Here is a 70,628-nt window from a genome sequence, read left to right as displayed (position 1 = left end):
GGAGACACTCACTGTGCTCCTGCTCCCCTTCAGCCAAAGAATGAGGCTGGCTGAGGATTCAGGGAAGTCTTTGCCTTCCTGGCTGGAACAAAAATATAAATTGAAAAGTCTGGGAAAAAAAAAACTTGTGTGAACGGGACACGCTGGAGGAAGGGAGCAGAACAAAGGGTCCAGAGAGATGGAAATAGGAAGAGAGAAGCAGGAAAGGGGACAAAAAGGGAGTTAGGAGGGAGAAGAAAGGCAAAAGAAGCATAAAGAGCTGGAAAAGTAAGGAAAATAGAGAAGAAAAAGAGTGAGAGAAGAAGGGAAGGAAATCCTGCATGTGTTTGTGATGTCCTCCTCCCACAGGGGACAGAGGTGCCCAAAGATACCACCATTAATGGTTAGACCTTGGTTTGTACTGAATTTCAGTGCTGTGCAGGTAGAAACAGCTGCTCACTGAGACCATGAGATCATGGCCTGGCATTTGTGCTGGAAGGAGCCGGTGGGGCTTCTGGAATGGGGCTCTCTGCTCTCAGTGCTTCTCCTTCTCCATTCCCTTGGATCTTTGGTGGGAACCAGCCCTGCTGTAGAAGAGGGAAGGACTCAGAGGAAAACTCCAGTTTTTCTCTGAGTGCCACAGGAGCTGGGAGGCTTCGGCAGAGGCAGGGATTACCTGTGGCAAGGAGGGGAGAACCATGGGAGAACAGGAATTCAAAAGGGTTCTGGACTTGCAGCAGGAACTGGGCTTGGTCCAATTGGACTGTGGGGTACATTTGATGCTGCTCTGGCCCAGACAAGGTGAGCACAGCCTGCATGTCCCTCCCATGGCCATGCCCACAGCTCGGCCAGGTGTCAGCAGAAGCTGGGTTGGGGGCTACAGGTGGTTTCTGGTCACAGAGGGAGCAGGGGCAACACTGGGTCTGGGTCCGCTGCTGGCCAGGGAGGGGGCAGAGGGAACATAGGCACTGCTCCATGCTGGCTCCAGTGGCTGTGGGCTACTACTGCCCCACTGTGGGATGTGCTCTGACCTGCTGTGGAATTCCCTCATCCTGCTGCAGGATCTCCACAAGACCTGCTGTGTCCTGTCCCCGACTTGCTTCATGGTGTCCCCAGTATGTTGTGGGACGTTTCCCCTCAAGCCTGCTGCTGGATACCTCCCTGATCTGCTGTGGGATGCCCATAGCCAGCCTTGGGACGATCCCCTAGACCTGCCGTGGGACATCCTCACAGCTGACACAGGGATACCCCCGCCAGCCCTGGCACGACCCCACCACACCCGCTGTGGGAAATCCGTCATCCGCCCTGCGGGACGCTCCCCCCGAGCCCTGGGATGTTCCCCAGAACTGCTGCGGGATGTTACCCCCTAAACCCAGGTCCCCCAGACGTGATAGGGGACATCTCCAAGATGCCGGGGGATGTCCCCTGGGGCCCCCCCCTCCCGTTTTCCCGCAGCGCGCACCTGGGCGCGGTGAGTGCGGGCGGCGCTGCCGGGCGGGGGTGACTCAGCCCCGCTTTATAACCCGGGCCGGGCCGAGCCCGGCTCCGCTGCGCCGCACCGCGCCCGCGGGGAGCGCCGGGGCTCGGCACCGCACCATGCGGAGCCTGCGCCCAGCCCCGCTGCCTCTCATGGTGCTGCTGCTGCTGCTGGTGCTGCTGCTGACCGCGGGGCACGGCGCCGTCATCACCGGGGTGAGCGCCGCCGCTCGGCACCGACGGCACCGACGGGACCCGGCACCGGGAGGGAAGGAGGGAGGGCTTGTTCGGGGCTTGTTCGGGGCTTGTTCTCGGGGAGCGCTAGCGGGACTGGGGGAACCTGCCGGGATAAGGGGAGCGCTCTGCCGTGCCCGGGGCTGGCGGAGCACTGCGGGAGCCGCGGTCCGTGCGCAGCCTCCGGTGCCAGCACGGAGCGGGGATGGATTGCCGGAGCTGGGCTCGGTGATAGCGAGGACGCGGGAGGGAAAGCAGCGGCAGGTGATGAGAGGTGACAGGGCTTGGGGGTCCGCTTGGGATAAGTGATACCGGACGTGGCATCTCTCTAGGGATGAGGGATGCTCGGAGCTGCGGGTCGGTCTGGATTAAGAGGTATCAGAGCCCGGGGATCTCTGTGCCGTGAGTGATGCCAGCATATGTCAGTCCCTGCGGTGGGCAATGCTCGTGGCTCCTTGAGGTGAGAGGATGCCACACCGCGGGCTCTGCTCCTTTGGGGTGAGGGATGTCTGCACTCGTGGGGAGGCTGTCTCCAGTCTGGTCCGGGAGCGTGCAGAGATTCCTGCTGCTTTTCCAGCGCTGGAGCTGTCTCCCATCTCCCCCCGTGCAGCCCCAGCTGTCCCCAAACCTCTCTGAGAGGGTCTGGCTCAGGGCATCGCACTGCCCGCTCCAGCCCCTCCGTGTACAGGGCACAATTACAATCCTCGGAAAACGCTGCTTTCCTTCTTTTTTCTTCTTTGTCATTGACTGTGCTGCTTTTTCCCTTCAGTAGCAACCCCTTGCAAACAAGTCCCTCTTGTTGTTGTTGTTGTTGTTTTTAGGCTCAAGGTTTACTCTGGTTGTGAAAACACTTTTTTTCCTAAAGACGTTATTTAACCCAAAGCGTTGCATCACTTTTAAGTAAAATAATTTTAAAAGTGTTTGCTTTGGATGAATAACTCAGCACTTACATTCCTCTGAGAGCTTACATGTCTTTTGTAACCATCAGAAGTTGCACTCACAGCAGTGGATTTCTCTGTGGCTGTCCAGGCTCTCTGTCTGGACCCCTGAAGAGCATGAAACAGCTCATGGACATTTTTCTGGAAGTCAGATCAGTTCCCAAGTCTGATTATTTTTTTAGAGCAGAGAATGTGAAGGAATTTTTTAATATTTGAGGATTTCAAGTTTCTTTTAAGTAGAAACATTCCCAGCAACAGAGGAGAAGTTTATCAGTTATTAGAGTTGTGGCTACACCTTTAAAGCATAATTAATCCATTAAATAAAGTAATTGTGAGGCACTGAATAATAGATCAATGACAAGGCTGATTCAAAAAGTAAAAATAGATTAGAACCAGCAAGTGTAACTTTTATTAACTATTGCAGAGCATTTCTACTTAAACCACTTTGATGCATTTTTGGCTTTTGATGAATGTGCAAATCTCAGATGAGACCTGATGTAGGTGTTCCCCAACCTCTGAGCCTGCAAAATGTTTTTCCTTTGCAATTTAAGGACTTTTTAAAAATTTCCCTCACTTCAGTGGTGGTTCTTGTGCTGACACCTCTTTCCTTTGCAGTTGGCATTTCACCTGAGACACATTCTTGGGCTGATTTTCCAGAAAACTGTGTTTAGATGAGAGGTGCTCATGTGGTGTTTGGGGAAATTCAGCAGTAGCAGCAGGAATTATACATTGCAGATAAGGTGTGGGCAGGAATGCTTGGGTTGAATATTTTCAAAACTTGTCATACATTTTTTTGGAAAGGGAGTCTTAAAAGTTCTGCCAGATGCAGATATGTGTGTGTAAGTTTAGGAAGGAAATTGTTCAGCCTGGACATTCAAGACCCTTGCTTGGTAGAACATACTTGAGTGGTATTTCACCCCAGGACCAGTTCTACAGAGATGAATGGAGTTTGAGGTATATAACAGAAAAAAAAAGGAGTCGGGAGCTGACAGGTGAGAAATAGCAGAGCCTGTAGCTCCAGCTGAGCAGTGTGAACACCAGTGTGCTGGGACAGCCACTGGACCTGCATTTTTATTTGTGACTAGGGCAAAATAATATCATTAGAGTGCTTTTCTTTTCTGTTTTTCTTTTTTTTTTTGAGAGAGAGAGTTCAGAAAGTGAATATTATCTACCTGGCAGGCTGCAGTCATAGTTTTATGACCATATTAGTCTTAAAAGCAAATACCCTGTGTTTGGGCTTACCTACAGCACAGAGCTCTGTGTTTAGGAGCTGTTTGGGTCACACACACTATTTAATAATGATCCTAATGCAACAGCTTCTTCCAAAATTAGTGACTGATCTTTAAACATGTATTGTGATCTGGCTTCTGCTGGTCAGTGCAGTATTTACCCAGGCAGTACAGTCTAAAGTCATTCATCATGTAAATCCCAAGGTAAGATCAGTGAGTTTTTCCCTCGAGAGAATGTTTACTCTGATATGTGCCTTCCCCAGAGCTGTTATCATCATTTACGTATGTTTTTGAGTTTCCCATTTACGTAGTGCTGACCAGTGCCTTTGGTCTCTCACTGCTGCTGTCAGACACCCAGAGCCCCAGTGAGTTAATCCAGTTTACATGGGTGTAATCAGAACCTTTAAATGATGGCATTTCTCACTGGAGAAAGAAGACTGGTTTTTGCATTAAATTTATTTAAGCTTTTGATTAAAAAGTAACTGAAAGATGTACAGTAACTTGTTTTCAAACCCTAATGTGTCAGCTGCTCTTCATAGTTTGTGGGTTTTAAAACATACCCACTAGTTTGTAATTTGGTTTTTTGCTTATCTAAGCTGTATTGGGTAAGTGGCTAAAATATTTTTTTGCCTCCCATGAAGGGGAATGCTACCACAGTAGCATTTTTTTTGGATGTGGATGCTTATGCAAAGCTTTTCTTAAGACCTCTTTAGCTACATGTAATTCTAGATAAAAACCACAGAATCCATATTTAAACTTCTGGTTTAGCTACTTGGACTTCTCTAACAAAACTATCAGGCAGTCTTGCAAGGGCATTCACAACCATGATATTATCATATGAAGTTAGAAGGAATAGATACATAAAAGTCATTAAATTAATGGATGGTTTTCTATCTTAGCTCCTCCATAAGACTGGTTTGGTGACTCTTTTGGTGACAAGTTTAGTGTGGTTGGTCCCTGCTCCTGCCTGGGCTCACATGTGCACCAGTCTGGGAGCTGGGAAAGCATGCGGCACATGCCATGGTCTATCAGTGCTCAGAAGCTGGGACTGTAAATCACTGACAGTCCTGGGTTTGGCCCAGAGCAGCTCTGCCTGTGGTCCTGGCTTTAAACAACCTGGTCTCAACTCCAAAATGTGCCAGGAGCCTGCACGTTCCAATCCATAGGAGACACGAGTATTGCAAACCAGCTTTAAATCTTATTATTCAGTCTTAATGAGCCATGATAACTTAGGGGTGCCAGAGGCAGCTCCTGAGCACCTGATCTGTCCTATTTCTACATTTATTATCCATTTAATTTGCTTAATGCTGTGTTGATCTCCAGGCCTGCGACCGAGACCAGCAGTGCGGAGGCGGGATGTGCTGCGCCGTCAGCCTGTGGATCCGCAGCCTGAGGATGTGCACCCCGATGGGAAACCTGGGAGACGAGTGCCACCCCTTGAGCCACAGAGTGAGTACCTCAGAGGGGGGATGTGGGGCTGGAGGAATGTCCTGAGCTGTACATCACATGGCATAAAACCTGTACGTGGTGGGAAGGCAGGGAAACTTCCCGTTCCTTACGATATCCAGCCATCGGCGTCTGTATGGGAGCAGCAGTGAAGGCACCTATGTAAGGAAGTGCATTACTGTCAGAATTATGCTGAGGAGAATCAGAGGATGAAAGCACTACACGCTCCCCAGATTGTTTTCTTATTAGTTTGTTGTTGCTGCTTTGTTTTGTTATGTGATCTGAAGCAGCGTTAGCAGCTCCCAAGCCCAGCCCTGCCAATCCTCACTGGAGTCAGCAGGAACACAGCAAGTGCCACCGGCCCCAGTGCCAGTGGACAAGATCCTGTCACAAGTATAGAAATGTCACAAGTTGGTGCTGGGACCCCTGGTGAATTGATAAAGTGTTGACACACATTTGGACTTGAGAGAAGTCCCCACAGGCTCTCTTTGTTTCCATTCTACCTATTAATTTCAAATATACACACACTGTATTATTAATGCAATGATTTTAACAAGTGCATTTATTTAAGGCTATGTAATTATGTATTTGTCATGCAGTATGAATAAAGCTGCTTATTTAAAACACAAAAGATTGAAGGGGATGTTACCAGGGAGCTTGAGAACCTGGTGGTCTTCAGAGCCATTCTCAGAGAAGAGCACAGCCCAAGAGTCACCACAAGTGGAAGACACGAGGCAATAAATTCAGACCATAAATGTGCAGCTAGTTAGCTGCCTCTCTCACTGTTTCATCCAAGACCTGGCTCTTCAGCTTAGTATCTACAGTTTATTTTCTCAGTTTTAGGAAGTTTAAGGCTCTATTTTATTGCAGTTAAATTTTTAAAACTTCTGCTCTGATATTGGGGACCAAATGGTCATTTTTACTATGTGATGTAGCAGGTTTTTCTTGTAAGGGCTCTTTCCATTACCAGGAATTAGGATAAGAAAAATTGTCTTCTAGAAGGTTTTATGAGCTTATTGTTATTGGGCAATAATTTAAACTGTCTGATATATTTCAAGTTGATTGCCTGCCTAATTACAATCAGAGAAGATGCCTGTCCACCCCAGACTGTCACTGATGTTTATAAGCTTTATGAGGTTAATTTTAGATTTTTGATTCCTCACCCCACTGATCTTCCTGAGAAACACAAAGCAAATTGATTTACTGTAGCAGGTGAAATGAGGTTATTTTAAGGATGGAGAGATTGCTCAGTGGTTCCTTTCTTGTAAAGAATTGTGTAGGGAGCATCTGGGTGCCCTGATCACCAAAACCTTTCATTTACCTGCAGGAGAGGTCAAAAGCAGGTGTGGCCATGGCACCTTGGGGACATCCAGAGGAGCCAGGAGATAACTGGGGGAGATGGCTGGCAGCTGGGGTTCCACCTTCTAGTTTCCTTCTCAACAACTAGATGGTGATGGACTGATGCCATTAGCATCAGTCCCAGCTGGAATTTCCAGGCTGGGTCTGAGGCAGGGCCAGGCAGGGGAGATGCCCACTGAAAGGAACTTTTCCTTGCAGCAAATGGAATGTTTTGAATAAATCACCTGAGCTCTTGGAAGGCTGAGAGCTCAGGTCTGGGTTTTGTGTGTGGGCACCCAAAGGGGTCATTCCCATGGGGAGTCCCCAGCACTAGTGTTTGTTTCCTGTCTGCTCACACTGGAGTGCTGTGGGGAAACCCACGACATCCCTTGCCCTGGGGCTCTTCAGGTGGTGCTGGCCCAGGGCACTGCAGGGGATGTGAGCCCTCTGCCCATCTCCTGCACCCAACAGGCTGGCACTGGAGTCAGGCTGGTGCTTGGCACCACGTGTGGAGGACTGCATGGGACTTTCTTAAAGACAAAATTTGTATGCTGACACAAGAAAATCTTGGAATATTAAAATTTTAGGCTTCAACCCCACAGAAATCTGGAAGTGAGGGAATTAGGGCTGCCTGCCTGGCTGGTAGCAGTGGCTTTGTACCTTTGTGCCTCCTTTGCTGCATGCAGGGGATGCTCTGAGTGTGCTGCCAGCCTGCAGCACCACAGCTCCCAGACACTTCCCACGGGGCTGTCCTGCTTGGCTCCTGTAAGAGACAGAGCTTGTGACCAAGTTGTTGAAGAGTGTCAGTGCATGTGCATGTCATGGCACAATTAAATTTGTCTAATGTACTCCATATGTGCTCCCTGCAGCACAATGTGGCTGGAGGAGGGTGGGATGAAATGAGAAACCTCTTCCCTGTGGTGAAAAAGATCCTGCTCAAAGGGAGGTCAGGCAAGGTGACCTCCAGAGGTCCCTTCCAGCCTGATTACCACGGGATCCCGAGGTCCTGCCCTGTGCCATGTCATGGGGCAGGACTCGGGACACACAGAAAGCCCTGCACAGTGGCACCACAAAACGTGATGTAAAAGGCCAGAGTAGTTTCACAACAAACTCCTTTATGAAACGGGAGTAAATGGAGAAGATGTGTCATCACAGATGTAGATTTACACAGCAACACAACTGTTAACATCCTGCTCTTAACCCTGGCTGGACCAGGGTGGGCGTACAGCGGGGCTGCCTTTGCCATCTGCTCTGTGCTGGGGGTCTCTGGCTGTGAATGGGCAGCATTCCCCACATCCCCATTATTCCTCCCACTTTGTGCCACCAGTGCCGTGGTTCTCCCAGTCACTGATGTCCCTGCTTTGTCCCCAGGTGCCCTTCTCCGGGCGGCGGACGCACCACACCTGCCCGTGCCTGCCGGGCCTGGCCTGCCTGCGGACTCCTCACAGCAGGTTCAGGTGCTTACCGGACTTCAGAAAAGAAGATGTCTTTTTTTAGCAGGAACTGCTCTGCGCTAGGAAGAGCCACTCAGTATTTTCGTTCTCTCGTTATTGTGACAAAAAACAAAGGGTCCTTGCCAGGGGAAACCCTTCACCAACGTCGGCTGGAGATGAGACGCTGCTGCTGCTGCGGCCAAGGTTTTCAAGAGGGACTCGCAGTGGAGGATGCTTTCATTTTGGGGTAGCCAAACAACATCTACTAGAGCAAAACTCTTTCTGAGGGCAGGGGCTTGACCATTCCTGAATCATTTTGTGGGCTTCATGGTTCTGGTTTAACCCCAGAATGAAAAAATCCAAGTTTATTGCCAGTTTTTGAAAAAATTGGCCACATCTTTACACTTGGGAAAATCTGAATTGAACTGAGAGTTGGATAACTGCATAGTGTGAAGCATATGACAATTTTGTCAAAAGAACTGTATTTATGTTGCATTTCGTATCTTTATTAATATAATTTTATTTGTAAGTTAGGCTCACCTCTAGGGTAAAGGTTTAACCAATAGATGTAGTTGTTACACTTCTAAAAAGTGGCAGGTGGAACCAAAACATTTCAGTATTCAGAGCATTAAAAGATTTTGTTATTTTAGTATTCTAAGATGAGAAGTTGTTTTTACTTGAATTGGTGTAAAACTACCTGATCATCTCAAACTATGTATTAAGATGCAGTTTCTATTAAAGAAAGAAGGAACCCTGAAGTTAATTGTAATAGGCTGCCTGACTTCTTGTATATGTATCAGATTTTCTGTGCAAAAATTCTGTATCAGAATAATGGCAGTGTATGATTTGATTTATTTTAATATTATAACATTATTTTGTCATTGTGGTTTTTAATTTTTATTCAGTGTAATCTTTTATCCCGTGTTTGATTCACTCAAGCTATCAGAGCTCCTTATGCATAGCTTAGCAAAAGATTACATGCCTCTGGCTGCTTCTTGGGAAACCTGGAGTTTACAAGGGATGAACTCCTCAATCAAGCTACAGTTTCAGAATTTGGAAGAATCTTGGTGTAAATAATAGCAGAGGTTTTCCTTGGCTTGTGCCTCAAAGGATCAACTTTAGCCCAACAAACATAAGATTTGTGGGTTTTCTATGAAATACTGTGTGATTTCATATTTACTTGTCAGTCTGCAGAGCTGGAATAGTTTGTGGGAGAGTCACATGTTCCTTGCTCTCAGACATGCAAACAGATGCTGGAACTGGAAAAGTGAAGTTGTTCACCTTTCAACCATCAGTGCTTTGCTGCTGGTGGAGATGGGGGGTTGGAGAAGTGAGCACACAGTACCAAGGCCAGACCTGCAAAACTTAGAGGAGAAACATCCCTGTGAGTTACCAGGTACCTTCTACAGGGCTCCACAACCTTTCTCAGGAGGCAGAAAAGAATAACTGGACTAGTTATTGCCAGATCCTCATGGATTCTGTGTGTGTTAGGGAAATAAAAGCCTTGTTAGAGACTGTATCCTCCTGGCTGAAGACAGCCCATCCCCAGGCTACCCACTCTAGTGCCTCTGTATTTTCCCTGCCCCTTTGCAGTGGTGACACAAAAAAAAAAAAAGGACTGAGGTGCCACTAAAGGGTAATTTCACATCTGGTTTGCATTAATGTGATCAGGTACAAAGTGCCTGTATTAGACCTGAACTCTCAGAGGGGCTCAGCAATAACCCAAAGGGCTGGTGAAAGGCCAAGTCATTTACTGAGTTCAAAGTGACATGTCAGCACTGCAGAAATTCCCATAACCTGGATCTCAAACCAAACCCCAAGCCTGATTCTACAATTGTCACTAAATAGGAGGGGCTCCCCAAACTCCCTGTGCATGCACAAATTCTGGGTTTGCAGAGGAGGAACACACTGGAAGTGTGGGGGTTGCTTTTCTGTTCATGTCTGTCCCATAAAATAAGCTCAATATCATGGACTTCAATTTACACAAAATCAAGAAGAAAAACAGGAGCAGCCCAAATGTGCCAGTGCCCCATCTCTTGCTCCATTTTTTAAAATCAGAGCACAAAAAATGAACCATAGCAGGAAACTGTAGCCCTGCTCCTCTTCTCCTGCTGCCAAAATTCACAAGTGACTCCACTGGAGGCACAAACCCTGGTTTATATCCTTGTGATGGACAGTTATACCTAAAGACTGCCTCAGACCTGCCAAATTGAAATCCTAGGAGAGTTTATCAGACAAGAGCAGAGCAACTTCGTAGTTGTAATTTGTGCCAATTAACTTGTGGGATTAAGCATTTATCTGGGTAATGAGAACAGCCCCAATTACATGAGTTTAAAGTTCTCACCATCTATAGCAGGTGGAAGATCCTGTGTCCTGCAGACAGTCCTGGACAGGGTATTTGTGCAGCTTTGAGAGATGCATTATCCCATACTCGTCCTTGAGGGGCTGCTCCACACCTTCCCTGCTGATGTAGAGAGATAAAGGCAAAACTTCACTGTCCTACATCCCCACTATATTCACTTGGCAATAATTATTACGATTCCCCTTTTAGTAATTTAATTTCCATTAACTGACACTCACAATGGAGGTTAGTTGATTTGAGAGAATCGTTCTGGAAGGAAGATTAAGCTTTTGCATCCCCATTATTTCCTAAACTCTGCCCTAATCAATTATCTTTTCTCCCACCCTAGGGGAGATTGTCTCTCCCAAGCACACCTGCAAAGTCCCTTTAATTTCTGTCTGCAGTGGAAGGGGCTGGGAGGGCACCCTTTACCTTTGCCTTACAACCATAATTGGCAAACCAGTGACCACAAGCATTTCCAAATGTGAATAGCCATGCAGTCCCCTCTGCTTTTCCCTGGAGCCAGATTTTGTCTTGAGGAGCACAGCAGATGACTCAGGATGACCCACAGAAGAGGTGGCCAGCCTCAAGCCAACCCTGCCACAAAAAGTTTTCTGCAGTCCCCTGTGCTGTTCAGTTTGCCCCAGAATCACCCTGGAAGTTATCTCAGGCCAGGGACAGCTTCCTCACCTGCCTTGAAGGAAGGGAAGGGGACAGGCTCTTGCAGGAGAAATCAGATGAGAAAACAGAAGAGAACTTGTGCAGCCCTGGAACCTCCTTGGTGCAGTGGAAAAGCCTCACTCCCCATACCCACAGCTTGTGAAGAGAGAGGCTGGTTTAAACACTTCCCTTTATTCACTGCACTTAGATCTGTGCCAACATGTGTTTTAACTTTATTAATATTGCAGTAATTTCATTATTAATAGAAATGTGTGCATTAATTTTTAATATTATATGAATATTGATATTACAGATATGTTATAGAATAATGTTGATATCCCACCACACTCAAGGCATTTCCATGTTTCTTGCCAGATTTTGGGTTAGCAGAGAGGCCTTGCAGGAAAGGCCACCACCACACATAATGAGTTGCTGCCTTAATTTGATTACATGCTTATTAGGAAAGGGAAAGCAAGGTGTTTGGGATTTGAGGGTGCACATCTGGCTGAGCCAGCACACACCTGTGAGCCTGGGGGATTGCAGGGAAGGCTCTGCTGCTGAGCACCAGCAACCCAAGCTGAAACTCAGCTTTTATCTGCATCTCCCTGCCCACAGTTCACCCCTGGGAAATTCTGCCACTTCAAAAACACAGTGTTACAAGTCTTTGAGGGAGAAGGTGACACAAAAGTAAATTATTCTGGTTGTGTGGCAAGGGAGGGGACTTCAAATCTGAAGGGGTCTGTGCAGAAGAGACAGGTCACCCTAACCTGGTTTTACAGAACTAGTAACTGGAAGGAGATTAACTGGCTGAAGGTTATCATGAGGTTTGAGAAGATAAAGGGAACAATCCATACCTCTGTGGAGAGCACTTTAAGGTAAGAAAAGTGATTATTGCTGGTATTGTTAGTTCGTAGTGGTGTGGGAAACATTATGCTTGTTGTGACCCCAAAGTGTGTTTGATGATCACATAACATTCCTTGTCAAGGGGTACTTTGCTAATTTTCCTCATCAGTACAACCCACCAAAGCCAAGGATGATACCAGCAAGTGTGACCCCAGACTGAGGTCCTTGCCAGTGCCTCCCCTGCCCCCGTAGCTCTGGGATTTGTTTCTGCACAGATGGATATTCAAAAGAAACAGAAGGTGCTAAGAATCCCTTGATTTAAACAAGATGTCTCAGGAATTTGATCTTGACAATGTGTAACGTGTTTTCCAGAAGGAATTAGAAAATTGCAAGAAGAGAATAGACTGTGCAAATGCAAGAGGATTTTGATAACAGCAAAATCAATGTGCCTTTCTCTGTTACATAGATATGAAATGGCAAACCAGCAGGGGTACAGTCGTTAGGCTGATCAATAATTCTGAGCACAGGAATGGAGATGAGTTTAATGCACATCAGCAAATCACCTGTGGCGTCTCAAGGAGAGTCTTGAGTGCAGGCAGACCCAGCCCAGAGCAGCAGGAAACATTCCAATGATTTGGCATGACATGTGACATGTCTGCCTTGGAGGATGGTGGCAGCCTTTGGGTCACTCTGCCCGGTCACCAGGGCTGGGAAAGGCTGAAGCTGAGTAATCCTGGTGCACTAAAGGGAGGAGGATGGATGGCAGCTTGTTTTGTGACAAGGAGTACAGTGCAAGAGAGGAGGGAAGAGCAATATAACCACAGAGGACAGGTGTAGATCTCCCTGTGGCAGGGGTTTCCCAGAAATCTGACTGAGAGCAGCTTAGTGGGGCAGAAGATGAAGGCAAGCACAATGTCAAAAGGACAGAAAGTCTCCTCTGAAAAACCTGGGAAACTCTGTGCATGTTAATTGTGTGCCAGGAGTGCCCAGAGCACCCCAGACTGATGCTCCATTGTACTGTGGCACCAGATATCAGCGTGTTACAGGCATTTCCCTGTCCCCAGGAGTTTGCAAATCTCACAGACCATATAAAGCAAGTGCCTGTGCTGTACTCAGCATGTTCCTGCATCGCTGCAGCCTCAGCTAGCCGGGGATGCAATGCTGTCCCTGCACTGCATCCCAGCACAGGGTACAGGAAGGATGGGCCATGGACCCCTGTGGAGCTCTGCACTGCACTGCTGGGGCAGCTGTATCTCTTCCAAGGCTGGGAATTCCACCAGGTCTCACAAACTCTGGTGCCTTGCCTCCACCACAGCATCGTAACACACAGAAAGGATTAAATCTGTTTTTAAAGCATAATGTGGCTTTGTAAATCCCAAGGCAGTAATGCAGTACAGAAGCAGACTAAAAATATGGCCTGGTTCCAGCCCAGCAAGCAGGGCTGCATCTTCTTTATTTCCTTTTTCTCTTGCACGTGTGAGTGCACTCATGTAATTTCATGCAGAGATTTGTGGGCTTTCACTGCAAATGGGCAGATGTGGCTCTTGCTGCGAGGAGTTTGCAAACCAGCAAAGCTGATATTAATTCCAGGGGGTGCAGGATTCACCCTTTATTTACTCCTCCAGGCTACATGGGAGCCCAGACAGCAGAGCACACCTCTGACCTCTTTTATGGGACCACAAGGGTCAGCTCAGGGAAAGGCATCAGTGAGGCAGCTGTCAACATTCTCACTCTTTCCAAAAATTTCACCTCATCCTGTAAAATTAGTAGGTTTCTAATTTTTTCCTCCCCAATTTCTTTTATTACATGGATGAAACCTTGACAGAAAGGTCCCCCACCACTTCAAATCCAACAGCAAAATTTCCTGACTGTGGTGGTGTCATAATTCCAGCTCCCTTCCCTGCCCTTTCATTAAACTCCTCAAAGTCGCTAACAAACCTTCCACACATTGCAACAGAACCTTCAGCTATCTGGATTTGGTTTACACCAGCACTTAGGCACAGACAAACATTGCACAAAAATTAAGTAAAGGTCTGTCTTGCTGAGTATTTAGGATCTGTTGGGGAGGAAGATCATCACCGAGCCCTGTCCCCACTGGCAGCTCTGTGGCAGGTCCTGCAGAGCCTGGTTTCTGCAGCCTCCCTCATGGCCCTGCTGGGACACCCTTGGGTGATGCTCAGCCCAGCCATGTCCCTCCTTGCTTTCACATCCCAGCTCTACCTCTGCCTGTGATGCTGCTGGTTCCTTGGCTCAGGGGCCCATGTTCTCCCCCTGTAGTCACTGCAGCTTGGCTGAACATATTCCCTCTTCATCTGCCTTCCTGCACACACAGGTGTCTCCTGGAGCTGTGCTGGAGCTGGCTCCCAGGGGCAGCTCAGTCCTGTGGGTACCCAGAGCTGGTCTCTGTGTCACCAGGGCTGTCCCCCTGCCCTTGCACAGCACACTGAGGCACCTGCTGGGAGCCTGCAAAGCCTAATGAGAGAGGGAAAGGAAAGGAAAAGGAAAAAGCCCAGTTGATTTACTCGACTATCAAGCTACTCAACGCTTTCCTTTCCAGCACCCTCCTGCAAGTGCTCAGTGACAGATGGGGACAGATTGAGTGGTTCGATGCAGTGAGGTAATATTCCACTAAATCATTCCTCTATCTCTCACTGTCAGAAGACACCCAGACTTCAGCCCTTCCTCTGAATCTTCCTGTGTTTCCCTCTTTAATGACAAAGCCATTTTAGCTCTACCTCCGCTAAAATTTCTGAGAGAAGCAAGCACTGTTTATATGCTATGATAAAATGGGTGTTGTAAAACAGTTAGCAAAAGGAAGGAGTGAATCACCCTGAGACAGAGAGGGTTCTGGTGCTGTTTACTGGTGTTTCTGACTTCTTTTTCTTGCCTGTGTGCTGGGGCTGAGCCCCAGACCCCGGTGCAGGGACCCTGGCTGGGCAGGCAGAGCTCGGGGCAGGTGTGCCGTGGGCAGGCGCGCAGGCTCACACTGCACGTCTCACAGATGGAAGATCCATTTTTTTTCTCTGGATGATTTGTTCCAATGGTTAATCATCCTCACAAAAACACAGGAGATTTTTTTTTTTTATTTTTTTAATGACATACCAGTAAATAACATTCAGAAACCTTAGGATGGGCTTTCTCTCCACCAGGCAATCTCTTGATTTCTGCCTACTTTATGAATGCCATGATGAAGCCTAAAATTAGCTGTGACTTCCCAGCTTCCCTGTGCCCTTGCAAGACTAGCTTTGAACTTGAAAGCCTCCTACACAAAGTGCTTTGTGCTATCAACCTGGTCACGGCAGACGAGAAAAATGTGGCACTGAAGACAGTGGCCTTCCAATAAATACATCCTCAGTACAGCCATGCATGACTTGAGATCAAACACAGAGTGCAAGTGCTGAGGTCATCAAACATGAATAGAAATACAGAAATGCAACAGCTTGCATGAAAGGCTGAGCTTGACTTTAAAGTGATGAAAGCTTGTGTAGTCAGCGATTGTTCACCCGTGATAATGCTCCTGCCATCAGTGGTTCTCTGCCTTAGAAAGGTGAATAACTAATCATTCTTGGGATAAAGCATCGAGCTGTGGGGCAGTTAATGACTTGTACCAAGTGAAATTAGGCTGGGAGAAGCTCAGCATCAGCAGCTCTAGGGAAAGTCAGAGTGCCACAGGTGTCAAATTGGAAAATCAGCTCCTGGTCACCAGTTCTGCAACTGATGGATGAGTAAGGATTTACCCCACACAAGTCCTTCAGGAATGACATGGCATCATAAGTCACCAGCATAAGAGGTGGTTTGGGGTAAGATATCCATAGGCACAGCCCCACCCCAGCATGACTCAGCACCAGCTTTTAGGAGACCATCTTCACGGTCTTTCTCAGATGGCTGCATTTCTTCAATATGTCATATATTTTTTAATATTCTGAATCATAAGAACATCATAGCATGGGGAATGCTTTCTGGTTCCTATCACAATAGAGTTAATTATAGCCTGTGCAGTGTTTTGAGCAACTACAAAGGAAGCTGTGCTAAAAATGATGACTTTAGGAAACCTCTATTAGAAAACAGCCCCCCTGCCATGTTTCTAATAATTTTTTGATTAGAAGCATAACTATCTAATAAGGTTTCTGGGGTATTCTGATACTGTGTGGAATGATCCAATCTGCAGCCTGAGCTAATGAAGTGATACTTAGTATTGTACTCTGCCAATATGTGTCTGTTGCTCTGTCTGGAGCCACTTCCCTCGGGGCGGTTTGTTGGCAATTCTGAGCAAGTGCAGGTGCCTCCAAAGAGCAAGGTGACTGTGCTTAACCATGTGGGGTGAGTGGCAGAGGTCCAGCCACATCCTTTTCTGGGGAGAGAGGGAAAATGCCAGCTTTGTGCTTCTCTGAGCTCTGCACAGTGTATCCCAGGACAGGCATACAGCATATGGCAGAGCAGCCTTCTGAAGATGTAGCTGTACCACATCCAGGTAGAGCCTCAGGAAAGAACTGTTGCTATCAGACTAAGCCAAATTCCTGCCCTATTCCTTGAGGCTACTGGCTTCATACCATTTTGGGAGGCAGCTTTGCCTCCTCTGTGCAGATCTGGTATTGGAAGAGGAAATGATGACAGCTCACAGGCTTCGCATCCCCTGCTCATCCTCCGCCTCTAACACGACCACTGAATGAGACCTTTACCCAACAACATGATTTGGTTGAGGCCAAATGCTTCAGCTCCTTTCCTAGCTCTTTCCAAATCTAATAGCAGAGCTACAAGCACCCTGGAGTAGTGCAGGCACTGAGTGCTGTAAATCAGAGATCGTCTTAGCTGCTGACTGGGATTTCCGACCAGTGCCATTTTTCAAGATGGCCTGACATTTAAGTCTACACTAAAATCCTCCACTGACTTCAAGATTTTGACTGGAAACACTTGTAAGGAATGTGTTAAATACCTGGTGAGTGAGTGAAGATGCCAGCAGCAACCAAGATTTTTCTGGAGCAGCTCTCAGCCCAACTGCAATCCCTCACCACAGATATGCAGAAGCAGCATGCTGTGACCTCTGAGCCAGACTGTGAAGAATCTCTGGGGGAGATGATATTGGTATTTCCTGTGGTACTCAGCGCTTGTGGTGCCCAGAATATGGGAAACTATCATGCAGCTGCCTGGAGGGGTAGAGAGAAGACTGAATGTACATTCTGGTGAAGCACAGGTCAATGGAAGAGCTGGGAGAGCCCCACTGCTGTGCAGCCCACCAAACCTTCTGAGTACTTTGTGTTTTGATCCGTGGGGATGGGGAGAGGGGTTCAAACCATCTGAGTTTTTGGAAGAGAGCCCAGGACTTGTACAAGCAGCAATAGCTTCACACATGGGAGTAATTATTAATACCAGTCATTGGCACTTCTGAGTGAGACCAAAAGCACTCTGGTTTTTGTGGGATGGAGGATTTACAGCCACACCTTACAGTCCCAACAGCAGCAGCCATCTCTCCCTGTGCTCATTCCATTCTCCCAAACACTATTTCTTTTTGTTTTTTTAATCCAGAGCAGGTTTTCATCCTCCCCGACACCCCTTCTTCTGATCTTGGTCGAAGCATTTAATCTCTCTGACCCACTTTCCCCATATGCAGACTAAAGGCTGCTATGAGAACAAATGAACACTGTGCTTTGGAAATGCCTTTTTTTTTTTTCCTCGCAACTTTCTTATATTTTCTCAGATTTCAGAAGGAATATTTATCTTCTGGTGCTTCTCTTTCTGGTTTTCCTTACTTTCTTGATGCACTCTCAGCCAGCAAAGTGGTGTTGGTGTGCTGGCACGGAGTACTCCTTAATTTTCTGCCATGTCCTTGATATTCAGTTTCACATCTTTTGGAATTAAGCCCTATTGTACAACACCTATCTAAACCCTGAATTAAAGCAACTGGAGTTCCTTCTCTTTTGTACTACCACAGCCAGGATCATAATCTGACTGACATCACAAGTACCTAAAATATAAAATTAACTTCAAACATTAACTTCAAACAGCACTGATTTTGCCCTCAGAGTATATCAGGAGTCCTGAGTCAGCCCTGGAAGCTGTGTGCAAGTAAAAGGCATGGAATACAGATAATTTATTTTTTATTTTGGGTATGCTTGTGCTGTAGCAAGGCTGAGTCTGGCTGCCACTGATGGGTGATAGCAAAGCACCCGTTATCTTCACCAGATAAGAACCAACTCACCCATCTCCTGAGGGCATCACTGAGCCAGGGGATACCTCTGCACAGAGGCTGGCATTCAATACAGCAGCACTGCTTGATAAGCCAAGCCTAAATAAAACCATCAGGTCACCCAAAGGTGAGTTTTCATCCCCCGCATATACGACTGATTCTACAACTTGTGCTCTTTTTTTCTAGAAGCGAAAAATCTGGTCCTTGCAGCTTTTAAAATAACTATTTTCCCATCTCTGTGGTTTAAATAGAATCATAACCATACTACTTATAGCCTGGAAGAGAGAGAGGATGCCAAAATATCAGACATTTTTAATAGAGTAAAGAGAAAGAAAATATTGGCTTGGTTACCAGCAGGATTAGGAAAAAGATGGCAAGATCTGAGTTCCAGATCACAGTTCTAGGCCCTACTATGTAGGCAGCCTCTGAGGGAAATATGAGATACGAGAAAAGTTCCACAAGTTGGAACCCTGCAGAAAAGACCAAAAAGTAAACCAGGGGTATAAAGTATACTTGAAACACAATTCCCAACAACAGCACCCACGCCTTGCCCCATAGTCTTTGTAACACAGCTCTACCCCACTACTCTCCCAGGCTCACTAAGCTATCATATGATATTCCAGCCTGAAAATATAATTATCACTGATAACCAGCTGCTGCTGTGATCTGAAGTATGTGACAGCTTTCCTTCTGTACCCAGGTGGATTTTCAAAATGCTTTAGAAGTGATCATTAAATGTCTCCTTGTTTTAAAGATACCCCATCCATAGTCATATTTGTGAGCCCAGTTCCGGCAGCATTGGTATTACAACTGTACCAAAAAACTCAAATTGCAACCTTCTCCTTATGCACTGCAGAAAATGCTGCCCTTCTGGTGTCCACATCCCAGCTGGGGGTGGAAAACAAGGCTTAAACCAAACCAGGAGTCCCAGCTCATTTCATTCCCTGCTTCAATCTGAAGCTGCCACCTTTGCCCTCTTCTGATCTGCCATGTCTCTTTTGTGCTCCCTTCATAGTCACAGCACAGCAACTTATTTCTCAGTTGATGTCTACCAGTTTTGGACTACTCCCTACAGAAATACTCAGCAGATTTCTTCACATAAACTGAGGCTGTATCCCTGGCATTTGGTGTGAGACTTGCTCCAGCACAGGTTTGTTAAATGTTACGTGACCCATCAGAAAGGGAAGCACCTCAGGGACAGCTAAGAAGTTGTGCCAGGATCCTGCCATCAGGTTGCTGGTTAAAATACTTTCAGAGATGTTTTTTTAGAACAACAGAGCAGGTTAAAATACCATGCTTAATAAATGTAAGCTTCCCATTAAGAATATAGTTTATAAATGAGTATGGTATTGACCAAGCCACAGTGTTAAAAAACTGCTTTGCCAACTAAAATTAGCCATCCACAATTACACACTCTTTCCTATCATAAACAGAGAAGCAATTAGCTACAACAGAAATTTGGTTTCAGCAGACACAAAGAATTGTGCTATTTAAACCTGTTGCCCATCATGAATTTAAGTCTTCTTAAAAATAGCTTTAGTCACTTTTATTGGTATAAACACCTAAATTGAGATCTAACAGCAAATAAGGATTGTGCTTGTCCATAATAACCTTAGCTGTGAAATCTACTCAGACACAAGACATACAACCTTCCACATACACAAGTTATTTGTCAGCAAAGCAGAATGCTGCCATTCTGAAACAATTACATACAGTAAAGGTTTTCAATATTTTATTAAAGAAAACAGTCAAAATGTACAAGTATTACCCAGGTTTGTAGATAACTTCCTATAAAGGCAGTAAAATATGAATTTCAATCTAGGTTTTAAAAACTGCTATAGTTGCTTATTTTTAAAGTTGGTATTTTAAAATCACGTTTCACAAATAGTTCTGAAATATTACCAAATGAATAGTGCAACAAGAAAAATTGAAATTAGTTCTACACTGTTTGCATGTCAAGCAAAAGTTATAACTAACGGCTTCAAATACTCAAACCATTTGAGAATGAATGAACCCAACAGCTCCCACCAAAACTGACTTCTGACCACACTAGGAACGTCCTCTTCATGTTCTTCACTTAAAATCAAATAATAATAATAAAACAACACCTCTTGAGGTCATCAAAAATAACTTTAGTATAAAATTGTCTTGGCCCTTATCAAATATTACATGAGTAAAATTGTTAAGCCTTTATCAAAACAGACAGGAATAGGGAAACAAAAAAAATGTCATGGCCTTAATCCGTATCTGTTGGAATCATGTTTAGAAACGTTAGAAGCAAGACCAGAAACTCGGAGCCCTGTTTTGTTTTTAAAAACCACACAATCACAAAGAAAAAAACCAGCTTCTTACTGCCTAAGGTTTGGGGGTGTTCTGCTCAAGTACCTGTTCCCATAGACAGCAACCTGTTATGTTCTGAAGAGAGCATACGCAAAATATAGAAAAATAAATAAAATAGCTTCTTACAGCCTAAGGTTTGGGTGCTGGGTGTTGGTTTAGTATGTCCCCCACAGGTCACACTCTCTTGAGCTCATATGCAGAAACATGGAAATTTATATCCATCTTTCTTTTTTAGAAAGAGAAAAGCCCCCCTACATCCCAAAGCTCTTGAGATCGCAAAGGATGGTGCCCTGGGTGCTCTGGATGCTTTGGCAGCATGGGAAGTGGGCTCGGAGACAGACCCTGAGCTCCTTGTTGAAGATGAAGCAGAGGATCGGGTTGACCCCTGCCTGGGCAAACGTCATCCAGACGGAGGTGGTCAGGTACACCTGGGGGATGGAGCTGGCCTTAATGAAGACCCGCAGGTAGCAGGCCACAATGTAGGGGGACCAGAGCAGCAGGAAGAGCAAGGTGATCATGTAGAACATCTTGCAGAGCCTTTTCTCCATCTTAAACTCCTCCAGCACCAGCAGCCTCTTGATCTGGCTGTGGGTGGCCTGCCTTATGCCCACGAGGGTGGGCGGCGTGGGCCCCCTGCCAAAGCCAGCCGTCCAGTTCGCAGCCGCTTGGCCAGTGGCTCCTGGCCCGTGGAAGGTCCAGTTCTGGCTGATGGCCGGTACCAGCTGGGCCGGCTTCATCTTGCGGTGGCCGTGGATGAAGAAGAGCAGCTTGATGTAGACCAGGTGGGTGGCGGCGATGACGGCCGCCAACATGAGCATGAAGCCCAGCGTGTCATTGGCCTTGACGTAGCGGTGCTCGAAGATGCACTGTTCCTCCTCCCGGATGAACTTGTAGGTACCCACGTCAAAGACGGGGGGAAAGGCCATGGCCATGGAGAGGGTCCACACCATGCACACCACAGCCAGGCAGGTCCAGCCCGTCATGCGCTTGGCGTAGAAGCGGTGGTGGGCGATGGCCATGTAGCGTGTGACCCCCACGCAGAAGAGCAGGAAGGCGGCGTGGAAGCAGAAGAGCACGGCCAGGAAGGCCAGCACCTTGCAGCTGAGGGGCCCGTGGGGCCAGGCGGCCCCGCTGCGCACCGACAGCATGACGAAGGGGAAGCAGGCGAGCGAGCGGAGCCCGTCGGCCAGGCAGAGGTCCAGCAGCAGGTAGTAGGGCGCGCGGTGCAGGTGCCGGTCCTTGAGGATGAGCCAGGCGAAGAGCACGTTGCCGGCCAGGCTGACGCAGAGGATCAGCCCCAGCGTGGCGAGCTTCAGCCCGGAGGCGCTCAGCAGGCCGCCGGCGCTGGGCAGGTGCGGGCTGCTGCTGCTCCCCAGCTCGCTGCTGTTCGCCATCGGGTCCTTCCTCCTCCTCCTCCTCCTCCTCCTCCTCCTCGCCTCCTCCGCGCGGGCAGGGCCGGGGGCTCAGCGCCGGGGGCTCAGCGCCGCGGCAGCGCGCCGGGGCCGAGGGCCGCGCCGCCCGGCGCCCCCATGCCCGCAGCCGCCGCCGCGCTGCCGCCGCCGCCCCGGCCGCCCCGGCGAGGCGGGGCGCTGCCGCCGCGCTCCCCGCGGGCCATGCGGCTCCCGCGCCCGCGCTAGCTCCGCGCCCGCCGCCGCCGCCGCCCCGGGGGCATCGGGGATGCGCTGGGGGGGGAGGAGGGGGGCGCGGAGCGCAGCGGAGCCTCCCCTTACCGCCGGCAGCTGCTCCTCCGCGCCGGGAGAGGGGCCGGACGAGCCTGCGCACAGCGGCGGCGGCGGCTCTGCCCAGCTCCCGCCGAGGACAATGGGGTAAATCCCCCTCCCTCTCTCCCTCCTTTTTCCCTTCCCTCCTCCTCCTCCTCCTGCTGCTCCTCCGTCCCTCCGCCCACGCCTCCGCCCCCCGCGCAGCCCGGCCCCTGCGGAGCGCGGGGCTGAGGCAGGCGCGCAGCGGCGCGGAGCGGCGCGGAGGTCCCGCTGCCGCAGCGGGGATGGGAGCGGGGCTGGGCGGAGCGGAGCCGCCCGCCGCCGGACCCCCGGCCCCCGCCCTCCTCCCGCGGGGAGCGAGTGCCGGATGGGGCTCGGGGGCAGCCGCGGGGTGCGGGGAGGTTCGGTGCGGTGGGGTGCGGGGCGGTGTCCGGCCCCAGCAGCCGTGGCGGGGATCCCCTGCATCCCCTTCCCGAGGAGCAGGGGGGCGTGATGCCGTTCACAGCTGATGGAGACGGTGTATCTGGGCGTAAGACAGGTGTGTATGTGCCCATACATACCTATGACATGCGAATTGGTTCGGTATAGCCACACATCAGTGACACACCCGTGTGACAGTCACCAGTGTGCTTCTGTTAGATCTGGCCATACTAAATGGCCATTTAACTTCATGCTGGCAAGCAAGGCAAGTCCAGCAGCACCTGTTGCAATGCAGCATCCGGGTGTGCTGTCCCTTGCTTGGCAGTGAGGTTTGAAGGGGAAGGAGGCTTGCAGCAAGCTTACAGGGCAGATGTTTCAGTGTGAACATCAAGGAAAAGGTGCCTCTGCAAGTCAGGAGCCTGACATTTGGGTTCCTAGTAGAACCTGTCATTTGGGGTCTGACTAGGGTTCTTAAGAAGGTCAAACAGGATGCTCTTCATGTTTCTGTGTTGTTCAGGGGCTTGCCAACTCCCAGGCTCAGCTGCACAGGACCCACAGAGGGTTGGGCAGGTTTTGTGAGCTGGATAAACCACAGTTGACCTGACTAGCACAGAGCATCTGCTGATGCACCTGTGCTGTTGGTGCAAGTTTATAATGGGCAGTTTAATGTAGGCCAGTCAGATACAGATCCTTGTCCTCTCTCTCCCACTTTGCCATCCTTGTGTATGTAGGGCAAGGCCTCTGTGCGTGCCTTGTAAGGCACGCACCAACGCACGGCCCTGGGCTCACTGGAGATGCTAATGCAATTATCGTACTATTACTGAGTTTCCTTCATGGCCTCTTGTGAAGGACACGTCTGAAATCCTTTTTGAGCATTCTATTAAAAGCCATCAGTAAATTCAGCGTTATTCCAGAAACTGTAGCAATTAAATCATTTGCATCAGCCCCAAAAGCGAAGATTGGTGGAGAATCTTTCGAGCGGATCTTTCTGGCTGGTTTCAGAAAGTCTCTCTGCATGGAGCAGGGACCAGGCTCTGACCCTGATCGTGCCACCAGACATCCAGAATAACTCTGCTGAACTCCTGGCATTTTAACAGTGGCGAACCAAAGCCAGACTTTGGCCCAAAGATGCGTCGAGGGCAATCTCTATCACACAGGACTTCATTTTCCTCTGAATCTGGTTTGTTTCTGTGATTTATTGCAGTGTTAGGAGACCAAAGAAATCCTGAGAGGGGGAAAAAAAAAAGGTGGTAGATAATTGAGGCTGCTTTTTGCTTCCTACCAGTGCATCTGAGCTGTTTTCAGTTGTTAGGTTTCTCATTTGCACCGAAGTTTTACTGTGACAGAGAATTGCCCACGGGTTGTTCAGTGCTTTGTGCAATTTTCCAGGCGTTTCTCACATTCATGCAGTGACTCGAGTGCCGGGTTCGCCGTGTCCCCTGGGCAGCCCTGGCACCTCTGTCAGGAGCGGTGTTTTTGTGGAGGAGCCGGGACAGCGCTTGTGTCGCTGCTCCCCGGTGCAGCACAGGAACAGGCTCTGCCACGGCAGGCTGCCAGGAGCCCGTGTGCTTTGCCAAACGTGAGTACGAGGATGGATTGTCCTTGGGGGCATGTGGCTTTTCAGAGGAGCAGAGGAGCCCTTATGGCCCGTGTTAGCTCTGAGATCTCTGCCATCAAGTGAACAAAAGGGAATAACACACCTGCTTCCCTCCTCCGCTCCTGCGGGAAGGGTTTCTCCTCTCCCTGAACGCTCGCCAGCGCAGCTGAGCTGGCTCAGGAGCTGCCGTAATTCACTGCTATCTTGCCAGGCCAGCAGCAAATTGCTAGCTCATCTTTCTTCCACCTGTAGCGAGAAGAGAGCCGGCAGGGAATGGTGTTTCATCCATTTTCCCAGGGCTGCTTCCCTGATGAGGCTGTTACATAGTGCTATAGGAGGTGTGAGGCTAGAATTTGGCTGACTGAGAGATGTGACACTAAAGGGACGGCCAGAAGGAATGGAGAAAATAAGGGGCAGGCAGGGGGTTAACAGTCTTTATATGAGCAGGCTCCTCACCTCCCCAAGGGGCTGACCTGGCATTAGTCCCACCAGGATAACTCTGCCTGTTAGTTACACCCTGCCAGGAGCAGAGCCCTCCCTGCCCCACCTGGGTCACCCCATACAGGCAATCCAACACCGATTCAGGCTGCTTCATGTCTTGTTGCGTCAGACCCATCAACTTCACACCAGTTCCTCGTCTGGACTCAGTAAAAGCTTGGACATTAGTGCCAGACTTACAGCATTTGACTAAAAAATAGAAATAGGGTATTTTGTAACCCCTTTGCTGCTGCAGAGATGCTCAAGGAGCCTTTCCCACCTGCAGAGACTGTGGTGCCTGTGGAAGTGTCAACCACTGAGAGTCAAAAGGAGCAGCAGGGACTGCTGTATCCACATGGCAAAGCCTTTATCTCTGGTGCTGCTTGGCTCTGCTGGGTGTCCAGCCCCCAGCCAAGCAGGGACACCTCTGTGCATGGGTGTACAGAGGTGTCCTGGACACTGAAACACAGAGCACCTGCCTCCAGTGCCCTGGTGGGGGCTGGAAACACTGTGTGTCCATTGGGCATCTCCAGACAAAAGCCAGACCCATCACAGCAGTCATGGGGAACAGGTAATTCCCAGAGACTGTAATGAGAGTGTTAAGCTATTTTCCTTTTCCCCTTCAATCACTTTCACAAAAGGAGTTTAATGAAGGGCTATTCTCTGCTTACAAAATGGTGCTGCACAAGCTAGATGGATTCCTCTGACCTTTCAGTGTGCTTTACTTGAATTGGCTGCCTCTTCATGTTCTCCTCTCACTGCCTTGAACAGGAAAGACAGCTCAAATAGGGACTTTTACAGCAAATACTGTGGCATATTGCCTTCTTTCTATCAGTCACTGATGTGCTTCCTGAATGCTTATCTATTTATTATTAGTGGTTTTATTTGTGTTCCTGTGGCTGGGAGCTCTGCAGAACGTTTCTGGAAAAAGAAGTGTCCTGTACCCCTGTGATAGTGTGGTAGGAATCAGTGTTGTCCCTGGTGTGATGTAAGGGAAGGAGTAGGAAATGTCTGGACGTGCCTGAAGGACAGTCCCTGCACTCCACCATGGCTGACACGCCACAGGGAAGCAGGACAGGTGAGAGCAGTCAGCCAAAGCAATTTTGCTGTCACAGATAATTCAGGCAAGGAAAAGTTTTCAGGCTTTGCAATCAAGGAGATGGAAAGGTCAGTCTGGAGCAAAAAGGGATAACAGAGGGTTGAGTTGGATCTGGCACAAAAAGATTAAAGGTCCTCCTTCCCAGCTTCCTGTAATTCCCAGAAAGCTCTCCGGATGACACTCATTATTTGAGTTATCTTAGCACCTAGTGGAATGAGTCAGGGACCAGGGTGCTACACAAGCAAAACAAAAAGCTGTCCTTTTGCCAAGGAAACTTAAAATCCAGCAGTGCAGTGGGAGAGAGAGCTGATATGAACCTTAGAGAAGGGGGAAAATGAGCAAACCACGAGGTTGCAGCCTAGGGAATGGCATCAGCATAAGGGTGGCTATCAATCATCCCTGGAAGGGGAGGAGGGAGTGTCAGGAGCTAATGAGGCAGATTTGTGGGTGTTTACAAGGATCATGATAATACTTTGTGGCAATGACAGAACAGAGGATGACACATGAAGGTAATGTTTGGGCACTGGGTAATGTGAAAACAGTGTGAGAAAATTAAAATCTGCAAAATTTACAGTACTACCCAAAATAACTGCTCTGCACAGGAGCCATGCCTGCCCTCTGTAACCAGGGCACAGCCATGGTACTTGCCAGCAAAATGAAGGCAGATTTAAACAATGCTGGAAAACCTCCACCCTGCCTCTTGCTTGCAGAGGATCCAGATGTCAGGTTGGGAATGGGGCACTGGGCACTGCCATCAGGCTGGAAAGGGCAGCAAAACACTAATGAAGGATTTTGGATGTGGTTTTGTTCCCACAGTAGTGCAAATGTACAGATGACACCAGAGTGGATCAGACTATTAATGTCACTGTTGAATCCTGATTTCCTGGATGGCAGCAGAGGATCTGCAAGCGAACAGTCACAGAGCTGCATCTCTGTGACAGAGGGGTATCTGACAGCTAGCGATCACATTTTTCAAGGGCTTATTCCTGGCTGTTTAATACTTCATATGCTCTCCTGGGGAGGGAGGAGGGAAGAACGGAGGAGTATATTTGGCACAGCAGGGAAGTGGACTCGGGTCTTTTCCATCCCTTAGTGCTGTGCTGCTGCAGGAGGAGAGAAAGCCTCCTTCCACAGCAGTACTAATCCTCCTCCACAGCAAGATGAACGTTTTGAACTTGAACAACTCCTCTCATTTTTCCCCCATGTGATTGTGAGTCAGGCTGAGCTTCTCTATTCTTCTCCATAATTGAGTAGGAGATTATTTTGACTGGAAATAACCAGACACAGGTATCATGGCTGTGAAAGCCTCCATGCATGCCACTTGCTAAAAGTTCTGTAGCCTTCTGAAAAGGGACCTGGTCTTTAAAGGCTTTGCTCAATGGAGAGGGAAGAAAAGCGAGGGGAAGAATAGCTCCTTCCTGCTCACTTCTATCACTGTCTCTGCTAAACTTAACCTGCTGAATTGTTGGTGACACACTGTTCTTCAGAAGCAGCTCCTTTGTGGAAGACCTCCCCTGTGACATGGGGAATAGCTGCTGTGAGACAGGAAATATCCCTGACATGATGGCTTTCTACAGGAGCTCGTAGCTGCTATCCAGTCCCATGGACATGTCGACATAGTTATGAAGAACCATTCCTTTAAAATCTCCCCAGGTACAGATTTTCCTCTTCTTCTCTTCCTGTATCCATAGTTGCATCCCATGGGATGCAGGCCAGCTGCTTGGGTTGCATTCCCTCCCCTCTGTCCCAGAGGCAGTGAGTGATGGAGTGCAGGGCAAGCGAGAAGCAGATGCAGTGTGAGGCTGTGTCAGGGCACGTGGCTTCCTCTGCTGCCAGATGCCTGTTCTGGCTCTTGGTGGGTACCAGGGAGGCGGGTGCAGCCTCGTGGCAGGGTTGAGTTTTAGCTACACACACTCCAACCAGCACCCTAAGGGGCATTTCACAAGATCAGGCTTTCTCCAGTTTATACATAAGTGGGATTGCTTCAGGCTATTGAACCAGCCTGCTGCAGACTAGCCAAGCCCAGAAGTTTTATCTGTGCTGTAGCAAACTCAAGCCACTGCTGTTCTGCTTGTGCATCTAATGTCTCAGCTGCTTGCTGAAGAGCTAATGAGCTTTTGGGGATACATGGGTGCTATAAACTCCTTAGGCCAGACATAAGAAGCTTATTGCCTTTAGGAGCACTGCCAGCCCTTGGCTCTGCTGCTGTGGTGCTTCTCAGGCCCAAGTTCTTTGTTAGCAGGAAGGGCTGTAAAGTCTTGAAATAAATGTATTCCTGATTACAGGTGAATGTGTGCTTCTCAGGCCCAAGTTCTTTGTTAGCAGGAAGGGCTGTAAAGTCTTGAAATAAATGTATTCCTGATTACAGGTGTATGTGTGCATCCTGCAGCCATCTCCACAGGGTGAGGTAAAACCAGGCAGTGGGACAAGCAACAGCAGTCCCCACTGTTGTCACATCTCCCTGTGTGTGACTTCAACCTTCACAAAGCACATTCCACCACCCTCATCACAGCGAAATGGCCTTTGGCACCCAACAGGAAATTCACCGTGGACAGTGTGGGCAGCTTCAGAACAAAAGGTGGCTCTGTTGGTCGTGAGGCAAATTCTTTCTGTTGCTATCCCCTCTTTGCTTTTGGATAGACTTACCGTGAATGTCTGTCTAGAAAATTCAATGGGTAAAAAAAAAAAAATTGGAGGTAATGCACAAATGAAAGTTCACTTGCAAAACCACTGTGAAGGCAATTTTTTATTTTCTTCATATGAATTCAGCCCTTGCTGTTCTCCACTCATTATCTGCAGTGTCTACTATCAAAAGCAATCCCATTGCAACTGGCCAACAGGCTGAGGTTGCTACTCCTACTAAATGCTCGAGAGAGCCTTCAAATCTGCTTGGTTCGTCAAAGCATTTCCATCTTTATTGTGTATTTTAATTTTTTCCTCCCCTTTTACCCAGGTATAAAGTAGCCAAACAGCTCTCCTTCAAGGCATAACTAGGAGCAGCATTTGATGTGCAATTCTCAAATTTTTATTCAGTTGCTCTCATTGGAACAGTTTTGGAATTAATCTAGTCATCAGGGAGAGTTATTGGAGGTCCTGGAAGTACCTTCTGATACCATCTTTTAATTTGAGTAGATAAAATCTGAAATCTGATTTCTTTGCTGCTCCATTGTCCTTGTATGTTACCTCTCCTGTTGGTTTACACTGTGCACAGCTTAGATGAAGCCAGAACTACTCCCTTATTTTGGCACTCTATGCAAATGGATATCCTCTCCTTGCCTATGGCCCCTTCCCCCCACAGCTGGTGCAAACAAAAGGACGAGCAAAGTAAAACCTTTGGTGTGCCTAAAACTGTGAGATTGAAGTGTACCAGCGAGTCCATGAACACTGTTTGAATGCTAAATTCATAGTTAAACGTGTGTTGTGTGTTGAGATAACGCCCTTGCTGGGTGTTGGGGGGATGATGATCCAGCAGTGTTCCCCTGACACCCTGAGGTCAGCTCAAGGCTCTCCACCACCACTGCTGGAGCAGCACAGACAGTTCAGTGCCATGCCTGGAATTCAAATCCAGCCATCACCAGATTCATGCTCACGGGCTCAAAGTCACTAACTGACCCTTCTGTATTTAAATCACTTCTTCAACAAAGGCGTTCTCTTGTCATTTAATTTGGAACTGTAGGAATAGCACATTAAAAGGTTTTGCAGTTTTAAAGTGTTGGTGGGTCTCAACCAACTTTGTGGGCTAAGTAAAGCATGAGAAATATTTTTCACCAGGCTATCCTATCATCTGAGCTTTTAAGGCAGAATGATGAAAAGGAAACTATTCTTTTAATAGTGTTTCTCTCTGGTAAAAGGTCTTGCTAACTTGTTGAAGCAGAGCTTGGAATAACAGATGAAAACTGTCAGAAAAGCTGTGATGTACTTTGGAGCTGAGTGAAAATTGTGACCAAAATCTGAGTCTGCCCAAACCCTGAGTTATATGCCAAAATGCCCCAGGATTTCTTGAATCATCATGCAAGTTGATAAGGGTAAGAGCTTATTTTTTTGGGGTTGGGTTTATTCTTAGGCGTTCCTTTTATGCGAAGAGTTTTTCTCTGAAAGGACTGGGTCATTTCATTTTTTATTTATTTGGCCTTTTGCCTTTGCATTTTATCTAACAAAGCTCACTTCAGTGATGCAGCACTGATGAGGAAAAACCTCCCAGAGCTGTGTTAAACCTGAAGTCTTCATACCTGAGGGAAGCAGGGCCTGGGCTTTTGGGAAGATCCAGCAGCATTCCACATTTTTTGAGATCTTGAAAAAGTTTTTTGGGGTTAAACAAAAACAAAGATTAGGGGATAAAAAGGATGCTGGTTATAAGCATAGCACAAAATCCTTGGAGAAAGCCTCTGGATGCCACTGGCATGCCAATTGATTTACCTTTGCAATAAGGACATGATGACTGGGAGGATCACAGAGAGCTGTGCGAATTCTATCCATGCAATGTGTGAGCTCAGCCTGGGAAACAAACCTCATCTGCCAAGTTCTGTAGGGCCATTTCCAGCTTTTCTCCTCGAAGGAGAGGCTCTGCTACCAATGAATAAAGTGGGAATTTTGACACTGATTTCAAAGGAAGCTAAATTGAGCTCCATGAAAAGGGAGCACTAGCACGCAATGCTGCTCTTCGTTTTTTCTTATTAATGTGACTAATTAAATGTTTGTATTTTTTAAGCACTAACAGTTTTTTTGATGGTCGTTTAGAGACTTTGAGAAAGTCAATAATTTTGATGAAATAGGACTGTAGACTCCAGAACAAAGTCCACATGGAATCCGTGATGTTGCTAGGATACAGCTATTAGTATTTTCAGTGGCTGGGTTATTTTTTGGTGTGGGTTTTTTGGTTTTTTTTTAATAGAGTTGGCCTAACCTCTCTTACAAACAATAGAAGAACACATGACTGCCTGATCCCATTTACATGATGCTCTCTCAGTTTACCTTGATGAAGCCAAACTTGACCCTTTAATTTCAGCCACTTTTATGTGTGAAGAAGAAACACAAAGAGCGATTTTGACCCAAATCTTGTTCGTTTTTTTTAATGGATGTGCAGGATTTTCTCCCTATGGGTGTTCCATTGCTGAAGTCAGTCTCCCTCTAGTGGTTTATTTCCAGAGGGGGGCTTTGCTTTGCTGGCTTGGACAGGTACCAAATGTGCTGGTGTGATGTAGAAAGTGGAATGACCCCTATGAGCTGAACCATAGAGCAGCAAGCTCGTATAAAAATATTATGTCCTGTAATTTTTATCTGTTAGGATGTACTTATTTTTTACAATATCCATAGTAGTGGGGGGTTTCCATCCCAGACTCACTCTGCAGTCCAGGCTAACATGGTTTGTGCAGTTTGTAGGATGTGATTCTTGCACATTGTTTCCTTCAGCTGTACACTGGGAAGCCTGTAAAAAAAAGATCAGTATTTAAGCTCATGTTCCACATCAAAGCCAGTGCCAGATGTGGTGCCAATAACATTATGACACAGAATAGCATTGAGGATGGTGCTATTTTGGGATCCTCATGTTTGGGGAAGCAATATCTAAGTGAAACACTGCAGATATTTTGCTGGAAAATCAGGAAAAGCAAGATGTTTGGAGTTTGTTTCTGACATATAACTTGGAGATTTGTCAGGTTTCTTGCATTTATGCTCCTAACCTCACTTTTGCTGGGCATCTCTTTAGCACCTCAGAGAGCCCCAGTGCTTTTCAAGTGTGGGGAACAGGGAAGGATGAAAGCAGAAGCCCAGTATCCAAAGCTAAGTAAGAAGTTCTAGTGTTTTAATACCTGATGTATGGATTGGATGCTGGGTTAAGCCACTTCAGCTCCCCCAAAATGGCTAGGTAAAGAAATAAAGATCTCATCTAAAGCATGATGAAGTCAATCTATGCCCTTATTTAACTGTAAAGGGTTTTGGATGAGACTCAGACTTCCTTCACAAGTGGTGGTAACCAGAGAGAGCTGTGATTCTGGAATGCATCAAGGATCCTGGAAAGACTGATGTCTTTCCAACTTGTACATTTACTTGAGGTAGGTACTGCCTTCTTCATGCTCATAAGTGGCAGAATTCCATCCTGTGATTTGCTTTTAGTGTACCAAAAGAGCTATTGGACCCATTTTTTCCCCCTTATTAACTGTAATTAGAAAGCCTGGAGAAATCTAGGATTTCCAGCCCCAGAAGTTAGCAAGCTCCTGTTCCTTTTCCACAGGAGGTCGTGAGGTGCCATCTCCTTCCCATGAAGCATTTTACAGAATGTTCAGTTATGTAACAACTTTAAGGGCAAAAGTTTTACTTTTGTTTGCCTTTTACTTAATGCTCAGCTTCTATTGGGCAATCAGGAATCTTGGTTCCTTGGGATATATTAAACCACTTTCCTTTGGATGCTACTCCATAAAGTCTGCACAGTGGTTTCCATGAGAGCGATTTTGGAGCCAATTTTGTATTTCATTTTTGTGTTCACTCTTCAAGATAAAGTTTCTACACAGTGTCCTGGCCAAAGCTGACTTGATTTTAGTTTATAACTTGAGCAAGAACTATTCCATTTATTTTCTGTTGTATTAAAAACCCAAACATTTACTCCTACGATGTGGACAAAGTTCCTGTACTTTTTAACAGCTTAACAGCTAAAAAAGCAGAGGTACAAATTTAGTATGCACATATCCTTTCTGAGATTTGTTCTGCCATCAGTCACCAAGAGTAAGTTAATAGAATTCCTGTGTTTACAAGGACACTTAGGAGATACCCACCACCTCATGAATTTGCTTTACTTTTATGTAATTTTATAGATTTTTTGTTATTTTATAGATTTTCAAAATGCATCTGCAGGAAATTTTGCTAAGGGAGGAAAGGATCTAATTGAACTGCACTTCTTTTTGGACTAGTAAATGGCTGTGCCAGTTGGAGAGGCTGAGGAAAGGTTCCTCTGCTTGTTTGACTTGGGCAGGTTCATGGATTTGAAGGAAGACGTCTCTGGGAGCTTGCAGGCACCAGCTGCTTGAGGAGCCTCTCCTGTGGAGCAGGTACTGTGTGGAAAACCTGTCCCAGGCAGGACTGGACACAAGCCTGTCAGAAAACCAGGGGCAGTGAGCCAGGTTGTTTTTAAGAAAACAAAGTTATGCAATATCATTTAGTTCTGACATGTTCCCAATATGCAGCAAATGAAGAACTCACTAAATACAGTATATCTCTGGCCATATCATTTGAATAAAACTTGTTTCCATGACAACCTCTGCTTAACAGCTTGGCTGATATGAAATCATTCCTAGATGAGGGAGCTTTTGCCAAAAGCATTGGGATTCAACACTTTAATATTGTGTTTTAGGGTTTAAAAAACATTTATTTAAGCCTCTGGAAGCAAATATCAACTAAAATCCCTTCATCCTCACCTCTGCTTCGGCTCTCAGTTGATCAGTTTATCTTCCTGGGAACCTCTCAGAAGCAGCTCCTGTGTTACTTAATATGCTTCTGAAGTCCCAGGCAGTGTTTCAAGAGCAAGTGATCGTGACACCAGCATTTGGTAGAGAAATTACATTTCATGGCTGTTGGCTCAGGCTGTGAGGCAGCAGCAGCAGCAGCAGCTGGGCACAGCAGCCGAGGCTTGTGCTCCTGCCATCCCTCAAGTCCAGGAAGGTTTATGTTCCAGCCAGCTCTGCCTCAGAGTGAAAAAGAGGATCTTCAGCTGGAGAAAGGTCTAGCTAAGGTTTCACACCATTCATTTTTTTGTCAGCAGCACTGAACAAACCCAGGTTATCTCTCAGATGTTTTTTAAGGTGCGGTACCTGTCGCTTCAGACAGCTGTGGAACACTTCCAGGATGGAAATGCACTGTGACTGCTCATATGGTGCTTGTTCCCTTCCTCCCTTCCAGGTGCTACACTATTAGAATACAGCTAAAATAAGCCTAATGCTTGCCTAATATTTCTTATGTATGCAAGCATTGCAGTTGCCACAGTGATGGTGCACAACTGTCAGCAGGGAAAAGGAAGGTCCTGATGGTTTTAAGAGGCATTCTGCCCCCTCAAAACACCATTGTATTGTAGCAGGGGGATTTCCTGCACCAGCTGAGAGCAGGGACTACAGCAAAACCTACTGGAACAGGCAAATAATGTTTCAAGCACATGTAATGTACCCATTGCTGTCAAGATTTTGGGATCAGCAAGGATTATAAGGGTAGGGATTTAAATCTGTAATAAAACCATGGAAAGAGGTATGAAGTATTTATTGTTTCTTCTGGCTATAATGTGCCTTCTTCAGCTCTAATTTGCCCCAGTGTGGGGCAACTTGGTCCTTTGTGTGGCAAAAAGGTTCAGGTGCCTGAAACTGGGTGCAGACAAGCAGTGCTAGGAGCACAAATATGGGGCAGAGCAGTATTGCCTATTCCAGTTTGTTGGGGTTTTCTTCTCCCCAGTTGTTACCTGGGAAAATTACAGCTGTTAGTCAATGGAAAGGAGCTGAGCTAACCTACCAGCTGACTCCTGCTCTCTGCCCCACAGCCCTGCTTTGTGAGGCCTTAGCAGAATATTAACAGCTTACCTGGAGAGTCCTGCAAGGGAAAGGAAGATGTGGCTGGGAGGAGGTGTCAGAAATGGAGCCACAAGCCACAAGTCCCTTCTGGGGTGGTGAGCTTCAAGCAACTCATCTCTGTACCACCTTGTAGCACAGGGCTGCACCATAACACAGTTTGCTTCTGGTAAAGCTGCTTGACAAGGTACAAGAGCACAGGAGGCATCACCAGGGTTTCCTTAAAAAGAAACCTTCCAAATAGGTAGCAAACACCGATAAAATACATTTTTAATTCAAGTCCTATAAATATCTCTCTGAAAGCAGTAATAACTTCCTGGGATTTTTAATCTCTGAAATGATTTCACTCAAGGTGTGCTGGCAGCATGAGGTAGCTGAGCAGAATCAGGATGCTGTGCTCGTGATAATTTTTCCTTGTGAGATTCATCTCAGGAGACTCTTTTTTTTCCTCTGTGTCACGACTTCTTGGAAGTCTCTGTAGGCAAAGGATGCGTTAATTTGATGCATCCTGTGATTGCCCTTCCTCCACAACGAAATTAATTTACTGTTATTTGAGATTCCCACAACGTTCCTTGTGCCACTGCAAAGCCTGGTATTTACTGATGTAAATAAGGAATAAACGGAGGCTTTACATATCTCATTTGGAATAATGATACAGGCTGTGCCTCCTGGCTCTCACTCCGTGTCTCGGAGGTGTGAGGGTTTTATTTCTATAGTGTTCCTTGCAGCCCAGGTTGTTTATAACAGAATGATTTGTTTTCAGCATGAGCTGTAATGTTTTAACTGATGAGCAGCTCCCTCTTAATGGAATCTGGAGTTTTTCACTGAAGCGTGTGGTTCCATCAGAGGCAGGTGCTGGATTCAAAGTTAGTTTTTGTAATACAGTCTGCTGGAGTTGGCCTTATTTCCAGAGTGATGCTGCTGCATATCCAAAATTTAATACTCTGTTGGCAACCTCAGCAGAGGACACCAAAAATGTGCTAGGCGTGGAGAGTGTCATTGGCAGTCACAGAGGCAAGATGTGGCCCTTTTGGGTCATAAGAAATTAGCACTCTCCTCCTCTCCTCCTGTCTTCTCCAGCTCTTCTGAGGAAATTTGTGCCTAGATACAGCCATTTATTGTAGGGTTTTTTCCAGGATTAACATTTTTGGTGGGCTCATCATTAAAATAGAGAGAGAATGCTCAGAGTGGGCATACCAATGAATTTTTAGATTCCAAGCTCTCCCAAATGGTCATTATCTTGCCTTCTATTTAAAGAGGAATAAATTAAATTGCAAGAGATGGTGCAACTTGTTTTGCAGATCCTATTTAATTTGGACTAGCAGTTTGCATTTTCCATCTGCACAACATCATCATTAACTTTTTGTGTTTCTTCATTGTCACTGTGCAGAGTGCTTTTCATGGGTGAACTCTGCCCTTTCTTACTGTTAGATTTTTATTTCTTTAAAGGAGTGTGTCTCTATTGATTTTTCTTTTAGGATGAAGTATATATAAAATTATTCATCCTAGTAAATGTGCTTGCAAAAAAATCTATGTGATTCATGGTCTTTGATCCTGTTATCACTTATGTGGGTGTTTAACTTTACTACTGTGCACAGTCCCAATGGGGAGAATCTTAATTTAAAAAGTACTATTCTAAAAATAATGTGAGGGGTTTTGCACATGTCCATATTGTATTGTGAGGAACATCTCCCTGTAAAACCAGGCATGTAAATTAAATGAGCTGTAGAGAAGATGGGAAAACAGAGAAATTATTATCCCCTAAGTGTGGAAAGGTTTGATGTTGCATTGTCTCCATCCATGGTCAGTCTGCGCGGTAGCCATCTCTTCATTGTGTGAATGTAGAAAATGTTTTGTCTTAGTGCTTGGGTTTTTGGAAAGATTCAGTGTTTTGGTCAGCATTGCCAAGCCAAACCGAGCACAAGGGTTATTTTGCTCAGTAAGGCAGCCCAGAGACGTGCCGGGTCAGCGGTGTGACCTGTGTATGTGCAGACAAGGGGCTGCCAGCAGCGTGTGTAAACGTGGTTTTGGGTCCTAAAAGTTGGAGTTCTGGAGAGATTTCGTGTTTTGCTCAGCACTGCCAAGCCAAACTGAGCACGAAGGTCGTTTTGCTCAAAAAGGCAGCCCCAGAGAGTTGTCAGGTGTGTGCTGTGGCCTGTGTATGTGCAGAGAGGGAGCTGCCAGCAGCGCCACCGTGCAGGGTGGTGGCACGGGGGGCCCCGTGTGCCCCAGAGCCTCGTGGTTTGTTGTAAAGGTCTCGGGAAGATCAGCGATTCCCTTCAGCTGTGCCCTGCAGGAGAGGCAGTAAGGGGATGGAGCGAGCGCCTGTGCCCCTTTGGGGAGCCACCCGCGCTCTCCAAAGGTCCCTTGGCCACGTCCATCTCTGTCATCACCCTGCCCGTTTCCCGTCTGCCCTTCCCGTCGCATCTCGTCCCCGTCTCTCTGTCCCTCCCCTGTCTGTCGTCCAAGCCCGAGTCCCGCTCACCCCCTCCCTCCCTTGTCCCCTCCCCGCGGCCCGTCCCGCCCCTCGCCCCCCGCCCGCCGCGGAGATGGCGCTCAGCCCCCCCGAGCTGCCGCTGCACTCGCCATGGACCTTCTGGCTGGACAAGTGAGTGGGGCCGGGGGCTGCGGGAGATGGGGAAACCCCCCCGAATCCGTCTAGGAAGGGATGCGCATCTCTGGGATTATCGGTTCGCTCGTCCAAAGATTGGATCCGGGAAGTTAATGCTGGGCTGCGTGCGGGAAACGCGCTGGTGCGAGGGACTGTCCCGGTGCCTGTGCCCATCCAGGGGGTCGGGAGCGGTTCCGAGTAGTGAAACCGGCTTGGAAACGCTTTCGGGTCTGTAGTTCAGGGGACACACATTGGTCCAGGCACCGTCGGTGCAGGTTTGAGCTCTAAATTTCGAGATGAATCTCGCCAGGCGCGGGAATAGAAGGGTAAAGGTTGTGCTGTGCTGCTGTGGTTTGCGCAGCCCTGCTGCCCCAGATGGAGCCGCTCACATGCCGAATCTTACAACGCTTTAATATCAGGTTTGGCTCCCGCAGGTGATCAGTTTTTAAAATCCGAAGTGATACGTTTTGAAGGATTAGCTAAAATTTATTAATTACCTGCAGGTTCTTACTATACTTCATTTTCATGTAGTTTGAGTCTCTGATGCCATGGAAAGAGGCTGCCAAGGGAGCTCACCCCTGTGCTGCACACAGCAAGGCATAGGGAAGAAGTGCCCAAGTCAAAACTGAAAGTTTCTTACCAGCATTTGATGTTATTTTCCTAGCATGTATTTTCCAACATCTTGTTATTTAATCTACAGCTTCCTTTTCTCAATTTTTTGGTGTATTTCTCCTCTCTCCCCACCCCAGAAGGCAAGTTTATCAGTTTTTCTGCCACTGCGCATACTGCCCCATGGTATTAGTAAAATTCTCCTCCTCAGTTATTCTTCTGGTAACTTTCCAACTCGTGATAGAGAAATAACAAGGAACTGTTGAAAACTCAGGTGCAGAAAATCAGATCTAATTAATAAAGCCATCAATTATTTCTGATTACTTCTTTTGCAGTCGTGACGCAGTTATGGTCAGGTTCGGGATCCAAGTTGTATTTTTGCTTCTTTGTTTTTAAAAAGCATCATTTGAACTGGTGTTTAATCAAGTCACCCACCAGGTCTGTTTGTTTGTTTACATAAGCCATGTAGAGATAAACATGTCTATTTTTTATAATCAGTGTTGGCAGTTAAAATCTATTTTGAGTTCCTGAGTCCTTGCATTTTTTTTCCTTAAGTCTTACTTCCACAATGCTTCAGTCTCTTAAAATTCAGTTATACTATAGATTTTTTTTTTTTTTACTTTTCAGACCACATGTAAATGCATTTATTTAGTACTGTTGTTTCTTAACTTATATATCCAAGAGTGTCTGTACAAGAAAAAAAAACAAAACTGGGACTATAAATACACAAAACTGTGTTTTGTTTACTAGTAACAAGGATAGAATAATGACAGGAAACAAGAATGCACGCAAACAAGACATGTTTTATGCACTCAAAAGTCATTTAAGGCATTAAAAAGCGCACAAGAAATGGAACCATGATCTTAATTTAATTTACTGCTGTGTGTGGAAGTTGACATCTCTCTGCAGAGCCCCACAGAAATGGCTGGGATGTTTATTGGAACATCCACAGAGATTTGATGGTGGCTTAGGCTTGTATCTGTTGGACTTCCTGTAGAAGATAACTGTGGGCACTTTTTGAACCAACTTCAGTAGCACCTAGTGTGGAGCAGTGCTGTATCCTCAGGAGATTGTATTGATTTTTGACTGCTGCTGCATTTTACCCTGTACTTGCAGAGAAAAGCAGGAAGAAGTGATGCTTAAGGATAAATAGATGTTGAGATGGATACGTAGTTATCTCTTTCTATTAAATTACTGTGAGAGAGATCCATGACATACAATTTTAAGATCTTTAAAACATATCTTTTCATTAAGTCATGCTGTTAAAATAAATATCCATCAGCTAAGTGGTACTTTCTGCTGCAACTAGTGATGTGCTACCCTTGGGGTTCATGGCCTTGCTTTTATCATAGCAGCACTATCCATCTCCTGCTTTAGAAGTAAATGTCTTTGTTTTATCTACATCAGCACTTGTTTCAGTGAATGCCTTGGCACAGGCTGAACATCTGGAGGCTGGCATCCTGTGGCCAGGTCCTGGTTCATTGCCATCATCCCACACGTGTCAGAGGGCATCTGCATTTCCCGTTAGTGCTAAGCTTTTCTTGGTATCTGTGTCTGAAATAGCAGCCATCTGATGGTGCTCTATGCTATCTTACCCTGTGAATGCCTTAGGAAAATGAGCACGATGAAAGCTGTGGGAGAATATTATTCACCAGTTTGACAAAAAAGACCCTATCTATGATCTTGAAATGCTTGCAGGTCATCAGTTCCAAAGAAGGTGCAGAGAAGCAGGCAGGTGTTTTCCTCCTAAGACAAATGAGATTTCCTTTTTAACTGTTAAAATGTTCCAAGGTCAAGTGCTAAAAGTTTGGAAAACAGGAGTTTAGATCTGCTGTTTATTTTGTCCATTCTACAGATTTCCAAGTTCATACCCACATGTCTCATTGGTAGGATTTTTGCCTGCAGTGATGTTAGGGAGCAGAGGGAATTTCAGCGAGGCTTGCAGGAGCTTTTGGTGCCACCTTGGGAAGCTGATTCATGCTGGTGGCTCTTTATACTTGTGCTTATCTCAGGAAGACTCTGGTTTGTTTGAAGTGGCTTCTGCTCTGAAAGGAAAGGTTGCCTTCTTAGGTTTTGCTACATTGTGTAGTCTTTCAGTTATTTTTTACAATGAAGTGTCAATATGCATGACTGAATATAACAAATAAAATATGAGCATTACCAATCTGGTCACTATGTTGAGTAGCACATTCAACACTGGAACTGCACAAAAGGAAAAGTCAAGTGACATGACCATCAAAGACTGGGCTGTCCTGGATAACAAACCACCTTCTGCCCTTGAAACCAACCCTTAATGGGATTTGGGGCTGTGGATCTGGGTGTGATATTTCTGTAAATACAAAGCTGTGAAGACGATTATACTTTTTCATGTACATGTGGACATGATGCAAATATCCTACTTAATAAACTTTGCAAATCCCAATTGTCACTTAGCCTGGGTATCACACAGTGTGATTTAACCCCAGACAAAACCGAAGCACCACATAGACACTCGCTCACTCCCTCACCAGCAGGATTGGGGAGAGAATTGGAAGGGTAAAAGCTGGAAAAGTCGTGGGCTGAGATAATGACAGTTTAATAGGGAAAGCAAAAGCCGCACACGCAGGCAAAGCAAAACAAGGAATTAATTCACTGCTTCCCATGGGCAGGCAGGTGTTCAGCCACCTCCAGGAGAGCAGGGCTCCATCCCACGTGCCTTGGGAAGACAAACACCATCACTCAAAACATCCCTCCTTCCTCTTCCTTCTTGTACTTTATATACTGAACACAATGTCAGATGGAATATCCCTTGGGTCAGCTGGGGTCAGCTGTCCTGGCTGTGTCTCCTCCCAGTTTCCCATCACTTTGCAGGATCATGTCCTGCTTGCCCTGTTTTCTGGCCTGACTTCGAACAATGCCCTTTAGATAATCTTATTTCTCTTGCAAGAATAGTTTAACTCTTCAGTATCTTTGTGAGGGGAAGTATGTGTTTATAAACTGTCAAATGTTATTTGTCTTCTTCTGGAAAGACAAAATATTCTTAGAGAAGTTACTATCCTTATATGCTGATCTTTCTGTCTGTATGTTGTAGATGAGTTCTATATAGAGCTGAGTAGATACATTTTGATAACTGAACCATTTTAATAATGTGTTAATCTTCCTAGCTGAACACATCAGATATTTGAAACTAAACTTAATAATTTTCCTTCTTCCCTATAGCAAAATTTATTTATCTAGGATCATCTATTTCATCTATTACAGCTTATGAGTAGGTGGCTTACAATGAAAAATGATGGTTAATATTATAAGAATGTTCAATCCAGTAAGTGCATTTTGACAGGCTTTGATGGCTTGAAATCAGTCTTTGTATTCAGAATGGATTACCAGATTTATTTAGTTGCCACAGCATGTTTTTGACTTTATGCTTTTTAAGTAAATATTTTGCTTATTTATACCAAAAGCAGTTGTGGCTAAGCACTTACAGGGGTATTTTCAAAATTGCTTGGCAGCTTTTAAAGCTCCCGCTAAAGCTGTGATGAGAGTCCCACTGGGAAACAAAGGCCAGTGTGAGCACATATGAAACAACTTCTATACTTAATTCTTTGCAGAAAAACAGAAAAGCTACAGTTCAGCATCAGAAATTAACATAAGCACAACCACCTGGAGGTTTATTCATGGATAAAACAATGGAATTTATCTTTGTATCCTTTGTTCTTTATTCGTGCTGGAATAATGAAGGAGTAGCAAAGAAAGCTGGCATTAGGATTCATTTTGTGGAGATTATTCCTGTTTCCACATTCCCGTGTGATTCACCACGAGATGCTGTACAGTGGGTCTGGCCTGATTAGGCAACTCAATTAGTCCTGAGACTGCACTAAATCTTCTCCTATAAAGGTTCTGAAGATGCAGTGGCATCACAGGGCATGAAACAGGCAGACCAGGAGGACCATTGAAGTATTTTATATGCAGACCCTCCATGGGAAACCCAGATGCACAATTGTAGGTGAAGCACAACTATTTCCACCCCCAGAGGATCTGTCATTGCCAGGCTGGTGCTGTGATCCAGCTCCTTCCTGTTCCTGTGCTCATGGGGATTGGCAGGGCCTGTTGAGTTCTTGGAAGTGAATTGTTCACCATGGCAATAACTTACAGATCAGTAGGGCATATTGGATTAATTGTACTGTTGATGGCAGTAAAACTATCTGAATGGGAAGAATCCTACAATGGAATTTGGAGGGTCAGTATTTGCAGGGTCTTGTTTTGTTGTACCACGTGTACTTAGGGTTTTAGTGAGGTACACAGCCATCTCCCTGCTCCTACCTTATAGTGCTGGAGAGTTAGAGAAATAGGAATTTCTACAGATTCTTTCACTTGAAAATAATCTGTCATTTCTGCTAACTTAATTTAAACTTAACTTAAAATGTGTACTCAAGTAAAAAGAAAATAAATCCCAATTTCATGGGTTCCAAGGCACAAAACTCCTGAGTGGTTTGCTGAGTTTCTGGGTGAAACAAACACTACAGTTCAGATTTGTCAGCAGTCTGGAATTTTGCAGGAAATTCAAGGTTTTTTTCTTCTATCTGTCAGATTAAAATACTGTCCCTGCCTTATACTCATTAAACCAAATTTGTGCAGGTGTAAATTCTGGAGCAAATGATCCTGAACTTTTAAATTGATGCATCATCATTTTCTCAATTACATTTTTTCAGTAGGATTTTGGTTTTGTTTGATTGTTTGTTTTTCAGATAAAAACGTTTGTGTGTTCATGCTCATATCCATAAATGACTGACGCTTTCCAAAGCTGAATGAAAGGCTAAAATAATACTGTAATCTGGAGGGCCTGGAGCACTTACCAGGCAGGTTACCAGGAATAAATGGTCACTCACCATAACTTTTAAAAGCGGTAATTTGCTGGTTGGTTGCTGCTTTCTGTCAGCTGATCACAGTTTCTCTGGAAAATGTTGCTTACAACTATCAGAATGAATCATTTTATAACCTTGGAGTGGTATATTCTACCTGTCTTAGCTGCTATTTTAAATGACATTAAATTTTCTAAATGGCTACCATGATGATCTAGGTAACCTTTGAAGGCTATGGCTAGAGAATACATTTTAATCTTTTATTTGAATAGACCTTACTATTGAAGCAACTCAGTGGCAGTATCAGCACCAGGATATCAAGTGATGGCAGTATCTGTTGTACGACACATGTAATGCCAGAGGCTTTGGTGACTGCTAAGCCACCAGTGGCAGAAATAGTCCAGAAGAGAAGTAATTTCTTGGGCAGTGGGGTGAGACAAAAAGAGGCAAAATTTATCTTGGGTTTTGCCTCTTTGTGTTCCATTCTACATGGAACAAAATGTTAGTAGAGAGATGCTAGTATGGTTAGCAAGAAAAGAACAAGGGGTTGTTGGCTGTGAATCCAATAGTTAAATCACTTTGTACGTTTTAAAGTCTGTTTGAACTTATTACCTTTTTGTTGTGCTTTCAAAAGCAATCTATCTCTGTTTCTGTAAAATACTGTGAATTTCCCTTTTTGCTCTTTAATGCTGAGTGTAAAGTGTATCTAAAAAATGCCAAAACACACACACACAAAAAAACTCCAGACCTCCAAACCTTACTACGATAATTCCTTTTATCATGTTGATGACAGATTTTTTTTGTTACTAGTTTTAAGTTATCAGTTTTTTCATGGGAGTTCTCATAGCCACCGGACTGCAAGCTGTGCCATGGTGATTTCTTGTTGATTTTTTTGTCTCCTGCCAGTTCCGCCATTGTAATGTGCTGGTAATTAACAGGCAAATAGTAAAGCAGATGTTACTTTGCCTCTTTCATACTGAAAAAGTTGGGAGGTATTTTTCTGCTGGTTTTGTATGTATTTTTAAAGCAGCTTATTTTAACAGGAGCCTTTAAAAACCTTAGAGCTATTATTAGACTTTTGAAGATGTGATGCTGTTTCAGTGGTTTTGCATATTGAATTTCTTCCTTTACATGAATATCTAGGGTTTGCCCAGAGCTTCAATTATATTTGTAACAGCTGAGAGTAACTTCAGTGTTTCCCTGGACGTATTTCACGCTGATCAGATGTATCAGGGAGGGATGCTGAGATCTGCTTTGCTTTTATCCCTTCTTCAGCTGGTACCCAAGCAACAGCTGCGTTTTCTTCTGTTTCCTTAAACCTGCTCTCTTGCTTCTGTTTCCAGATTTAGTAATTTTACACATTTTTGTTTCCTCTTCTGAGACACAATGGGAGGTTGCTTTTGTCTTTGATCTTCATTTTTCTTTAGAAATCCTACTTCAGCTTCTGAAGGGAAAGAAAAAGTGTTTCTAGTTCTAAGAAATTGAATGTGCCTTAGCAGTTTTGACCTCATTCCCCCAAAACTGTGCCTGTGGGATTGTGTGCTGGGAATTTTAAGGTGGGTGTTACGATGCACTGTTAATGCAGTGACAGGAACACAGGGATGTCTGGGGGTGTGAATGCACTGTCCCATGTCTCATGCACTGAAGAGTAATGAAAAAGATTATAAATAGGACCATTTAGGTTGGAAAAGACCTTTCAGATGATGGGATGCAGCTGGTGCTGTGTGTGACTAAAGAATCACAGACTATCCTGAGTTGGAAGGGACCCATGAGGATGAAGTCCAGCTCCTGGCCCTGCACAGGACCATCCCCAAGGGTCATGCCCTGTGCTTGAGAACATTGTCCACGTGCTCCTTGGCATCCATGGGACTGTGCCCATTCCCTGGGGAGCCTTCCAGTGCCTGACCTCTCTCTGGGGGAACCTTTTCCTGATATCCCTAAACCTCCCCTGGCACAGCTCCAGCCATTCCCTTGGATCAGTGTCACCACAGATCAGAGATCAGTGCTTTCCACTTCCCCTCATGAAGAACTCGTAAACTGCAACGAGGTTTCCCCTCAGTCTCCTCCAGGCTGAACAGACTGAGTGAACCACTCCTCTTATGGCTTCTCCTGAAGGCCCTCGAGGGAGAGAAGCAGCTCTGGGTGGAGCTGGTGCTGCTCAGTATGAGGGTGAGCTACAGAAGCTGAACCACACCTGGTGTACCAGAGTGCCTGGCAGTGACACCAGCCCAAGGCTGTCTTGGCTTTCCAGGGCGTGCTGGTGGTACATGTACCTTGAGGGCATCGGTGCCGGCAGTACAAGATCTGCCCAGAACCACGGAGGTTCCCTGGCTGCGTCGGGTGCCATAGCCTGACGTGCGGCACTTGTGCTTCTCCTCAGCCCGTGTCCGTGTCCCACCCTTCAGGGGTAGCGAGGGGCTCGTGGCGGGTGTGGCCGCCCTGGTGAGGGCGGCGCGGGGCTGAGGGGAGGTGAGGCCGCGCCCGCGCCCGCGCCCCGCCGGCTGTGCGCCTGCGCCACCTAGCGGCCCGCGCTGAGGGCCCGGCAGCACAGGCTGTGCGGGTGAGCTTCCTTTTCAAAGTGTGAAGCACCGGGAGCGCCTTAAAACGCTAAAAACGGGAGTTGGGGTGTGTTAAATGCAATAGTTAACAAAATAGTTAACTATTTTGAAAATAGTTCCGGGGTAGGATCATGCGGTCCTCTTCTGGTAGCCCGTCACCAGTGAACAGCAGAGCTTTGATGGTGTGTGGTAGCTCTGAGGGCACCACTGTGCTGCTCGGCTAAAACTCCTGATACTTCTGTTTAGTTTTACAAATTACCTGGCAAATATCAATTTATTCACAAGTATAAAAGAACTTTAACTCCTATCTTTAAATGATTCATGATAATTTGGAATTGGACTTCCCCTTTGACATGCGAACATTTTAACTTCACGCTCGTGCAACTCACATTCCATCTCCCTTCTCCGACTCCTTGATAAAATAAATATTTTAATTAATCAGTGCTTTGTCTTCAAGGTCACTTCCTGGTACAACAGCGGCTGAATATGCGTTAAATTTGAAGAAGATTTATACAGTACAAACAGTGCAGGTAAGGCATGTGGCTCTGCTACAGGAGCTGCCACATGTTATTAATGTAACTTCACACCTCAAGTTTCGTTTTTCCTCCTAGGATGAGTCACACCTGTAGCTTTGCTTACTTGAGGTGTGAAACGTGAGTGTTACTGGTGTTGTGTGTTTGTATTTCTGAGTCAGTGTTTGAATTTCATTTGGCTTTCCGGATGGGAAAAGGAGGAGGCATATTGGATTGGGCATGCTGAATTCTTAAACCTTCCTGAGTTTCCACTAGTACATTGAATTATATTTGGTGTTTTTTAAATACCTTTCCAGCCTTTTCTCCTTTTTCTAATACAGAAACTAACTGTGCAAAGACTAAAAATTGCAGCGTGTGGAGCTTTTTTTTTTTTTTTGGTGGGGTTTCTCTCCTTAAATGTCTATCTAAAAAAAGATTCTAGCAAACTGAATTAGACTCTTAAACCATGTGATACTTAGAGCAGTGAGAAATTCTGCTTTTCTGTGTCATCTGCCATTGCCTAGTAGTGGGTATCTCTTGCAAGTAAAATTGTATGTGTTTTAATACTACAGTTAGCATGAAGTGTGTAGCAAATTGGTATTTGTCTCACCTTAGTGCTAAGCTAACTAGTTCACTAAATCCCTGAAATTTTAGGGTAATGCCAGACTCTTCTCTTTGAGAAGTACACCTGCAGCAAACTATTGAAGTTTTAAATAAGGCTTTCTCATGAAGGTCTGCACAACTTTGTACATTGCATGAGATTTCCAAACACAAAACCTTCCAAACTGTATGTCCTAGTTCAGGACAAAAAGAGCTCTCAAATGTTTCCACAGCCATGTATCTCTACTCCTTCTTCTGCAAGTAGCTTTAGGGTTTGGGCACACAACAATTTAAGAATAAGATCATAGTTGAGATGGGTGTTTCATACCAAGTTTTTGTATTTTTAGTAGTCTTTAATTTCTTCTTGTGGCTGGGTAAAGGTAATGGCTGTTAGGCAGCATTGCCAAGGGCCACAAAATTTTATCACATAATGTTACAATCCTTGTTTCTAAAGTTGTGCTAGTGATTAACTATTATGTATTACTTAATGTGTTAGATAATACTTAAATATTATGTCTAGATAATACTTAATGAGTTGCACTAATGATTAATATTGCACCACCACATGTTGATGCAACTTAAGTCTTTCAAAATCCTTTCTATTCCCAACTGTTGGATAAAGAGAGAAGAGTTTGGGATCTTTTCAATCATTTGTCCCTGTTGCTCACTACTGCTTTTGGGTGCATTTTCATCCATCCCAAACCTGCCTGACAGCTTCTGCTTTTACCAGCAGAAACATTGGGAAGTAATCCAATGGTTCCTGGTAAACTGAATCTTTGAATTTTTGCCCCATTCCTGTATTAACATACATATAAAAGAACCGTATCAGGTTCTTTGCATCTGATTGAAACCTTTAACTCAGACAAACTAGTTGGGTTGCTGGCTAGACATTTAGTTCACCAGAATTATTGTTTGTGGTGTTTTTGTAACTCAGGATAATCATAATGACGCTTAGGCTAGTCTTAAGTGAAGCAAGGTGGATGTTTGATATAAATATATCTTTTTAATAGGCTAAGGAAGTTTTATGTATTGGTTTGTTCTTACATACTCAAAGTAACTCTGGTTTTGATGATTTTTTTCCCTCTCTATTCAAAACTATAATCTGTGTTTGGACTTCTTCCCTTTTTTCCACCTTCAGGTATGCAGGACTGTCATCTAAAAATAATAAAAGTAGAAATGATTCTGTAAGGAGTTCTTTTCAGAACATTTTACTATAACATAGAAGGTGCCTGGTCTCCAGGAGAAGGATGTTTAATTGGTTCAGAGAAAATTAGCAAGGAAATAAATCTGCATGAAACACCCTCTCGTGTTAATGCAACTAATATTTTTCCTTTTCAAGGATTTCTGGAGTGTCTACAACAACATTCCTCCCGTGACAAACTTGCCTCTGAGATGTAGCTACCATTTAATGAGGGGAGAAAGGCGCCCGCTTTGGTACGTGTGTTGTCAGACATTTCTGGGAATGGGCAGTGGAATAACTTGAAGGGTGAAAGATGTGGGAGAGGAGGGTCTTGTTTCTGTTGGCTACAAACACCTGAACTCAAGAGACCAATAAAAGAAATACTCCAAGGTTCTTGTTCAGTTTGAAAGTGGCTTGTACCGAAGAGTCTTTATTAAAAACACAGACTGTAATTTCATTGTCCACCTCTGGATGTAAATGTACAAAAATAGATTATGAAATAGAAGCTAAGAAATTAGAATATGACTCTGAATTTCAGTTTAGGAATACACAGAATAAGTTACTTCTATTTGAATTTTTTTAGCTTGCACATTATTTTCTTTTCACTGAAACTGGTGAAATAATGATGCAAATGATGGTCCTTCACTCCTTTTCATCTGTGCAAAAGTACAGATATGCTTCATGAACCTTGGATCAAAAGTAATTTAAGACATTATGAGGTGATTCATTGCAGTAAATTCCTACTTGATTGTAGGATAGCAATGGAACAAAGTATAAATAATTGATGTTTTTCTTTCAGAAATCAAAGTGCAACCCTTCTTCCTGTTGCAGTTCTGTTGCATTTCAGAGAACCTCAGCACTTTCTGAAGAGTTTTGATCTCTTTGGCATCATTTGGGTTGATTGGGATTGCATTAGGGCTCTTTAACTTAATCATAGTTGTCTAACTTTGTGGTGACTTACTACAGGAGATTTCTGTCCTAGTCTACTGGAAATGTAAATTTTCTAAAATGAAATGCGTCTGAAGGTCTGTGTTACTTATATGAAAATACTGTGACTGGTCAGGATAGCTGAAATGGGTATGAAAAAACATTGATATCTGTATAAATCAACTGGGCCATCATCTGCAGGCCTTTATATCATTGTAAGGATGAATGAGAGCATTTGGGGGTTTGATTTTTTGGCTTTGTTTTTCCTGTTTTTAGTTTTCATTTGTTAAGTGACTACTAGAGGTCTAAAATGCAAAGATAATTTCTGAAAATTAAACACTTTTTAAAGCCTATCAAAGTAATTTCACATTTTAAGAAAGGGATTGCAAGAGATTGATCTCATTATCAGTAATTTGCTAACTTTTCAATAATTACTGCCAAGAAGCTTTTCTCAGATTGCCATTACAGTATAGTGGCCAATTCCAGCATTCTGTGTATTTATTTTCTTTTAGAAAGAAAGAGAAATCCTGAAGTAAGAATTGAGGATTCAGATTCTTAAAGATGTCCTCCCAAAGTTTCCCCCCTCTTTTCCCCAGAATCTGTCAGGATTGGTGGGAGACCATTGATCCTGAGGAATCTCTATCGGTGTCACACTGGGTTTAGATATTCCAAAGACTAATTTTTAGGTTATTCCTTTAATTTGGCCTTTACAGAATTTTAGCAGGAAATGAGAAGCCCTAATTTAAAGTCTTAGAAAAAGAATTGTGACAGAATAAATTTGAGAAACTCACAGGTTAGTGCATTGTGCCTTTGTCATTACAAGGCAGTTTAATGGTTACAGTTGCTCCGACCCAGGGCAGCTTCAGTCTTTTTTTAATAAGGGCAATTAATTTCTAGCTGTCACAAAACCGAAATGAAGTGTGCTCATGTTCTTTTATTAAATTGAATAAACGGAAGAGTAAAAAGCTGCTGCTGTAAAAATATGCCAGAGGTTTTCCAAAATTAAAGGTTACCATAGTAAAATGTAAAATTGTTTTGTGGCTTGTTCCCATACAGTGTGCAGCCACTTCAAAGATGGTCTGTAGTCAGGGAAAATACAAGTGTTTTCCAACACACAAAACTTGAAAAGGGTTAGGTGTTGAGTGATACACTTCATATGAACAATGAAAGAATTATCTCTGATGTCAGAAGTCAGAGTCATGCTCCCTGGAGTTAGTAATTGCATTTCAGATGGGATTTTTCTGGGAAAATGAAACCACAAACATAGGGTTATCTAGATGTGAATTTGAATGTTTATTTTCACTGATCTATCTCCTGCAACAGGGAAGAAGAAAGCAATGCCAAAGGAGGTATATGGAAAATGAAGGTCCCTAAAGAAAGTACGGTATGTTACATTGACTCTTTACTAAGACCTTGTTTAGTAAGGGAGTTTCTTTAAACTCTGCTTGATAAAGCTGTTGTAAAGGTTTTTACTTCTTACATCACCCAACACAACCACCAAACACTACTTTAACTTCCATAACCTTTTAAAGACAATGAGCAGAAGTTTATTTTGCAGTAATTCCATATCTCTTGCTTTAGATAACATTTATATAACATTATATAACAAAAGAAAGTTTGTATTATAAAACAAAAGAAAGCTACATTGTTTCAATTTGGAAACATGGTAATTGATAATCACCTTTGTTCTCCAGACTGTTTTTTAATAGGCATACAAAGAAAAATAGACCTTTTCCTGATAATCTATGCTAAATTATGTATTTTTTTCATTTAAAAGTATGAAAGATGAAATCTATTCAGGCATATCCTTGAGGTCTAATGAAATAACTGTGTTTCTCTTTGCCTCTAATCAAATGCATGTGAGTAACTTCTGTGAACTGCCACAGAAAGGAGATTTGACCTCTTCACACATGGTGTTTATGTGTGTAAGTGTGCTCTGGATCAGGCCTTTAAACAGAAAAAGTGAAGTGTCAGAAAAATGTGACAGCCTTGCAGAAAGAATTAAATGCTGAAAGATGGTACTCAAAATTTCAGCCGAAAGTTAATTGATTTTTGCCTGTGGGCTTTTTCCTTGTATATGAGTTGCAGCTTTCCTCCCCCGAAGTCCCAAGTGGTCACAAAAGACTGAAATTGAAATTGTCTTTTTCCTCCTATAATCCAAGGTGTGAAGATTGTCAGAAGTGACAAGTGGTTTGGAGAGCCTGAATTACTGGGCAGTGAATTTAGGGACCCCAGAGGCCTTGTTTTTCAGAGGCTGAATGACAGCCCCTTTTTGACATTAAGGTACTTTTGATGTCTCAAACTACGCACCACATGGCCTCAGTCACTTCTGAAACATTTGCTTGAAGGTGAACTTCAGTCAGCTTTCAGTGCTTGGTAAATAGCATAAATAACACCTTTATACCTGTTTCTCATTTTTATTTGCTTCATTCTTCACCACATGTGGGCACAGCATCTCCTTGGCTAGGATGAACCATCTTGTACAGACCCAACAATTAATTATATAATGCAGCATGCACTTACAAGAAATATTCCTTTTTGGCTAGACAACCTCAGAAAGAGAAAATGCTCAGAACTGACTTAGAAAACTTAACTTTTCATTTAAGAAATAATAATGTGAATGTAATGTTTTTCTGCCTTCTTAGGCTGCAGTTTGGAAAGAGCTTCTGCTAGCAACTGTCGGAGAGCAATTTACAGATTGTTGTGCAGCAGGTAATGATTGAGACATTTCTCCATCATTTCTTTTCACCATATTTGCTTCTCTCCTTAGCATGAATATCTGATAAAAGTGACTATTACACTGACAGTGAATATTCTGTTAGGAATTGTCTTTCACTGGCTATCATTCCACAAAAAAAGAATGGCATTTCTCAAGTTTACAGGGCAGTTCAGAAATAACCCTTCAAATGGTCTCTTACACACTTTATACACTGATAGGGTTGTCTTGGGGTCACTTTAAGCAAATATATGATATTCTGCTGTCCACAGAGGTGGTTCTTGCCTTTGGCAATGTGCTTCTGATACCACCTTTGTGTTTTGTTAGTGACCCTTTCCCTGGGATGCACAGAACAGCTGTGCTATGGAGCTCACAGCTGGATCAGCCACTGCTCCCATCTGTGGCATGGCATTTGAGCTCTCCACAAAGCTGCATCCTAACAACTTCACACCAAAAAGGGCTTCTTCGGTGTAGCACTGAGTTACCAGCACTGGCAGCAGCAGCAGCCTGACTGAGGCTTTTTAAATTTCATTAATTTTGTTTTCTTTTTTTTTTTTCTGTTGCTGCCTTGACAAAATGTAAAGGAAAAAGAGGGCAAAGTCTGGAAAAGCTGGTGTCTGATCTCCACCAGGTACTGTTCCTGGAGTTTTAGTTGTTTTACCCTCATCCTCCCATTTCTGCTTGTAGACATCACTGTAAGTAAATTGTCTTTGGGAGTTCATATTGCTGACCTTAGTGGAGGGAGTCTTGTGATTCCCTTCTAATCAAGTCTAAGAGTGCTAATAGCAAAGATGAATAATCCTATGCACCTCATAAAAAACACCATGAGGTAATGTTTCCAATAACTTCTAAAAACAGAGTTTCTTTCTGGTAACTACTTTGTCTGGTTTGAACATTGGTATTTTCCTCACTGAGGATTGCTCTTTTCTTTCACATCTTTATTTTTTTCCCAGCTTTTGGGCACTGTTTCATAATACATAAGTAGCAAATTAGACATGTCTCACTTTTAAAGTATTCCTTAATGGTTCTCCCCCTTTCTGTGCAGATGATGAAGTAGTAGGGATAAGTGTCAGTGTTCGTGACCGTGAAGATGTTGTTCAAGTCTGGAACATGAATTCCTCTTCAGCAAGTGAAGCAAAAGTTGTAGAGAAGATTCATAAACTTCTCCCACACACATCTTTTAAAGTGGTCTTTTATAAATGTAAGTATTTTGTACTGTTCATTTCTACCTCTATTAGAAAAACAAGAAGCTGGTAGGGTATTTCTATGGGAATATCCTATCTGATTCATCATTAATCACTTAGGAATGTAGCATCTGTCATTGCATTAAAATTATGTCACTTCAATGTAGAAGTTAGCTATCATTCAAAAGATATGTATAATTTTATTGTACAATCTGTTTTGTTTCATGTTTAATGTGCCTCATTCACAACACAAATTAAATCTCTTAATAACTCTCGAGGCTACATACTGTCCAATTTAAGTATTAATTTAGACGAACCAGTTGCAATCAGGATTTCAAGGGATCTCATATTTTAGGGTCCCTGTAAATGTATTATCAAACAGCGTATTCTGAAAGATCCCTTGTTGGCACATTGTGTTCTCCCCTCTCTTGACTGATTTATACAGTTTTATCTTTTTTTTTTTTTTTTTTTTTTTTTTAATCTTTTCAACTCCTTGACAGAGTTTACATGTTCTTCTATTTCTTTTTTTTTCCTTCTCTCTTCCCTAGCCCACAGAGAGCATCATGCTTTTGAAGGCTGATGTGGAAAGCATTGAATGCATTATATGCCAAGATCATTTGTTGTTATTTGGTGTTTTGAGCTGGTCTGGACAAGGAGGAGGATGGTGGAAGTGCTACATGGGGTTAACCCTTTTGACTTTCTGACATTTCAAACTGGCCTATTGCTACTGAAAATGAAAAAAACCCAAACAGTTGCCTTGACCACTAAATATGTGATTCATTGCTTCATGTTGAGTTGGTGTATTTAGTTCTTAGTTGTTTCTTTAAAAAAATATTTTGGCCACTTGTTTGTTCAACCCAACTATATTTGTTTCCATTTCTTTAAGATAGTTGGCTTTTTCTTCTGTGCTGTACTTAGTGAAAAGCAAACATGCAGAGATGCTATGCTGCTTTTCCAAGATGTGCTGTACATAGAGGAATTCTGGCTTGGGGAAATGTGTTTTCAATTTTCACTATGAAACATTCCTACTATGTTAAAATTTACTCACTGGTTTTGTCCCAAGAGAGAAAGAAATTGCACTGCATTTATTCTAATGTTCAGTGTAGTCTGGTCTTACAGTGACAACAGCACATACTGTAAATGTAAATAGAAAAGGGTGCCTTAAATGAGCAATTAAAAAGAATACATTTATATTGGGACTAACCCTGTGTAGGGTGATGTTAATGTCTTTTAATTGTATTGATTTTAGAAGAGCCCTTGTTCAGGTTAGAATCAGAAATTTCTCAGTAGGAAACCCTGCAAACTCAACACCTCTTATTTAAGGGTGATAGGGTATTTATGGTTTTATATTATATGCTCTCTTATGGTGCCTTTCTGTACATCCATGAAAAAGTGTCATGAATAATTTCTAATGAATTGTAGAAACTGGATCCATCTCTCCCACTTCCTCAAGTATGTCAGGCCTGTGTCTGCACCCACTGGTTCAGTGTCAGAGTTGCTGCTGACTTCAGTGCAAAGAGATCCCGTTGTAGTTTCAAGCCCTCTTCTACTTCTTCAACTTCCTAAGTGTCCTTTCTAAAATAAACAAAAAATACAGGAAAGAAATTTGTGTCGCAGCTTGAATAAGAATATAAACAGTGTTAACCTTTAAATGTTTGTCTATATTAACTATTTGAGGTGTTTTAACTACCAAAGATTGATGTGGTTCCTTTTACAAGGTAGAGATGAACATACCCTCTGCTGAACACTCCTTCATCCTTCAGAGGTTTTTGAAGAGCTGGCAGCTCTTCAAGTTGCACTGATTTCTACATCTTTAATATATTAAGAGGCAGCCATAAAAATCAAATAAATTTAAAAATAAGTAACACACTATTGAGATTACTTTTTTACAGCTTTATCTTGTACTTTCAACTTTAACTTGTATTTATGGATTAAAACTGTGTAGTTAATGAGCATTATTAATTAAACACATTTTCTAAAATCCAAGCGTCCTGCTTCGGTAATTACTTTCTGAGATCAAATGTTACCAGTCCTGCTTTTTCAAACCTGTGTATTTTACATTAAAACATACTCTCTTAAAAGCTGTCTGTTTTGTTCTTAGATTAATTTTTTTTTCAGTGAAAAAGGGTGAAGTACCAGTGGATAACTTGCAGGGATGTACCTGGACATCCTCCAGGCCTGTGTGATGGAGGGCAAAAGTGACTTCAGAGAAGTGAAGGTTAGAACACAGTGAGGAGAAATGTTTTCCACTACTTGATGAGCAAGATTTCTCACTTGAAATATTTCCCTGTCTTTGGAGGAAATGTAAGTGGAATACTAATGGAGAATTAATCATGCACCTCTCCCTCTGCTTCCTTTTACTTTTGGAAACAAGCCATAGCCTCTTATTTCTTCCCCAGGTTTGTTTTCAGGATGGATGTTTATTCCAGTAGAGTTGGAGCTGCTGGCAGAAGGGGCTGATCTGGTGATGTCACTGGAACTTTCCAGTTTAAGGTATTACTTTACTCATCCAACTGCAGGCAAATATGTTTATGTTGTTGCCTTGTGTGCCTCTTTAATATTAAAGACCTCTCTGCTTCAACATTGGGTAAAGACTTAGAGACAACATTCTAGCTGTAGGGTAGGGTAGCTAGCTACAGGCTGACTATCAAGATCCATATTTCAAATTGTAAATTTTTCATTCTTTTAGGTTCCTAGTCTATAAAATCAGGGATTCTGTTTTTTTCATACACCTTAATTCTGACAGTAGTTGTTAGCATTATTTAGAATAAGGGTTGATGGGTATCTTCTCAACTAAAATTAATTTATTCTTATACCACAATCCAAGATTTGGCTTAGATCAAACTGGGCAGTGCAAATTCACAGGAACATGACAAATTGCATATTGGAATTTTGCAACTATTGATTTTAAGACTTAGTAGAATTTTTGAACTATCCTTTCATCCCTACATCTGTAGGGATGTATTTATACCAAATGATGTTGAACAGTTAATTTTTATACTCTTTTAAATATTTATTATTTTCACCTGGAGATTTGCTTTATTGAACTTGATTAAATGAGCCCCCTAGTACTTCAAAATCTTCTAAATTGTTTAAATGGATATCAGAGAAGTGCCTACAACTTCCTATCAAATTTAATTTCTGCTGGCATTTCAATGTAAAATTAAAACATTTAACTTCCATGGTGACAGACTGCAAAGAAACTCCAGACTAGCTAAATGAAAGAAACCTGCTTCCCTTTTGGGGTGGGAACAAGCCCTGTCTGATCCCTCCCACACTGGAATGGTGCCTTTGGGCACTATCCAGAAAGGCTGAACCTTTTTCTGTAGCTGGAGCACTTGTCACTTTTATCCAGGCTGTTTTGTGAATTTTGTGTAAACATCATATCCTTGATGCACCTGAGAAGCCAGGTGAGATGAGGAGAGCTCTGGTTTAGAAGTGTTTGTAGCACCTTGTAAAAGTGCTCACTGCATCCTGCTGGGGAAAGCTTGGATGCTGCTGGTGGTAGGTGGAGGGTGGTGTGGAGCTGAAGGGGCACTGCCGGCCTCTTGCATGGGCTCAGGCATGGACTGCACAGAGGAAGGAAGGAAGGGGATGCAGCCCAGGGGAAGAGGAGATGCTGGCCACACTGTGGTTGAAGCCACCTGGGCAACTGGAGCCAGGAAGGAGAGCCATGGTTCAGTAAGAAGAATTAACAGTTTTTTTAATTCTGAGTGTTACCCTTGTGCTGGTCTGCACCTTCCCAGGGCTGAAGACAGCCACTGGCAGAAGGTGGGAGCCGAGCTCTGATGCTCCCCCCACCTTTATGGCCATCACTAATTGCTCTCTGGGGCTCTCCAGGCTGCAACACAATGGCTGCTGGAGGGATTAGTTGGGAATTTCACTTAACAGGGATGAGAGGATGTCTTCTGGGGCTGGCTAATTAACAGGATTTTACTCTAGTAATTAAATAGCAGTTTGTTGAACACAACTTAGTTGATGAAATCTTTGGAAAACATAACAATTAGCAGGCAAGGAACGGCAGCTTTGCCTCAAAAGACTGTCCCCAACCAGTTGCTGGCACAGTTTTAACCTTTCCTTCCCCAGCAGAGACAGTGTTGACTATTAATTTATTTGGTTTTGCTGCTGTTGTTGGATGCTGCTGCTGTTGGACAGCTTGTTCACCCTCTGCTGTCACAGCAGCTGGTTCCTCTAAGGCTTTATCTCAGCTGAAGGGGCTTGAGATGTGCCACATGTTGCTCTCTCTGGCACTGCCTTCTTAAAAGCTAGTGCTGGGAGACAGGAGTGTTTGCTGCCAGACAAAGGAATATTTTTATTTTTATATTCTTTCTATGGCAGATTAACCAGAGGGGATGAAATTTAAGAGTTGTCTTGAAACGTAAACCTGACAGAGGGAAATTATTGATCCCACACAACTTATAGAAGCCTCTCATCTGCACACACACAGAAGGGGAAGGTGCCTTCAGTTGGAAATTGCTCCTGTCTTCATCTCTCTACTTCTCCGTGTCTTGTAATGATTCTTTTAGGACAACGAGGATGAGGAAATTAGATTAGACAAACAGTGGGAGATTCCACAGTTTGCTATTAAAGCCACCTCCAATCTTTGCTACACTTTGACAGCTTTCAATTTCTTAATTTGACAAGGTAATGAACACTGGATTATTTCTGAAGCTGTAGGTACCACAGTGCAGGGGAATGGGGGCTATGCTCTGAACAGGAACTACACATTCCAGCACCTTCCTCACCCAGGGTACAAAATCTCATCCCCGGGAGGGAGGTGTGAGGAGCCAGGGTTGGGAGCTGTGGTGTTAGTGTAGGGCTCTGCAGGATGCTCCCGTGCCAGGGGACAAGTGGACCTGCCTCGGGAGCATGTGTCATCTCCAAGAAGCCGTGCGGCAGCTTCTGACCTCCCCGTGTTTTGCTTGGCTGGGCAGTGCATTGTTTCCTTCCACTCTCCCCGAGGCTGTGCAGACAGTGGAATGGGCTGGCCGAGCCAGCCAAGCTAAATACAGCCGGAGACATCCCGTGGTACCTCCCAGGCACAGCATTCCTGGAGAGGGCGGGTGGGCATCCACGCACCGGCACGGCTCTTGAGTCCAGCCTGGTGTCTGCTCCTAGTCAAGGGGCAGGAAAAAGGGCTTTAAATGTGGTGGAGAAGCTGCCAGCTGTTAGGAACAGTGTCAGTGGGAAGTGCAGCAGTTCTGGAGCAGTCCTGGGGTGTTCTGCACAGTGGTGAGGTCAGGAACAGAGTTTTATCTTTACTCCCTCCCCGAACTGCCTATTGCAGCCCAGTGCCTGTGATGTGCTCGGTCTCATGGAGGAACTGGGAGCATATCCATCAGCACTGAGGCCCCATAAATAAATAAGCACATGGGAGCAGGCTGGAAGTGAAGTAGGTATCATTCATCATATGAGGGGGCCTGGAGTATGTTCAGCTCATAATGTGTAACAGAGTTACGAACAGGCATGGGATGGATCCCCTTCTTTTTGGATCATGATTCTGTGTAATAAACATGCAAGACAATTTGTATAAAATAGTGAGGATTCTTTCCTAGAGAAGTCATTTAAAGCTATATTTGCACATCAGTGAACAGCTCAGAGTAATGTTTTGTAGTTACATTTCCATACAAGTGTGCAAAGAGAAAACAACCCAGTCAGTGAGTGATGGATAGTGCAAGTAATCCTGTGCCATGATGTGCCCTCCCTGAGTGATCATATTCCAATGGGGACCCACCAGGGAAACACTCATCCTGGCACCCCTGCCTCCCTGCTGGAGTTGTCACAGTGGGGTGGATCACATTGTAAGTCCCATCAAGAGTAGAAGAGATTTTTCCTGCATGCCTTTGGTCATGAAATAGGGGGTTTGGAATAGGAAAATCCTGTCCCAAATGCATTAGCACTGTTGGCCCTTAGCAACCTTTCAAAATAATATTTGCCTGTGAAAGGACAGGATGACTTGCCAGGTTAACTGGGAAATGATCCTTCATTGTGGCACAGGCAGGGTCTGCACAGAAAGCTTCATGGCGCTTTTTTTTCACTTTGCAATAATATTGGGGAGACTTTTTTTCATTTTTTTGTGTTCAGTATTTCCAAGCCAGCTTGTTAGTCACTCCCTACATCTATATCCTGCAGCAGCAGCACCACTCTTCTGGCTTTGTGTCTCAGATCCCCCACGCTCTTGCTGTGACTATGCAAAGTCAGCTGGTGACTTTCCTGGAGTTTGTCCCAGCAGGACAGCTGGGCAGCCCCTCTCCATGTTTTCAGAAGTAATCAGGGTAATGTTTCTCCCTCTGAAGTCTAACTACAAAAGTGATGTGAGCATCTTCATTGCCCTCATCTCCATCCTTCCTGCTTCTTAGAAAAGAAGTTATCTCTGCTGATTGTTCTCCATCCTTGGGCTTCCTTGGAAGGCTGTTAAGTTTCTAAAATTTTTAAATTTTAAGAAATTACCTAAAACTCTCATTTAATCTTTTAAGGGTGGTTTTTTTGTTGTTTCTTGTTTGCTTTTCTTTTTCCGAGTTCATAAATTTAAGGCCTCAACAGCTCAACGAGAAAACACCTGCAAAGAGCTGAAAGCAAGTGGAGCTCCTGTGAAAGGCTGGCACTGGAGCTGCCATGAGATGGCACTGCGACATCAGGCATGGAACTGAGCCGCTCCATCCCGTCGGGTGTGCAGGGAAGTACCTTTCTGGAGGGAGAAAAAATGCCAAGGAAGAGAAAGGACTTATGTAAGGATAATTCTGCTATTAGTCAGGAGGAGCTGTCATGGAGCTGTGTCTGGACTGGACTTTTCCTGCTTATACGAAGCACATAATGCTGTAGGAATTCATGTATAAACAGTGCAAATAAGAGGGGAGGGTGGTAAAATTATGAACAGTAGTAAGGAAATAGATTTTTTTTAATTGTTGCTGGAAAATTCTGAAAGTTTGATTTCTGTGGGGTTTCTGAACACAACTGCATGCTAAGAATAGTCATGGTATAACTTTTCTGGACTTTTGTGTTTCTCCATTTCTTTGAGCATACAAAAAGTTTAAAACAAGCTGTAGGAACAGGGAGAAGCTATCATGGCTGGGCAGGTTTGCTGCTAGAGTAGGGCTGGCCATGCTGCCCTGGTGTTTCTCCTTAGGGATGGGATCTCTTTCTGGGGCTCTGAACTCCTTGTAGGACACAGGAAAAGCACTTTATGTCCATAGTGGGGCAAAGCAACATGCTCCTTACAAAGGACCAGGTAACACTGGTGGTGTCAGGTGACATCTCTGACACCATAAATTAAACACCCTTGAAAAAATGTTTTACCAACCATTCTGCTCAAAGCTGGGCAGAAAGCATGGGATAGAGCATGCTACAATTCCTAAATAATTGTAATTAGAAATACTACAAAATGGAGAGAGCCTCTATATGCTGTAAGTGGCTTCTCCCCTGTCTTGAGCTAAATGGAATATCTGCCTTTCCCTCTCTTCTCCTCAGCTAGGAATGAGCTCTTTTGGTGCTCAGACAGGCCCTTGTCCATGTCTGGCTCTTGGAAAGTGCACACAGCTCATTAAGCGCATTTCTGCACTCAGAAAGTAAGAGTGGGCTGCATCTCCGTGGCTTCCCTATGGTGCTGACCATGTCAGAGGCAATTCTGAAGGGCAAAGCCCATCCAGGAGAACGGGCTCTGGGTGGTGTTTCCTGTTTCCTGCCCCACAGCATGAGGAGGGATTGGTAACTGGGACCAGCAGTGGGATTTTTTCCTTGCTCATATGTTAAACCACTCCAGGGACCTGCATTTTCCTGCTCTCTGAAGAGGAATTCTTTGGTAAGGAGAATTCTGGTATTGGGGCCAGCTTGTCAGCAGAGAAGCTCTTTCAGCTTGCAGAAATCCACCTGAGCTCAGAGACTTCACCACTGCCACTGCTGATTGATTTCTGTTTTTCCCAGGCACCATGATCTGTGTTATCCCTGGCCATTACATTTAAAAACAAAAAACAAAAAAACCCCGCATCTTCTCGTACCTGACCCACATTTCTCTGAGGTCCCTTTTTTCCTCCCTATTTTTATCTTCAATATCTGTATTTCAGTCCAGAGAAGGAGCGGAGACAGGACACGTCTCCTTCCCGTGCCGCTCCCGAGCCCAGCAGGCAGCCACTCCTCCCGTACTTGGGGCTGGCTTTTTTTTTTTTTCTCCAAAGGCACAAAACTTAGTTTTTAAGGGTGTTTTTTAAATGAGGCTTGGGGGAATAATTACCCTTTATACTACTTCAAAGAAGTCCCCAGCACGATTAGCTGTACCCTCAGAGGACTGTGCCTGTTAGGAAAATACGCTGGCTTAAGCATCCTGTGAGTAATACAGATTTTGAGTGATGGTACTTAGTACAAATGGGCCAACGATCACATGCCTGAGTCTCCTAAAGCCATTCAGGAGATTTTTGCACCAATTGCAGCCTATTCATCAAAATAAGATGCCAATAAGTAAAGCATTACAAAGCTTTCAGAGGGGAGTGTGCAGAGTAAAGTAGGGGAATTCTGCCCCCAAATGGATATTCAATCTTATGACAAGGATTGTGTATTAAAAAAAAGGGGAATGCCTTGGCTCCTGGCCATATTGTGATCCTAAGGATAATGCTTTATCTCCGTTATCTTTCAGCTGCTTTCCTGCCTCTGCCACATGTGGACGTTGAAACGACATTAACATCCAAACCCAATAGTTAACCATTTTTAAGAGAGCATGTTTTTTGCTGGTACTATCCTGAGCTCTTGAGTTCAAGTTTCCCAGCTTTTTCTCCATGATTCCAAGGATGCACCAGGTACCCCTCCTATTTTTACTACCTCCCCAATAATTTTAGGGGAAAGCCAAGCACCTTGACTGTCTGACACTAGCACGTGGTGTTTTAAGAGCCAGTTCTCTGCAGCAAAGCCTGCAGGAGCTGGCAGCACCATGTGGCAAATCATGGGGGTAGGATACACCTGTGAGGAGCAATTGGTGCAGGCAAGAGACCTCTGACTTCACAGTCAAGCTGTCTGCATGTACCTGGAAGCACTAGTCCAGAAGTTGGCATGAGGATTTTTGGCTGCTGTGGTCATCCCATGGAGGAGCTTAAACTCCTGTGCAAAGGACAGGTGTTGAAGTGCCACCAAACAGACCTGGTCTGACATGGTGAGAGGGCCAGCACCCTTAGGTGCCAATGGCAGGGAGGTGTCATGCAGTCCATGGTGGCAAGGATGCCTGAGGGACACCAAAATCAAAGCCCATCAAGGCTTTGAATGGGAGGGCAGGAGTACAGGGAAGGTCTTCCTTGTCCCAGACCATTTCCATCCCAATCAGCCTTGCTGCCTCACCCACACCGATGTGTATGGGTTTGTGTTTAAGCTATTACAAATGCAAATGATCCTTCTCAATTACAAAAGCCTGTTCGAACTGGCATCTTTGAAGGAAACTCTGAAAGTGCTCCTGGCACAGCTCTTCTTCAAATATTTGGAAGCTTTGCTAAGTCTCCTGTAACAAAGACAGGCACAACCTCCTGCTCCTCTCCACCATCCCTCCTGTGGAGCTGAGTGCTCTGCCAGAGTATATCGAGAGAATGTCATTGCTTGAATGGTGACTGTGTGACACGAGGGGTGGCAATGGATGGAGATGCCACCTGGGACAACAGCAAGGCTGTGCTGGCAGCACTGCAGCTGTCTCCAGGTGCCCTGCTTACGTGTTGCTGCTGCAGAGCAGCACCCTGGGGAACACCTTCCTTGCTTCAGTATCTGAGCTTCCCTCCTTATTTTCCCACTTTGTCCTACTGCATTGGCCTGAAATTTTTCTTTATTCTCTGCCACAGGCTGTCTCTGCACTGAAGATGCACCAGGGCAGTGAGCTGTGGTCCAGCTGCCCCCCCTTGTTGACACTGGCCAGGCACTCCTGCCGAAAGGATGGGTGTGAGCCATTTGGAGAGCCTGTCCTCTGGTCGATTGGAGCAGGTGGATGTGAAATGAATGATTAAATAAATGCAGTGGCCATTGCACACCCTCCCTCCAACAGTGCAAAGCACAGAAACATCCTATTTCAGATTTGATATCTGCTATCAATTGAGATTGAAGGTATTGATCCAGGCTTGATTGCTGGGGATAATCAGTAAGTGGAGGGTAATTGACTGTCATGTCTCTCATTGATTGGGCACCATAGTTCACAGCAGCCAACATTATTTTCAAGCACTTTGCAGCATCTCCTTTAATAAGGAAATACAGACTTTAAGTAACAGTGATTTATGTGTGCTGCCATTTAGAGGGTGGGTGAGGACATTCTTAGCCAACATGTCCTTGCCTCAAACAAACTGAAAGGTGCCACCAGGAGAGTGCTGGAGCAGGAAAGCAAGGATTTTGGTTTGCATGTGTGTCACTGTGAGCCAGCACCGTGCTGTGGGACCATCCCACTCCTCTGCTGCTGCTTGGCTGCAGCAGATACTAACAGAGGGCCTTTGAGGCAGCAAAGGCACTGCACGTGGGCCAGGAGAGTGTGACCTCCTCTCTAGGTTGCTTGAAGTGTTAAAGCAACTAACACTTTATATATTTTATATGTGTTCTACCAGCGCTCATTAGCAACTGATCCAGAAAACTATCCTGGGAGAAGAAAAAATTGGGAAAGTTGCTGCAATCAAAACCACAAAAAGCTCGCATAAAATTTTTGCATATAATCAGAAGGATGGAAAAGTTACCTCATTCCCTGCCATGCACTTCAAATTACTATAGACAAAGATTATTCAATCCTAATACTTATGGTGAGCTTGAAACCTCTTTCTGTACTTACCAGGAACAGGCAGATTAAATGTCTTTTCTCCTGGAGGAGAGACTGGGTTAGTAGCCTGCAAAGTGGCTGCTGTTGGTTTTTAACAATCTGTACTACCTGACACTTTGCTGCCTCTCATCTGCAAGCTCCTTTGGGTAGGGACTGCTCCCTGTGAACTGAGGTCCAGTGAAATGAATGGAATTGAGTTGTTCCATGAATTAGTGTACTTAGATACCTTAGTTCCTTGGCTTTGGAGTGGGTTCAGGGATGAAGGTCCCAATTTTGACTCCACAAAACCCAGAACTGGTTACATTCTAGTTACGGCTAAAGCAAAGCAGGCTGCAGAGTTACTGTACATGCTGGTTTCCCACCTAAACATTATTTACAGGCAGATTTGGAGGCTTTTTATGTGTTTGTCTCAGATTTCCCAATGTCTGGCAGCCTGTTGGGAGTTGCCAGATGTCCAGAGATGCTGACCTCGCCTGCTAAGCATGCACGAGCTCTTTCACTTCAGGCTCAAAGCAAGCCCAGTGCCTCCAGCACCACAGGCTGGCCACTCACGTGGTGTCTGGCCCTTTGAAGAGTGTGGAGGAAGAGCAGGAGATGCCAGGGATTCTGTCTACATCCCGTCCCAGCAGCACAGCCAGCTTCAGTCACTGTGATGCATCCCGAAGTCCTTGTCCTAGTGGGCAGCACTGTTTGTTCGAGTCATTTGAGATTCAGGAGCAAGAGTGGTGGGAGAACATGCAGGAAGAAGCCTGTGGACTTTGTGAATGTACATAAGACATGAAGGCAACTCTGACAGATCTGTGTCAGTGTGTAGCCACTGTTCCTTGAGCACTTGCTCTAAGCCCCAAAGTTGGCTTTTTCCTTACAAATGGGACTTAATGAGCTACCCTTTACCCAGATTTCTCATTAATTTCCTTCCCAGCTTTCAGGTGGTCAAACCCCATTTCAGTGAGTTTTGGGCGCTTCTCACCCATCACAGTTGCTGAGTTGAGCTGTTCTTCCCCTTGGGTTTCAGTCTGTTAAGCAGCTCAGCCCAACCTGCTTTTAGTTTGCTTTGTCTTGACTTTTTGGTGCTGCTGGTGAACCGAAACACCCATCTCTTGTGTTGAGGGCAGGGCAGACTGGGGAAGTCACTGAAGCCACTGAAATTTCACAGTGACAGGTGGCAGCCCTGCGGGCATCGCTCATGAGTCAGCCACGCCGCAGGGCAGCGAGGGCGCCTGAGGAGGTTTCTCATCCCACCCAAGTTTCCTTTCCTGGGAAGCAGGGTGACTGTGCTGGGGTGCGTGGGCTGTGTGAGCTCCCGGAGAGTCAAACCCAAACCGAGCTGACAGAATAGCTGTAGCCTCAAGCGCCCCAGCAAAAACCTCCTGTGCTGGAGGCTTAAACTGCTGATTACACAGAGCTGGCTGGCCCTGGGTCACAGTCGAGGTGCTGGCTCAGACCATGGCTAAATGTGCAAGAGAAACAGAAAAAATGCTGTGCTAGATGGGGTCAATGCATCAGTCACTTCAGAGAGAGGTAAAACCTACAAACAGCAGCCATGTGTTGCTTACTCCCCCTCAATTTTTTCTGTTAATCCCAACAATCCTGTACTGGTGGGTTTATGGAAGTGTAAGACTGGGATCCCCTCCGACCCCTCTTAAAATAACTTGTGTGAGAGCTCCACATATGCTTTTAGTGAGCAACTGCACTATTTCCATTGCATTTGCTGAAGAGGGGATGATGAGAAGGAGGAAGAGGAAGGTTGTGTGAGCCAGTAGTTAATAATGAAGGACAAAAACATTTAAAGGTTTAGTGTCACAGCATTAATTTACACAAAATAAGAAGAATTTCTCCTTATTGAGTGGATATATTGCAGGAATATACAACAGGACAAGCAGGGCAAATGCATGCCACAGTGAAACAAGTGTTAAACAACATCAAATCATCCCTGTGATGGATCATTAAGGATATGGAGTCTAAATGTGTGGCAAAACTACAGCATCGTGCAGATGCTCCTATACCAGCAACTTATTTTACATGTTGCAAAGTGTAGAGATAATTCCCAGTAGCAAATGCACACAAAACCCAACCTATTCCACATTGAATGCAAATTTGGATTGTTGGACAAGTTGAATTTTGAGGGGTGAGTGGGACTGAGTTGAGCTGCTGCTGCCTGGGATTACAGCTGCCTTCAGCTGGAAATGGGACTTGGAAAATGGGTCTCTCTGCAGTCTCCCCACCTCAGACCAGCCATGTGCACAGCAGGGATGGATCAACAAGGATTGAGAAGGGTTAAATAAACAACAGAGCCAGGACTAAATGGGTAAATGCTGAGGAATTCTCTTTTTTAACGTGTATATATATCGAGAAAAAATTTAAGGCAACATTCCTCCTGCTAATTAGTGTTTCCTCGGCACTGTGCAAACTACAGCTGTAGGAAGAATTCAGGAAAAGTAATCAGCAGCACAATTAAGCAATCTGCCATAATGACAGAACACAACTTTAGGGATAGAATAATCAGAAACATATATATTTCTCCTTCTTGATTTTCATTTCCCACCCAATGATTTGCCTTTGCAGGGTGTATATAAAGCAGTGCCTGATAGAAATGCCCATATTTCTCTGCTACAGCTTCCAGACCTTGCTGCAGTGAGGATGCCCATGTTAATTCCTGCCAATCACTGACAACTAATGTTATTCTTACTGTTATTTTTGAAAACCTATGTTTGATCTGCTTTAATCCTAATTTTTCCACCCTGTCTCATATAAACTCCCTTCACTCCTTTAAGTTAGAGACTCTAGCTCCTTTAAGTGGAAGATATCCAGACAAGAAATCCTGAAGCCGAGGTCCCTTTTTTTCCTGCCAGCCATCCACCCAAGGAAGCAGAGCAGGGAGATGCTTCACACTGTGTTTGTGCAACCTCCAGCTCTGCTCAGGAGAGGAAAACGCCTACACCTGTGAGCAGACAGTGAGGGGAATGGGCCTGACCCGCTCCATCTGCACAAGCTGTTTTCCCAGAGCTCCCTCAGGCTATAGGAACCGACAAAGAAGGTAGGCTCCTCTCCAAGGAGGTGGTTTGGAAGGGAGAAGGGAAACATGACCCTTGAGAAGGGGCTCCCATGCATTTCAGCTCTCTGCCAGTTGTGGACCAAGGCTGGTTGGAATGAAGCCACAGGAGAGAGGGAAGCTCGTGTGTTGCTGTGGGGAGGTAGGTGTTCTCCTTGGGCTCTGCTCGGGGTGTTTACTGGCTGCTGGGAGGGAGCTCTCATGAAAAACCAGGAGAGAAGCAGTTTTGGTGGAGTCAGGAGTGATCTGTGTGCCCTGCTAGGTCACAGTCATTAACACTGGGACTCGGTGAGTTTTGTGGTGGTATTTCCCAGGAGCTGCTGAAATTATTGGAGAAGGCCACCAGCCTTTCCCTGGGAGGTGGCAGCACTGCCGTGATGTTGCAGGATCCTTCCAGGATGGTGGAGCAGGTGGGATTGCTCCTGAAGGCATCTGGATGGAGCTCTCCACTGTGCTTTGTTCAGCTGGGGTGTGTTGGTGCCCTATTATCCTCCCACAATCATGGACTTCCTCCTGCTCATTCCCAGATGGAGCTTTTACTTATTATTCCCCTGTGTAGAAAGAGTTGGCTGGTCCTGGAGGTTCCTAGAAGTGGCTCAAGTTTGTAGCTTCTGGTGTAAGAGAAGGCCTTAGGTGTTTTGAATTTACATGTGGCTGGTAAAAACTTAGCTTCCATCAGAAATAAACTAGGAATTCTAAATGTTGTATTGAGGAATCTTTATAAATACAGTTCTCTGGTTTGCATCCTATATAACCTAAAAAAATGACAACTATGAAGTTACATATTTTGACAATTAAATTTTCATAATGGGGTAAGTGCAATTTGCAGCCTGGAACTTTAATAACCTGAAAAACTTTTATTTTTGTCTTAAGGGATAAGCTTGACATAAAAACTTAAAGAAACACCCTAACACTGAGAAGCCCAAGACCTCCTCATGTGCAGGAAGATGTGAGTTCCACCTGCTTCAGGCACTAATGAAAAATCTTAATGCCACTTAAATCAGTTTCTGGTATTTGTCTTAGTATGGCAAAAGAATAAATTCTCTTGGTGGCCAGATTCTTCTGTCACTAAAGCTGGTGAAAAGTCACATTACCATGACCTGTTTGAGAGCTCTTGGATCAGAGCTGGTGCTATTCTGTGAGCTCCCTTTTCATCTGGGACACTGGCCTGCAAACAAACATACACACACAGAGCTGTTCCTCCTCTTCCTGTGTGCCCATGTTAGTGGAAATCATTGGGAACACCAAGTCCAGGGAGCAGAGATGTGTCTATAAAACTTGTTCACAAAATCCTAAACCATGAAGGAATGCTGGGTTAATTTTTCATCTGAGTATCAGCTGAAAGTAATGTAAACCCCAAATTAATGCAGACAATGCCTAGTCTGGTCTGCAGGCCCTCTGTATTTTTGAATTCTTTTCTACTAAAACTCAATAAAAACATGGGGGTGGAAGGTGCTGCTGGGAATTTGCTTTTTGTTCTGCTTAAGTGCTGTATTTCTCAGCAGTCTTCAAGTTGCTCAGCATGAAGATATTGTTACATTAGAACTACTGTGGGTTTAACACAATTCAGAATTTGCAGGCAAATGGATATATTGTGTTGGGGCTTATCCACAAAGGACTGTGAAACTACAAATTACAACCCAGCTGCATTCTCTTATCTGGATTTTTTCCCCCTCATGTGCCTGTGACTCCTCCCCTGCTCACAAGCAGAAGGTGTAAGGAGAAACCCAAATGAGAAAAAGAGACATAGGCCTGAAGTCAGAAGGGGCCCTGACACTGGAGATCCTGCCCTTGTCTGTGGGTGCTTTCCATTAGCAGAGGATGTGATACCTCTGGATCTAGTGTTTTAGTGATTGCCTGAGAACTTTGTTTCTGTAATTCTCCCTAGAAAGCTGTGGCAGCTGTGGCAATAGTCAGCACATCCACTGAATGCTTCTCTGACAAGGAAGAAGAAGGGGGCTACTCTTTTTGGATTGTTAAATAAGCCAAACACAGGATCCACCCATGTTAGGTTCTGAGCTGTTCTTGGTCCTCATTCTTCCTTTCTGAAGGGAATTAAAAACCCCCAGTAAGTCCCTATGGGAGAAGTAGGAGATATTTACACTCTAGAGTAGTTTGAGACAAGGCTTTAGCAGCTGTTGCTAGTCCTGGGCAGGTTTTGCTAACCTTGTCCCAGTTACAGAGCCAAGGCCAGGTTTTGCACTAGAGCCCCGTGCCACAAGCATGGACAGCAGTGGAACAAGCAAGTCTGTCTGGGTAGAGGTGCTGCACCACAGAGAGGCAAGACAAGTTCTTGGCTTTCATTCTTCAAAGCAAAGGGCCATATTAGCTGATTTGAGTGATATTCTGCACACCTGCTAGCCAGTAATAGGCTGAAAACTCAATGACCCCACCATAATGTTGTTATGTTTATTTGCTTCCTTTCAAATGGCTGTTCCTATGAAGGATGCTGACAAATGGGACCTGAACTCATGCATTTAGTGGACCAGGAAATAAATATATCAGAGAGACAGTACTTCTTTGGACTCTTCTGAGACTTGGGAGTTGCTGGCCATTCTGTTTGCTGGCTCAGTTTAAGCGGCAGAAATGTCCATGTGTTCTGTCAAAGCACTTTACTTGTGACAGGCAAAGTGCTGCCCTGACCTGGAAAACCATTCAGAGCAAATAAATGCATTAATTCAATGTGGAGTATCTTATATTTGATACACACCACTTCCTAATCACTTTACTGAACATCTGGATTGCCTTGAAATGAAACCAGTGATGGCGTCATCTGCAATTTGGACATGGGATCCATTTGGGAAGGCTTTTTCCAGGAGAGCACCTCTTGGATCTTGGTATGATTTAGGTTGGGTCCTACAGGTCTAATCCAAAGTAAATACAATTAAGGGTTGCTTCACTGCTGAAGGAGAACAGAAAGTAGCACAAAGGAGCCAGCTGGGCCCTTTGATACTTGTAGTCCAAATTGTAGGATCATATTAAAAAGTGCAGATGTTACCAAGGAGCAGGGATTTTTCATATGTCTGAAACAAGGTCTGTGCCCCTTTCTCATAGGGCAGTACAGGTATGTTCTTGCAATAGAAATGAGAATAATTAATTCTGGCTATTAACATGGTACAAGAGGCTAAAGTTAACCCCATTGTGCTGCTAAAAGTTTCAAAGGAACACCAAGGGTGCAGAGACACTGCACTGGCTGCTGTAAGCGAGAGAGATGACTTAATGAACGAGAGATGCACTTGCATCGCAACTCAGGCTCAGCTGAGCAACAGCAAAAACTATTTGAAACATCTTTTTGTCAACATCTGTTTGTCTCTGAGTTCATGAAAGTGGAAAAGAATCTCATTGATTTATTTTTTTCTTGTGTTGAAATTTTGCACAATTGTTTCAGTTATTTTGGCAGCCAAAATGGTACTGGAATGTTTCACCTTCTTTTTCCAAGTTTTTGAGTGGAGTTGTTCAGTTGAGGTTTGTCACATAAACCATGAGGTTTTACTTCTGCTGCTAGCCAAATTATAATCTTTATAACATAAGCCTTTTGTTGTTTATTTCTTTTTCTTTAAAACTCCAGCTTCTGGAATCATGAGAATGCATGAAAATCTCTACTCCTGCTTTCTGTCATGTGTTTGTTTTCCCTTGAGTTTTTAGCACTGAGAACTATGGAGAAACTTCTGGGTGCCATCTGAGAGATGAAAAATGGAATTCATTAACATTTTTTTGTTTGTTTGTTTTGTTTTGTTGTTTTTGTTTTTTAAATACCACTGGGATAATATTCGGAAACTATGACTCATGATTTTAATGTTTAGATTTGGCAGTGCTGTAGTTCTCCCTAGGACCAGGAGTGTTGGGAGAAGCCATGTGGGGCTCATCTCCACAGACAAGTTCCAGCACAGAGAGCCAGGGTGTGAATTCACAGTGCCCTAGTTAGGTTGCACAGATTCCCCATGAGGATGCAGAGTGTGCAGTACCTGCCCTTCGGAACCATTCTCAGGGCATGTCTCTGTGACATCCAGCCCTAGAGCTCTCACCAACCTTCTCCAGCTCTGGACTGAAGGCAGCAGAGCCATTCTATGCTTCAAACTGCACTTACTGGCATGGACACAGCTCCGAGGTGAGGCTGCTATGGGGGTACTGAGCACCTCCCAGCTGTGCTGGGCTGTGTGGTTGTAGTGGGTGGGATACCTTTGGGTGCTCCAGGTGATGCTGAGCCTCCTCAGGTGCCCAGGGCTGGCTCCTCCTCCTGGCACCCACCCCCTATATCTGAAGGGGAAACTGAACTGGTCTTTTTTCTGAGTCTATTGGTGAGGACTCGAGGCTCTGGAGCCGACCTTTCCATGCAGAAAAACCGAATGTGCTCAGCAGCAGCCCAGGGCCCTGCAGGGAAAGCAGTGACCCCTGTGTGACCTCTGGGGGGCTTTGTGAGGCTTGTATGACTTGGTTTAACACCAGAACTTGTCTATGAATTTCCAACCTTCAGATTGCTCTGAGCATGGCTTGGCTCCTCGGAGTCACAGGGATGGGAAAACTCTTTGGCACCCAGTGGGGAATACAGTGGGTGAGGATGGCATGATCTTGAGGGAGCAGTTTGAAGTTCCTTTTGGCTGTCCCCATCAACTGTGGAGGGAAAATGAGCTGTGGGGAATACCCAGTAAGGGGGGACAAGGGGGAGAAGAAGTCACTTAGGAATTATTCAGCCCCTAGTGACAGAAAAGCTGGGGTAGCTGTGGGATACCTGCTGTACCCAAGGCCAGGTTTGAGCAGCTGCTGAGATAAAACCCAGGAGACAGAGA

At 44.9% G+C, this 70,628-nt stretch overlaps 3 protein-coding genes across 3 annotated transcripts; 2 read left to right on the top strand and 1 right to left on the bottom strand.

Annotated features, from left to right (window-relative positions):
• Positions 1 to 1,575: 1,575 nt before the first annotated feature.
• Positions 1,576 to 8,844, top strand: PROK2 (prokineticin 2). Its single transcript, XM_058845026.1, has 3 exons — positions 1,576 to 1,671; positions 5,180 to 5,305; positions 8,012 to 8,844. Exons 1-3 carry the CDS (start codon positions 1,576 to 1,578, stop codon positions 8,135 to 8,137), a joined length of 348 nt encoding a protein of 115 aa, XP_058701009.1. The 3' UTR covers positions 8,138 to 8,844.
• Positions 8,845 to 19,816: 10,972 nt separating this feature from the next.
• GPR27 (G protein-coupled receptor 27) lies at positions 19,817 to 21,846 on the bottom strand. Its single transcript, XM_058844977.1, has one exon. It carries the CDS (start codon positions 21,833 to 21,835, stop codon positions 20,693 to 20,695), a length of 1,143 nt encoding a protein of 380 aa, XP_058700960.1. The 5' UTR covers positions 21,836 to 21,846; the 3' UTR covers positions 19,817 to 20,692.
• A 14,998-nt stretch (positions 21,847 to 36,844) lies between these two features.
• Positions 36,845 to 52,786, top strand: EIF4E3 (eukaryotic translation initiation factor 4E family member 3). The gene is made up of 7 exons (XM_058844591.1): positions 36,845 to 36,903; positions 45,369 to 45,441; positions 47,363 to 47,457; positions 49,454 to 49,514; positions 50,776 to 50,842; positions 51,892 to 52,047; positions 52,579 to 52,786. The coding sequence occupies exons 1-7, from the start codon at positions 36,845 to 36,847 to the stop codon at positions 52,608 to 52,610; spliced, it is 543 nt and encodes a 180-aa protein (XP_058700574.1). The 3' UTR covers positions 52,611 to 52,786.
• Positions 52,787 to 70,628: the final 17,842 nt, after the last annotated feature.

The sequence above is a fragment of the Poecile atricapillus genome, chromosome 9, assembly GCF_030490865.1.
Source record: "Poecile atricapillus isolate bPoeAtr1 chromosome 9, bPoeAtr1.hap1, whole genome shotgun sequence".
NCBI classification, from domain to species: Eukaryota; Metazoa; Chordata; class Aves; order Passeriformes; family Paridae; genus Poecile; species Poecile atricapillus.
The sequence above is the reverse complement of the archived record's forward strand: the minus strand, read 5'-3'. Positions and strand labels throughout refer to the sequence as shown.

What these genes read in the sequence shown, in the direction of transcription:
- PROK2 (XM_058845026.1), top strand. Translation starts at nt 1,576, where the DNA reads ATGCGGAGCCTGCGCCCAGCCCCGCTGCCTCTCATGGTGCTGCTGCTG. An exon ending in ACGGCGCCGTCATCACCGGG is followed by an intron (nt 1,672 to 5,179) that starts GTGAGCGCCGCC and finishes GTTGATCTCCAG; the next exon opens with GCCTGCGACCGAGACCAGCA. An exon ending in GCCACCCCTTGAGCCACAGA is followed by an intron (nt 5,306 to 8,011) that starts GTGAGTACCTCA and finishes CTTTGTCCCCAG; the next exon opens with GTGCCCTTCTCCGGGCGGCG.
- GPR27 (XM_058844977.1), bottom strand. Translation starts at nt 21,835, where the DNA reads ATGGCGAACAGCAGCGAGCTGGGGAGCAGCAGCAGCCCGCACCTGCCC.
- EIF4E3 (XM_058844591.1), top strand. Translation starts at nt 36,845, where the DNA reads ATGGCGCTCAGCCCCCCCGAGCTGCCGCTGCACTCGCCATGGACCTTC. An exon ending in ATACAGTACAAACAGTGCAG is followed by an intron (nt 45,442 to 47,362) that starts GTAAGGCATGTG and finishes TTCCTTTTCAAG; the next exon opens with GATTTCTGGAGTGTCTACAA. An exon ending in GGAGAAAGGCGCCCGCTTTG is followed by an intron (nt 47,458 to 49,453) that starts GTACGTGTGTTG and finishes CTCCTGCAACAG; the next exon opens with GGAAGAAGAAAGCAATGCCA.